Source organism: Magallana gigas, chromosome 9 (genome assembly GCF_963853765.1).
Source record: "Magallana gigas chromosome 9, xbMagGiga1.1, whole genome shotgun sequence".
Classification (NCBI taxonomy): Eukaryota; Metazoa; Mollusca; class Bivalvia; order Ostreida; family Ostreidae; genus Magallana; species Magallana gigas.
The window spans coordinates 36,594,888-36,666,976 of NC_088861.1; the positions used below are offsets into that span (position 1 = coordinate 36,594,888).

The window sequence follows — 72,089 nt, forward strand, 5'->3', positions numbered from 1 at the left end:
TGCTACAAAGCTGCCTTTAAGCCATCTTTACGCTTTCTTTAAGCCACCTTTAAGCAACACATATAGCTTAAAGGTGGCTTAAAGATCGTCTTTAAGCTACCTTTAAACACCTTTAATCTATCTTTAAGGAGAACTTAAAGATGGTCATTCATCCTGTGTTTGTAGACGTAACATTTTTAAACCCAGAGTTAGGAAATAATACTTTGAAAATGAATTACAAATGTAAATAAACCTTTATTCACTAGACTTATCGTATACACGTACATACTAAGATTTCAACGCCTTTAGAAACCCTGACTTGCACCTGGGCACACGACACACCTGTTGTGTATATCTTGTATATTCTGTGTTAGTTCCAGGGGTTTTCTTAAGTTGGACAAACAAAAGACTCTAATTAGATATACACAAACGTGCACCTGGGCACACGACACAACTGTTGTGTATATCTTGTATATTCCGTGTTAGTTCCAGGGGTTTTCGTAAGTTGGACAAACAATAGACTCTAATTAGATATACACAAACGAACAAAACTATGTCTAGACAAACAAAGCAATAATATCCTGCCCGATATAACAAAGGCAGTTGAGAGTCTTTTCATCTTTAACATGTATCTAGCAGATCTAGAATTAGACCTAGAAATAATTAAAATTGAAAAAAATACATACCTTCAACCGATTATTAAATTAAATCATGCAGTTTTGGTTCATTATCTTTATTTTGTTTAATAACCGGATAAACTAAGAGAGAGAGAGAGAGAGAGAGAGAGAGAGAGAGAGAGAGAGAGAGAGAGAGAGAGAGAGAGAGAGAGATATTTCACCGATTAATTTATAATAGAAAACAAACATACTTAAATATAATTTCATGCACAAATTTAGATACAGAGACTGTGCTCACCCCTACAATAATTTTGAAAAAATAAATATAATTTTTTTATAACGGCAATCTGTGTCCCTCGGAGCGTTGTTGATGATAGCGATATGTGTTTAATGGAGCGACAAATAAAACGGCCTGGAAATTATATCATCACTCGGATAACCCCCTCCCTTCCCTATAAAAGAGCTTTTGCATTTAATATATGTTTTATTGTTCAGTTTGATCAAACTTGACTTAAAGGGAACTTTAAGATGGTTTAAAGACAACTTAAAGGGGGCGTAAATGCCACTTAACGATGCTTAAAGGTAGCTTAACGATGGCTTAAAAGTGACTTGAAGAAGTTTGGACATTAAGGAACTATAAGCTCAGCTTAAAGGTGACTTAAAGGTGGCTTAAAGATTGTATATCCTTTAAGCCACCTTTACGCCACCCTTAAGCCACCTTTAGGGACTTGCCTAAAGATTGTTTTTCGCCCTGTGATTGCGCACCAAATGGTATATAGGTTATCTGCCTCCTTCGAGACACCCTGCTGTCCAGAAATGTAAACTATAAAGTATTCAGATGTAGTGGTTGACCCATATAAATCCTAGCCAAATGATGACCCTGCTTTGTTACAGTTGCCTCAGATACATTCACCTTTTTGTTTTGTTTATCTTAAAAATTAAAAATCAATTTCCAAAATCTTAATGTGCATCTATAGAAAAATACCAACCAAGAAAAGATTTATCCACCATGTTCGTGGGTACAACGAAGAACAGGGCCCCGGTCTGGATATGACAGGGACCATCAACAACAACAAAAAGATTAAAGGCCTGGTAAGAACACTTTGGGAACTATAATTAGTTATAGAGAGATGATCTATGTCATTTTGACAGCTGTCACGTGTAGCACCAACGGTATTGTTAGTAATGTTAACATTTGTATCGATCAAATGAATCACTTGCATACGACACAATATTTCTTTGGATTTTTAATGCTCTTCACTTATTTTTAAAATATCTTTGAATCATATTCCAAATATTTTATGGGCAATTTAATACGATTATTACTATTACACGATATATATTTTATGTAAAAACACGCAGTGAAAATGTGCTTGGGAGGTCCTAGGAACAGCCGCATTGATCTCTTAAAAATAAACATTTGAGGCAATACACATCGTTTTGATTGCAACTTAAACGTGAAGTTGAGATGGTTTTAAAACTTTTTACGGTTTGAAGGTGTATTTTCATGATCAGTGCGAGACAAATAGGTATTTCTGATCTGATAATTTACTGATGACGTTCGTGGTATATTGGAGAATAATGTCCGCGTCATCTCTTTGATCTCGGCAATAACTTTGGTAGAATGTGATATATTTTTGGGACAGAAAAAATTGTGTACCGGTGACATGCCATTTTTACTTAAATAGTTATCATCATTTATAGTTGACCGACTATAAGTTTAATGTATGCAGAGTCAAAGTAAAGATAATGCACATAAGCTTAACATTTATGCAAACTACTCCTGCATTAAGGGTGATGTGCGGCCATTTTGTACATTTGAGGACCAAAAGGTAAACATCATTTCTTGAACTGGCTTTTTTCTGCACAAAACTGACCAAACCTGTCGTCAGAAGAAAACCCCCAATAAATACGAGATTCTACATGTTGTTTTGTAACCAAATTTTGCATACAAGAACAGAATAATGCTTTTTTTACACACTTAGAACTACACAACTGTAGACTTATCTTGAAAATTTAAAAAATCTGAAATTAAATGAAAAAAGGTCAACAGTGTCCACTCTACTAACATTTGTTGAGAAAAAGGTCGAAGCTTGCCTATTTTAGTTGTTATTTTGTCTCAAAATAGGGTTACCTATTTTTAAAATGGGTCTCAAAAACTGTCAGTCAGCACGAGCTATATTTGTCAGTCTATGAAGATTCATTGAAGTTGAATTTTTATTTGAAAAAATATAAATATTAAAAAAAAAAACCAACTTATTTTTGGAACCTTATTCCAAAGAATTTTCTTTAATTTATACAAATAGTACTGAAAAAATAACCACACTTGGGCCTGTTATAGAGATGTCTGTAAAATTCAACACATATTGACATTAACTTTTTCTATGAAAACATAACGTCAATGTGTCTTGACAGAGATGAGAGGTCTAAGTACTGACTGAATTTCTTCATGTTTTAAAATTAAATTCCATGTCAACTGATAAAAAAGAATACTCTATTTTGAGACACAGCTACAACATAAATGTACAAGATTAACTTTTCTCTCAACAAATGGCTGTAGAGTGGATATCGATGAAACCTTTTATATGTTTTCAGATTTTTAAATCTTCAAAATAAGTGTTATTAGTAATAAAAAAAAAATATTCTGCACTTGTGTGTGCAATTTGCATGAAAAAAAATATGAAACCTTATATTCATTGCTTTTTATCTTTTTACACCAATTTTGGTCAGTGTTTTGCGTAAATGAATCAGTTCAAAAATGTTTACAGTTTTGGTTCAAATATGTACAAGATGGCAGTACATCCCCCTTACGGTTTTTAAATGTTATGCATCAATAAATTAGCAACCCATTTTCAACTGGAAATGATTACAACGTTCCAAATGTGAGAGAGTTAAGCTACGTTACTTGGCACATCAATGAATTATCTGAAGGTATAAAGTATCCTTTTTGAAACATGATTTTACAAATAAGTTACAGATATTAGCTTTTGATTTTATTTATATTATTTAATTTTTTTGTTGTAGTATTTCTGATACATCAAAAAAAGAAAAGAATAAAAAGTATTGTCTATTTCTTATTTAAGTGTAAAATCATAATTTGAAGACAAAGATACCTCGGTATATTGATGTATCGCCTTAACGACGGAAACATTGCCACCGAATTTCTGTTTAAAACCTTAACTAAGGGCGTATTTTTTTGCCGAAGTTGTGACTAATACAGATAAACAGTAGAATTTTACTTCCGTCAGCACATCTTCAAAATGGCTAGTCGTTCTGTTAGCGTTGATCGTTGGACGACGATTATTGTTATCGTCCTCACAAATCCCTATTGTTCATCAAGTAAGTTTTCATGTTTTAACACGATGATAAAACTGTCAAAAATATATATAAAGATAAAGTTGAACTATACGGTGGTCGACAAATTGTAAAGTAGAAATGTTTTTTAGAGGATCTTACAATAAATTATTATACATTTATATATAGTCGGGACAAACAAATGTAACATTTTTCAGTTACTTGTATACATTTATAAGGACCTGTTTATGTTCATGCTTCATGTTTAACCCTTAACGAAATTATATCAATAAAATACAATTATTGTATGTAGTGAATAAATGAATTTTTCACTACAGCTTAAAAACTATGAAGTTACAGAGAAGTATATACAGATAACACATGTAAAACACCGGTTGAGACCGAAGAAAAAAACTGACACAATTAAGTATTGATAAGTTACAATATGTATGTTTTATCCAATACATGTAAGTGGGATAAAATATGGTGCTCAAAAGTACAAAATAACACGCTAAAAGGAGAAGATTATTAGGGAAAAACTATATATGGCGAAATCTCCGGTTCATCCCCCCTGTCCAAAAGAAAATAAGGGGAGTTTGGGGTGTTTCTCGTTAAAAAAAAGAATTATAAGATAGTCTCTTTCGCTTTCCTTTCTTTGTGTATCTTTTCAAGTGTTAATATCATCTTACATCTATTGCTTTGGGGTACATGTACCCAACGGGAAATTACCCCTAGGTGGTTATCAAAAGAGTAAAAAACCTTTTAAAAAGTATGTGTAAGCCAAAGCGCTTACCTCTTGGCCTCCTTATGAAGCCAAAAATCTCCAACCAAGGACGGTTAGCTCTCTCTCAGACGTTTTAAAAAGTTATAGATGTTGGCTATCTCTCTAAATATCTTTGAAATACTTAAGAACAAACAGGCTAAAAGGACTAAAAAGGCTTTCGTTATTCTTATTTCATTACAATATATCATGAGTTGTCGTTTTTAAATTCAACTAAACGATGTTTTTTTAAATAATATATATCCTTTTTTGGAAAATGATATTTAAAAATATACGACTAATATCAATTATGCTTTCAGTAACAACAGACATCATAATATCTAAATATTTGATTCTTAATTTAAAGCCATAATATGTCACCGACCCATATTAACCCTTCCTCTCCAAATAACCACTGATCCATACAAACAGATATTTCAATACAATGAGAGTATTGAATTCGGTTGTGTTAAAGGATACAGTATCAATGGGGACACAGTCAGATATTGTACACAGAATGGAACTTTTGAACTGAATTTTACTACATGTTCAGGTACGCCATTTTCATAATACCGTTGTCTTATATCACGTCGTATCATTAACATTTGACACCAACAGTCGTACAATCTATTATGGGTGGAAATATAGATAAAATGAATGGAAAACCATGCCGGTTTCTTACTGTTTGTAAAGATATCAATCAAACATGGCGAGAAAAACTGTGCATATTTTAAAAGGCTGACATCAGCCAATATTATAGTTCATTTCTTGTGTATATGTAATAAATTTGAGGGAGTTATGCGTTAACGTATGACATGTCATCTATAGCAATATTTTGACAGCTCCGTAGAGATATGTTTACTATAAAAATTAATGATATTTTATTTTAAAGCTATAAAATGCCAACCACCAAGTTTAAAGTATCCCCTGCAAATGACGACATACAAGCAGATATTTCGATACAACGAATCCATTGAATTCCACTGTGCTGCAAACTACCATATCCAAGGAGAGGCAGTCAGATATTGTACACAGAACGACAGTTTTCAACAAAATCTTCCTACGTGCTCTGGTATGTAAATTTTGAAAGTTTTGAACCTATACCCTTGCAATGATGGGTTTTTTCCCTTGTTTTTGTTAATTCGTTTGTTTGTTCCTTTGGGTTTTTTTTTGGAGAGAATGGGGGATGGGGTGGGGGTTAAGCAGTATGTTTTTCAAATTATTATATCATTCAAAATAATACAATTCGAACTTTATGTATGAAATACAGATTTCAAATTAGTGTTATCATTTATGCTATGATTTTTAATATATGAAATACACCTTTACAGATCTAGCCAATGCACACTTTCTTTTCAATTAGATTTTAAAAGGAGTTAGATTACTTTATTTTGATAAAACATTACAATTTTATTCGTCATTTTTTTCTTTTCTTACGAAAATATCTTTTGCTTTACATAACATCACAAACGTATATATACTTGTATCATCAAGTGATGTGATGAAGATATTACTATATGTATAGTAAAATTAGGAAAAAAAGTAAAAAAAACAAAAAACAAAAACAACAACAAAAACAAAACAAAACCCTGAACATATATTGTCGGTAACTGATTTGTGTATACAAGCATATTGTATAGACTATATATGAATAAAAGCCATACATTAATGTACCCTTATATAAGCGTTACAGATTATAAAATTATGTTCTTATTCGTTCTACTCAAACGAACATACAATATTTATGAAATAAACACAAACTCGTGAGTAGGATGTGAAGCGCTCTGAAAGTACAGTTTTAATTAATTTCAATATAACAATAATTTCTCTCTTTCAAAACCAAATCTTCCACATCTACAAAATAAAATTGCAAATTTTAGACAGTGGATACATCTATATATTATACAATACGAAGCAAAGGGTGGGTGGGTGGGACTTACATGACTGAACGAAAAAGAGCCTTTGAATGGCTTTACTAGTACAAAATAACTTTCACGGTCATTCATAGCCCGTGCTATGAATATCAATATTGTCACCTGACTAGGTGACAATAATAACAACCAATAGATGTAAAGAATAAACAAACACTACCACGTGTTTAAATAACATTAATAAATACATCTGTTAAAAGTTTCAGTGTATTTGTAAATTAATATACGCGTACAGGTATTGTTTGCTTTAAGAGTTTGCGGACTTTAATTTGATCAAACTTTTTATTTTGTTTCGATTTTTTAAATAAAGGAACATTCACTTTGTATTGTATAAAGCAAGAGGACAAATTATATGCTATACCGGAATGCTACACTGGTCGTTATTTAACCGTAATAAGGAACGACGTTCTGATAAAATGCATACCATTAATTTTAGTACTTAAATTAGTTGTACGAATGATGTAAACACCATTCCAATTTTGTTACATTTGAACCACAGGAACTGGTATAATACATATACATATATAATAGCTTGGGTATATTTATATAAAATGTTCTTTGATTGTTTCATAGTCTGATTCATCTAAAACAAACATATTATACAACACCAAACACAAATTTGCATAAAAAATGTGAATCGCCGTTTTGAAAACAATGATCAATAGATACTATTCTGAACCATCGATTATTTGAACCCCAGTAATGTTCTGCACATGCATCGGACAATGTATAGTTATTCATGTGCCTATAAACAGCCATTATCTTTTACTGATGATGTTCTCAGTAAATAAATTTAAATGTGCTGATTTTGACCAGCTCTGATAACTACTCTGCTATGTAGTTAATTTGATTCATTTTTCTAAAAAAAAAAAAACAATTCTAAAAGTTATCACATGCCAGAGGCCGTGTTTATCCGAAGCACTCCAGCTGACCACAGATCCACACCAACAGACTTACTCCTACAATGAATCCATTGTGTTTAACTGTTCACCTGGATACACTCTTCATGGACCGTCAATAAAATACTGCCTTCAGAATGGAGACTTCAATAAAGGATTACCTTACTGTACAGGTACAAAATACAGTAAACAAAAACAGTAAACAAATATGATTTAAATTGCTAAAAATAATTTATAAATTTTTAAAACAAATTCTATTTGAAGCTATAAGCGGTTTTGGACTTCTATTTATGCCACCGATATGCTTTCCTTTCTTTAACGGAGTGTTCAAAAATTCATAGCAATCTTTTTGAAAATGTTGATATTAAAACAAAGGAATTTTTCTTTACAATTTCGAAAAAAAAAATATTGAAAGGCGTTACCTTGGTCAGTAGGCGAAATTAAGAATGATCTATCTTTTAACTGGCGTATTTATGCATGTCCATACTTTGTTGTGTTTTCTAATATTTTCATTCTCTTCTTTAGTCAATCAAGCTCAAGACACTCAACAATCAATTACTGTCGCCATTTTAGCTGGGTGTGCCATTGGCCTTGTTGTTTTTTCCTCTGCTACAATCGTCATCATCATCACAAGGTGAATGTAAATTGTGTTCATTTACATGCGATATTTTAATATTTGTCACCATGAAGCTGAAAATGAGTATCATTTCATAATGTTGTACTTATTCTTGAACATTTTGAAATGAATTAAGAGCAAAAAAATCACATATCGTTCTAGGCGGCGACTTCGTAAACAGAAGGAAAATGTCAACTATGAAGAAGGAATTCGCCAGTCAGAAGATAAAGATCATGAGTATACTGGAATAAAACAGCAATCGTTTGACAACGAGGCCTGCTATACTGTACCAGAAGAAACCTCAGACAACAGAGATCAACAATATACGGAACTGAAGTGAAACCAGATGAATGGACAAAAAACGGACGACTAAACGAAGTGCCAGGGATCCCTCAATCTACCCAACGTACAAAAGGGCCATCTGAGTAGCTATTTATATGAGAATTTTGAATAAATAAGAAATTTGTGAAGTAATTATATTAGATACGCAAGTCAATCAATTTCGAGCATCTTTCTTTAAAATTATTTTTGTCCAACGCTTAATAAGGCATGGCTTATTACAAATATCTAATCCCTAAATAAGCCAACAGATCAAATATTGGAACCAAGTGGACGAACTACTTTTTTTTTTCTATTTTTACATTTGTTTATGAATAAGCTTAAAATCGAACATTAGCTGTATGCTACAATATTCAACGCACCACGACCTTTTCATACGGTTAGTCATCCCAGCGGGCATTTCAACGTTAAAACAAACAAATGAAAATGTAACGTTGTTTCAACGTCAAAATTCAACGTTGATTCAACGTAGAAAAAGTGTTGAAATCTGGTTGAAAATATGTCTACTAGATATGACGTCCAAAAAAATTAAGTGATTTTTTTTTTGTTAGTTTTTTTCTTATAAACATATTTTTTAATTATGTTGTGCTCCTTAATGTGTTTTGACACTTTATTAAAAGAAGATGTGATCCAAATGTAAAAAGTCGCTCTTCATTTAAATCCAGTAATATACGAGTACATCCCTCGCTAAACTGCTTTTGTATAAAGTCCTTGTTAAAACGTTGAACTTGCATTTCATAATGTTCTGCATAAGGCTGTGGGAAAATAAACCACGCCTACATTCCGCCAAATGGTAGCCATGCTTGTTTTCCATGATATGGAAAAAAGAGTTCAACACAAACACGTAGAATCCACAATACATTTGTAATCAGTTCATCATTTGCACTCTGCAGACTGTTCTAAAAATTACTTCCAAAATATTCCAATCTAAAATATCAGATAGTCACAATAGTTCAAAGGCTAAAATCCCCGCATTTTAATGTACATAAATCCGTGTTTGACTGCACGAGGTGTACCTATGAACTGAATTTCTTTGTTCACCAATATCGTCTTTAGCTGTCAAACTGACATAGAGCAGCCTGATAAATTGCATAACTCCCAAGATCAGCAGTGCTTGCAGTAGTGCTGGGTCTGTGCATCCCCTTATCACTGACCTAGTTAAAATGCAATTAGCAACTTGCTGTACGCACAGCTCAATCTCTATTTTCTTGTATCAAAACAATCTTTTGTTTTGAAATGTAATGAAAAAACATGATTTAACATTTTATTTTAAAAATCTTTGATATTTAAATTGAAAAAAAAAAAACAATATAATAATTTAATTCGAAATCAAATAAGATGAAAATATATTCAAATTAACATTAATATTTGTAAAACACATTATTTCATGCTTCCACAATTGACAAAATATAAGTAAAAGCTAAATTTTAAAAAATAAAAAGGAAGTTTCAAATTTGAAAATATGTGTTTCATTAATCAAAACGTTGTTTCAACGTTGAAAAGTGGTTGATGTCTTCAACGTTGAAAGTAAGTTGGGTCTTCAACGTGGAATGAACGTTGATATATGGTTTGGGTTTCAACGTTAAAACCTCAACGTTGAATCGACGTTGAATAATGGTTGATCAACGTTGCAACTTGATTTCAACCTTTTCTCAACGTTGAAACAGCGTCGAGTGCCCACTTGGATTGTGCATTAGATGCATCTTACTTTAAGTTCTCACTCTATTTAATAAAATTTTATATTAAAATTAGATACGACTGGAAAAAGAGGGGAAAAGATAAGAAATTTTAAAAATTTTATTCAATGAAAGAAAACATACACGAGGACTAGAGACAAATGGACAATTAAGAAATCTGCCGCTTACAAGCGATCTCCTTTTGTATCTTGAGATAGGTTGCATTCCTTCCAGGATGTAGCCTTGGGGGGGGGGGGGAGGGGGGTGGGCTATATCAAATCCTTACTCTGATCAAAACCTTGTTTTTCGTCAATTATATTTTTTGAGATTTTAACAGTATAAAATAGCTATGATTAGGAATAAGATTTGAAAAAGTTAAAGCACATAACAGAATGATATAAAGTGATATAAATGCGGATAAAAAAAGATTTTGTTCTGAGGACTATCTTAATGTTACAAAAAATGTCAATTAAAACATATGGCGTTAATTTTTGAAATTAACGTTAAGTTTCCTTGCCCTGTTTTACAAGGCATGATTATTTAACTTTGGTTTTACGAAAATAAAAAGTTTTCGTTAATCTATTGGTGGCATATTTGTTAATAGTTGAGGAAAGTTATGAACAATGCGAATGGTGCCCCCTCAATAATAAAACTGTAGGCAATAACGTGTTTATTTTACAAAGGAGGCTCCATGTGCCTCCTCTATTGCGGTCAGCTTGCATGTGATTTCGATAACGAACTTGGCAGATTCGACGGACACAACCTAGCGGCAAAATTTGCAATATTCGTTTAGGATTCATATTTCAATGTTGTTATTGAAATAAATATCTTATTTACAATCACATAATAAACAATAAATAGAACTATACATATGACAATGATAAACATTATTTGTCTAGTAAATTTTTGGTTAATTCGTCAAATTCATAGTAAAGATGAATATGCATGAGTTTAAGAATATTGACGATGTTTGGGGTTCACAAGCAATGGTATGTAATCGAATAGTGGTTATATTTTATACAGTCTTATGTCCGTGACGTCAAGTTATGAGGATTCCTCAAGAATTATCTTCATTTAACTAAAAAAAACTACAGGCAGTGGGTGCATAGGTAGAGTTTCAAGGCCAGGTCTGGCCAGCGCTGCCGATATTAAAGTAAGTTGGGAAGTCTGTGTGTTTATTTTTACAAGCTGATAAGAATATTGCGCATTAAATAAGTAAAAAAAAAAATTTGAAAGAATGTGCATGTTTTGTTTTATAAGTGAACTACGGGGATATTACAAGATCTACCGGTATATAATTTTTTTAAATTAGCTTTAAGGTGGATCTCTGCACAAAATAACAGTAGGAGATTTTTGCTGCCTACATTAGTTACAAATACTAGGCACAGTATTCAATAATAATAGACACCAAAGTACAATACTCTATTTAATAATCGATAAATCCATTGTAATGTATTCTTGAGCATTGTTTTTCAAGGGAAAGTATACATAAATACTTTGAAAATAGTTAGATGTAAATGATACGAACACTTAAGATAATTTTCGTAGTCGCATGTGCTCCTACGCCAGATTTCAATATAGTCTCGTTTAAGGTAAGGTTTGCGGTTACTGGGAAAACTCACACATTTTCATTGTGACGTAACACCAACTACCCTCTATTTCAGTTATGACGGCAAAATTTATATGACGTCATAATTGATATCAGTTTTTTTTATTTCGCGGTTTTTTTTTGTTTCAATGAAATAATAAGAGGACACAAGCATTTCATCAATTTCCACGAAAAAGAAATCCGCATCATATGGTTTTAAATAGTGTTTTAGAAACATCAGATTGCACATAATCTAAGATACGTTTTTCTTGAAATCGGTGGACTTGGAAAGGTTTCAAAAAAGATGTTTTCGTTTACATGATGTGGTCCAAAATTAAGACTTTTGTTGCATTTTATTCTATTTTTAGACAGTTCATCAGAAATTAATAAAAGTGAATCATGATATTAATAGTGATATTATTTTCGAACATTTTAAGCATAAATAACCCCCATAATAGTCACATAAAAAAAGTACACATTTTCACGAAATTGTTTACATTTCATCAAAATGAAAGTTGGAAATCATGAACTTTGACCTTTTGTAGTTATAAAACGGGACGGGCAAAATTCATTTGAATTTCATGAGAAAAAAGACTTTAGTATAGTGAACAAAATGGGATGTAACTTTGGTACAACCTCTAAAAAAAAGCAAGCCGCAAACCTTACCTTAACGAGGCCGGGTCTAATTTTTTCTGCCCTAGATTTTTGAATGAAATTTTTTACAAGAATTTCTACTGATATAATTATTATTTTAAGATAAAAAAATAAGACATTTACCATACCGTTTGTTTAAGGGGTCATCTCAAAGTTTGTTAATTTTTAACATAGGACCCTATGGGATTTTGCTTGAAATGTACCAAATTTGCACATTTTTTAAACTTCTGCCCTAGGGATTTCTTTTTCTGTTCTACATATTAAAGTTATTGCTAAAAGGCATCAAATTGTCAAATAAAAAAAACCTTTTACCTTCTGGTTTGTTCCGGGGGTTTTATCAAAGTTATTTTTTGTACGCCCAATTTCCCAGATTGTCAGATAATGGCTATTTTTTATTTGACAAAGACGGAAATGGTGGTCTTTATTGTATTATTAAAACATTAAGACATATTTAAGTGATAAATAAATATATAACATCACATATTAAGGGTAATTAATAGAAAATACATGGTTAATATCTTGAAATAAATGAATTAAGCGATATTTAGGCGGGTTAAGAAAACGTGACAGAGGGTTAGGCTTGCTGAGCCCTCTTCACTTTTTCGACCCGAGCACAAATATACCTTATAATTCGAGACATTTATGTTTATTCCACAATATAATATCAATTTTACGCATCAAACGAGCTATTTTCAACAAATTTCGCTGAATATCTTCAGTTGAAACTATCACGCCATTGCGTCAACAAAGCAAAAAGATGACGTCATAATACAAATGAAACGCTGCGCGAAAGCGTGCGTACTCGTTCTGTACTCGGCCTCGTTAAACAGACGCTCGACTGTCTCTTTAATTCTCCGACAGGCAGAGAGTCTTTCTTGCTTGAGTGCGTGAACGCGGTATTGTGGGAAGGCCTCTTAACTAGCGTCCCTGATTTTTTAAAAAGATTTACAGCCGACAACATGTGTGCGTCTTTAAGAAAGCACCCGTAGCTCACTAAATTGTATTGTGAGCCAAGTGAACTATAATACCATGGGACACCAAAGACAGTGGAGTATTGCTTTGTTTGGAACATTTCTTGCCTCTATAGTACGACTTAACGAATGTGTAGGTATCATGTTTAACTATTTCACATTAAATGTGTGCTTGTAAAACAAACGTTCAGTCAAATGTATATGTGTAATCAAAATTATAATATTTTACGAGTGTTAAATACTTAAAACTGTTTTATTGTTGAAAATTAGCGTTATTCAATTCTAAACTAGATTAACGCTCCCATGTGACATCCTAACAAATGGACTTTGACTGATGTTTTTGTATCGTGATAAAGTCTAGAAACGAAAGTAGTTTTTCCATATTCCTTTATCATGCAAATGATTATGCAGGATAGTGCTCAATTTCAAAGTATTCATAAGAGTAATTATGAATTGAGAACAAAGTTTAGAAAAAGGTCATTTTAATATATTTTTTTCTATTTTTGGTAACAGGCAAATTATCTGTGACCCCCCCCCCCCCTTCCCCCATCCGTATGTTTTTGATAACAAATATTATCAAAAGTAAATATGAACGGCCAATAAGTATGTCGCTTTAGAAACGAAAGTAGGCAAGTACTTCATTTTTATTTCTCAGGTTTTCCAAGTCCTTAATACCAAAGGATTCTTAATGGCAATGATAAATTTGGAACAAAATTTTAAAAAATAATAATGATATTATAGATTATTTTATTTCTAACAGCCAAAAAATCCGCATTTCATATTGAGTTGTAAAATAATACTTCATTATAATGCAAATGTTAACTTCAATGTGATGAAATGTATCAAGGGCTTGTTGATGTATATGAGTGTCCATTGGTGAGAAAATGTGCTTGCTTGTTTCTAAAGCCCGCTGAAAAAAGGTAACGTACACATGTACTAAAAATATACGTTCTGTATAATGATGATGATCTATATGTATGTGCATGTAGTATAAATTTGAAATCACAACCTTCCAAGCGCTTTCAAGTAATGGGGCAATTTATTATATTTTTCTAATGCACAATTACCATTTTTTTTTATTAGCTCACCTGAGTTGAAAGCTCAAGTGAGCTATTCAGATCACATTTTGTCCGTCGTCCGTCCGTCCGTCTGTCTGTCCGTCCGTAAACTTTTTATATTTTGAACTTCGTCTCTAAAAACGCTTGGCCAATTTCCACCAAATTTTGCACAAAGCATCCTTATTGGAAGGGAATAGAAATTGCAAAAAAGAAAGACAGATCTTTATTCAAAGAGGAAAAAACCTCGAAACTGTATAAAAAGGGGGTACATTTTTAAAAATCTCTTCTAAAAAACTACATGACAAAATAAGTTGCAGAAACTATGGGCTTATTTTGTTTCAAATCTGAATTATTACGAAAATAATAATAAAGGAAAAGCGTGTTTCAGTCAGTTTATAAATTTAGACTGGATAGCCTGCCCTTGATTCCAAATGCTGCCGCTAGGACATTCAAGGACAGGTAACCACCACCGCGCACAGCATATGCACACACTAAAAAGAAATCGGAAAAAAGAAGAGGCGGATCAAAGAAAAAAGAACGTTTAAGAAGAATAAAACATGAGTTTGACAATTTAATTAAATTGACGCGAATAAATTAATATTTTGACACCGTTGACTACGATTATGTGGGTATTGTAAACATTTTAAATAATAATCGGAAATGGTGTGTAAATATATTGTGTAGATCGAGTACGTAAGTTATAATTGGGTCAGCAGACTCTGAGACCATTTCTGTCTGATTTTTCAAAGGTGTGTGTTACGTGTGTAGCCTGTGCGGTGCATTCAATTAAAATAAATCTGTCAATTTCAGAACTATTTGCTTATTTTTATCAGACCTTTGCGAGAATGGTGCGAAATCAGACCATTAACATCTTCAGCAGCCCCATAAATCAAGTTTATTAGGCATGGATTAGAATGTTACGAACGGTCTCAGAGTCTGCATATGCTGTGCGCGAGGATGCAGTGAGTTTTCCCACTGTCATGGCGGTGGTGGTTATATGTCCTTGAATGTCCTAGCAGCAGCGTTTTGAATCAAGGGCAGGCTATCCAGTCTAGTCTGGATGTTAGAATGTTGTCGCTTTTCTTCGTTTTTTTTTTGCACGAGTTGCAAATCAATGGTAAGAGTTGAAAAATTAAGGACTTTCCATAACCAGTAGGTAAAATAATCTTACAATCGCCTTCCAGAGATTTCTTCAGAGAAACACTTTGTAGCGGTTTAAGTAATTGAAATATGTTTCTTTTTCTTTGTTTATATCTATTAAAGCCTTTTTAGTTTTGAAATAAAACTCTAAACTCTCTGTAAGATATTTTCGTCGGCATTCCATCGCAAGCGTGTGAAAATAATGCGGGCTAAAAATATATTTTCTCGTCACTGCTATTTCCTATGACACGCATTCTATATTTAGAGGTCGCGTCATCAAGCTAACATATTTAGAGGTGGCGTCATCAAGCTAACACTGACGTCGATGTGAGGATCACGTGACGTGACCTGATGTACACATTGCCGTGCTTATTGACCACGCAAGTAGTTCCATTCTGAAAATGTATCTATGATTTCAAAAATTCCCTGGGGTACTAAATGGTCGAATTTGGTTCCTATTATGGCATGAATGAAAAGAAGGTTTGAAAAAATACTGGCAGGAAAAAAATTAGGAAAATTATCTTTATAGGCGCAATAGAAAGGGTGTAAAGAGGCCAATGTTTTCACAAATTCCAAAATGAAAGTGAATTTTTAATGGTAGGGGTTATTTTAGGGGCCATATCTCAGTCCCCTCTTCATTGATTTTCCTGTAGTTTGGATATGTTGTTGAATTAGTTTCATTCTATAGGTATGCTGTATTTGAACTCATCTGAGCCTGTGGAATTTTTTTATATGATTTATTGTTTTATAAAGGAATAAGAGTGAAAACTAACTGTTGTCTTTGTACTATTAAACGAGGTTCTTTGTTTAAAGCGGTCATGTTGGACGCATAATAAACAGGTCGGTCTGACAAACATGAATTTGTTGTGCAACAGTTCGCGTGCAGTAGAAATCTTTGAAACATGCAAGACACATTGATGCCAATTTTGTGAAGTTAATTGAAGTTAAATATTTCAATGCGTTGTCAGTTTTTACATAAAACGGTGGTGTTATGTTAGCTCGTTTTGATTTTCGTTTCATATTTCATTATTTAAGCTTTGTAACCTGTTGAACTATCGGCTGTATTTTTTTTTTAATTTTTACGTATCAAATCAAACATAGATTTCATTTAATCAGACAGCTAAATGTTTACCTGCGCAAAATAAGCAGACTCTGATGAATGAGCAGAGAACTAAAATACAATTTATTCTATTGGTAAATCGGTATGATCTTTTGCGTAATGGTTAATCAATGCAATGTGTTTTGTTGAGATGCTCAGCATTTTCTCGAGGTTATTTTGTTTAAACAGAGTTTAATATCGCAGTAGGAAATATGTAGGTATATATGATTCATTTTGAAAAATAAATTGTGATCTTTATTTGTTATAGTGCATGTTTCTTCTGTGTAATTGTCTACAATTTCTATTAACTAACCATATTTGAGTGTTCAGCTTCGAATTATAAGGAAGATACAGAGCTTTACTCACAATTCTTTGTTTGTACACAGATCTGAGGCCATTCTTTTTTTTTCTTTTTTCATTTCTAAATGCTTATAAATGCCAACATAAAAATCTTTAGTTGAATGTCATAAACTCATGTGAAGAAACTATGACTCAAACCTAGCAGAATTGTGATCTCTGTATCTTGCTTATAATTATACGATTGACGGTGAAATTTTGGTTGATTATTAAAAATTTTTCGCTAAACGTTAATTACTTGAATGCACAAAATATTAAAGAATGATATGCTGTAACTACTTTCTAGGGGGCCCTCTTTATACATTAAATAATGTGAAATCTACATCGATTTTGATAGTTTTACAGACACGAGTGAATAAGAATGACACCGTTAAAACTGTTTATATAGTTCAGTCACGGGAAAGAGGCATTATCGCTATTCCAAAGAAAATATTACCGCGGAAAATCATCCTGGTTTGTAGCCATTTGTTGTTTTTGAATAAAGATAGAAATTCTGGGAGTAGTAAAACAGAGTGAATAAATACATTGTTTATAATAGCTCTTTAACATGTCATGTGACAACATTTTTCATTTGAGTGTATTTATCAATTGAGTAAGGTTATAAAAGTCACACGAGTTTACGCCAGGTCGTTTATAATGGGGAATACCAGTTAAATTTTTGAATGTTTTTAATTTGAGAAATTGAGCGCATTGAGGTACAATTTTATTCTTCACATCTAAAGGAATTTTTTTTGATAGATACAATAATTATTATAATATTTTTAAAAAAAAATACAATAACTAGTAAGGAAGAAAATGTTCCTATATGGTCTCAAATATTTTGATCGCTATATAAAGTGAGGGGGGGGGGGGAGGGGCAGAACGAAAAATTAGGGAATTGGAAGATAACAGTGTAACACCATTAAAAGTTTAGTTTAATATCTTGCATAGTATTTTCTTATTTTTGGTAAAAATGATATTTCATAAAGGTCGGCGTCAGTGATTAAGTGTATGCAAAAATAAGTATGAAATTCGAATACTTTACAATATTTTTTGTTATTCTACCGAGGGGCCATATGGCACTATATCCTTTGAATGACCATATAACATCATAGTTTCGAAGGTGGGCGATGTGGCTCCATGGGCCTCTTGTTGATTTCCCTTTAGATACCTCCGACATATAAGCATTTCTTGAATTCCAGGGAAAGCTAGAAGGTTACAAATTTCCGGTTTATTCAACACAATCATGTCCCCTCAATCAAACAGAATGGAGCGAAAGGTCATCTGCTCTAAACTGCAGCAAGCGTAATGGATACATGTGTTTACCGAACCAAAACTTAACAGAGTTGTTAGAATTCTGCTACACAGAGCGACTAATTAGAATTCAAGAGGGTAAATAATTATATTCTTAAGCTAAAGGTTTACCTGTAAATCATATATAAGCACATTTACTGAAATGTTATTATGGAGACTGATTGGTTAACAAATTTGCCTTCGGGTCTACCTTTTGTAGTTATGAACTTGTAAGTTGTAAACTATTTTTTAGCATATAAAAAATCTATACATTTTACCTTTAAATTTAAATTTCTTTCTTCTTTATGTTTATAAAGAACTCTTATTTTCAAGGTGATTAAAATAGTCTAAAAGTGGCCTCTACAGCCACCCTTCTTAACACAATATCCGTAAAAATACCTGTGACTTGTTTGAATCTATTTGTAACGTAATAGATTAAAAATCATAATTTTGATCCGTTTCCAGGTGTGTGTTTATATTTGGTCAATCGTGTATCTAAAGTGAATGCATACAACTGCAGTCATTTTAGGTATGGATGCCACCAATCCTCTTATCTCAGCAATAGAATCTTTGAACGTAAGTATCTGCTCATAACCCTTACTTCAACAGTAGTCTGAGATAAACAAGACCGAAAAAAAATGCGATATCTACTTGTTTTTTAAACCATTATCTGCATTTGCTTGTCTAACCTCTAAAAAGTAGATTCTCAGGTTCTTGTTCCATGCACATTACTCTTAAAAATGTGACTTTCATGGACTATGAACTTTAGACGGACGTTATGTATATATATATATATATATATATATATATATATATATATATATATATATATATATATATATATATATATATATATATATGTTAAAGTGTGATTTATTCATGGATCCAAAATCTTTTTTAATATAGTGATATTTAATGTGCTATTTCATATATCAATAATCAATAAACATAGTGAATTACAGATCACTGGAATTTACTACGTTTCCACATTCATTATGGCCCCGCAAGGATTTGCGGGTGCCCTATAGTAATCACTCTGTCCGTTCGTCCTTCTGTCCGTCCGTCTGTCACTCTTCCGTCCACAAATTTCCTGTTTTTTTCTAATAACTTTTTTTATGGTTGTCCAATCAAGTTCAATTTGGTATGGTAGTTCAGTAGGCAGAAATAGATATTTTGATGCTAAGTTTGGTTCTCTATGTCTTCAGGTTTGGAGCTGGGGTGGTGGGGTAGATTCCTAACTATGCATAAGGATGAATGGGCAAAGAGAGATAACTGCTGAGAATGAATGGGCAAAGAAAGATAACTGCTGAGAATGTTACCATTGTATACATGGAAGGCTGTGCAATATTTGTCCTTTGGGATTAATTAACCTTCCACAGGAAGAAAATCCTAAGCTTTATCTTTATTTGTCACATTGAGATGAATTAGTGCACTGCCTGTGTCTGCAAATGAACTTTGTTTTGAAGTTAAGGTCAATCTTGAATGATGTGTAGTATTGTGTACATTCTTTGAAATATGGATTTAAAATATAATATTTATATTTTATTTTGGTTAAAATACTGTACACAATGATTTATAATAATTTTATTGAATTCTAAAATCAAGATATATATTAACTGCCTTAATGCTGTTAATATTAACAGGTAATCAGATAATAACCCCATTCTGTCATCTCGGGAAAAAAAATCTTATTGTAAATTTAGAAGAAAAGGATGAGAGAGCAGAACAATTAATCCCCTTGGATTAATTATCTTGCCTGCTGCAGAAAATTTAGAGGCTTATCTCTGTCACATCGAGATTAATGAACACCTTTGTCTGCACTGATATTGTTGCTATAAAGTTATCTGTTGAAATTTATTTTTTTATGCATTAATTAATCATATTCAAACATCTTAAAAAAATTTATTCATATTTTTTCATCTTTAAAATGAGTATTTCAAATATCACTAAGTGCTAATTTCCTAATGTATTCCTTTTTTATACAGACCAAGCGTGCATATCAATTGGAGAGGGATGTTTTCTTGCCGAACCATCTTGTGAAAGGTAGTGTTAATAAAGTTTTGTCATATCATTATATTTGACAATAAAATTTATTTTTGCATTGGTATAGAATGAAAACAAAATTTCAAAACTATATTTTTTTCATCAGACATAAATACATGAGTTATATATTTTTGTTGTTTAAGATATGTCTTCTGTCATTTACAATACGTTTAAAGCAAGTAATGAATAAAAAAATATTCCGAATTCTTCTCGTTTTAATTACTTAATTAAATTGAAAAATACCAGTTAATTAAAATGTTTGTAACAATTTTTAAACTTTTATAGTGGTAACGCGGAAGCTTAAGTCTTTTTAATTTTGTAGTCGCTGGATCGAATCCACCATGTAGTAAATATTTTCTTTTTACTTAAAAATTGAAACATGAAAAGAATAGAGCAATTAAGATACATGTATCTAATCTTCTGTGTGTTTCTTTTAATCATTTTGTTTAATTTAGTCTGAGTATGAGCACACCTGTTATAAACAGATATCTTCATTAACACTAAACGTGTACTATATTAACACTTAGATCCATTGCATTTTGTTTGAACTTATCGCGGTTCAGAATATCAACTAATACAAGTATTATACACAGAGGTTTCCGAATTTATGAAAAATCAGTTGTTACAGACACCATTATAAAACAGTACAGTGTATCTATGTTTCGAAAATCAACTTGCGACAGCTAGGTACCTGAAGCTTATTTTAGTAACAGGTAATTTCCGTCCAAATACAGGCATAGGCGAAACAAGTATTCCTTTTAAAGGAATGATCGGCAATTATGATATATTGATAGCAAGAAGCAATCAACATGATCAGTTTGATGCCTCATATGGACACAATAGTGATCGGCCGAAGCCGATCACAATAATGGTAAAATGCGTTTTCCCTCTTTTACTTAGAATCAAATTTAAGTTTATTTTTTTTCGTTACTAACATTTATCAATAGATTGATACAATGTAACATAATTTTTTACTCGCCATAGTCACTCAGGTGAACTATTACTATTGGCTTCTGCCAGTCGTCGTGCGACGTGCGCCTTGCGTTGCACGTTTATAATTGAACATCTCGAAAACTGCACGCCCTGTTCTTTTCAAATGTGGTATAATGCATTTTATTGAAAAGAAAAACAATATTAGGTTTATATTTCAATTTTTAGATCACCTGAGAAAACTCAGGTGACCTACTGCTATCTGTTTTCGTCCGTCGTCTTACGTTGTGCGTCATCTGTCGTGCGTTAACAATTTTACATTTTTAACTTCTTTTTAAAAACTTAAAGGCTAATTGTTACCATTTATGGGGCATCTCTATGGTAAGAGGAATCTAAATTGTGAAATTTAGACCCCACATATTTGACCCCCACAGGTCAAATATGCAAAAAAAAAACAAATTTTCAAAAATCTTCTTCTCTACTCATACACATGTGAGGAACAAAACTGGTTGCATGGTTATGCTATCCATGAAGCTTTCTACCTAACTTGTGAAACTCATGGCCCCTGGGTCAGGGGTTCAGGCTCTAGGGTGGGGCCAATATGGCCATATACATGTAGTTAAAATGTATGAAATCTTAGAAAATCTTCTTCTCTACTCCCATATATTATTGTTAAAAATGAAATGCATGATTATGATGTCCATGAAGCAGATGCCAAAAATGTGAAATTCATGACTCTTGAGTCAGGGGTTCAGGACCGACGGGGAGGGGGGAGCAATATGGCCATGGAGTAAAAATGTATTAAATCTTAGAAAATCTTCTTTTTCTCCCATATACATTTGTTAAAAACTAAATGCCTGGTTATAATGTCAATGAAGCCCTCTACCAAAATTGTGAAATTCATGACCCCTGTGTTAGAGGTTCAAGCTTTAGGGTGGGGCCAATGTGGCCATAAAGTAAACATGTATCAAATCTTCTTCTTTACTCCTACACATATGGGCAGAGAACTTAATACATGGTTATGATGACCATTTTCTCCTCTACCTAAATTGTGAAATTCATGGCCCCTGGGCCAGGGGTTCAGGACACAGGGTGGGGGGTATATAGAGTTAATGCATGTAATGTTTAAAAAATTTTTTCTCTATTCTCACACATCTGTATAAAAACTGACTTCATAATTACGTTATCCGGAAGTCCTCTATTAAATTTCATGTCTCCTGGAGTATGGGTTTTGACTCTAGGGCAGGTCCAAAGTGGATGTATAGGCGTTAATGCATATCATGTTTAAAATTATCTTCTTTACTCCCACACACCTGAAAGGAAACTGAATTGATGATTTTGTAGACCCGATCTGAAAGGAAAAAGTAGACCAGATTTTCGCCAAAATTATAGGTAACATAGTTCTTTTTAAAAGATTTCAGGCAGGAAGATGGTCGTCATTACAAATTTATAATTTTTCTACTCCAGAATGAAACCTTATTAAATGCATATATGAGACTCGACACGTTTCATTCTAAATTAAAAATAAAATAAAAGTATTCTTCTTAAATTGACCAGGCAAGCTGTCATTCCTGTGAAAGCATCCTCAGTTAGTGTAGATTTACGTTTATATTCAAATTATGAACCATGGAGGAAGAATTGGATCGCACAGTGGGGGTCGAAATTTTACATAGGAATATTATATATTCATTTTTGTCTTATGCTCCTTTCACAATTGGCACACAATCACTTTTCAACATTTTCAGAATAGTTTTGCTTCGCGCGAGCTATCGCATTCGTTGCATGCGTTTTTATGGTTTTATCGAGTCCTCTTAAAATACAGGACATCACACAATTCAGACGCGACCGAATGCGATCTAAATTTCTGCAATGCAACGCACCAACATTACTACGAACGTTTTGAAATCTTTGTGTACTCGCAAGAGCGATGTACGACTTTTAAAAATCGTAAAATAAACTGCAGCTGTTTATGCATCTGTTGTGCGACCATGAGACTGTTGATAAACGTGTCGCATGTAGTCTTGCAACGTTTTACGATCATTGCAAGATTTATCGGTTTCAGTTTTCATGCTTTGCCACTTGTATATACTGGATACAGGGTTATTTTCGCCCCGTGACATTTTCACTTCTACTTACGGTTTTAGCATGTTTTGAATTCGCCCAAACAATGTTTTTGTGAAAGAAAGATAGCATAAAATATTGGAGTTCGCCAATACTTAATCCGTTGACTGACAAAAAGAGCGAAAATAAATCGGGGGCGAATAGTTCCCTGATACAGTATACACTCTGTTTTAGGCCAGAATTGTCCTTGATTTTCGCTGGTGCTTTTGTTATCTTCTTAGGTGGTATCTTTTTTTCAATTGTTATTACTCAAGAGCGTCGGAAAGGGTGGTACATGTTTATATACCCCTCTGACTCACACGAGCATTCGTACGATGAAACGCATTATCGGACGAGCGCTGCATGTCCTATCGCATAAGCGCACTTTCAATCGTCCGATCATCTAGTCATTGGTGCGATCCTATCGCATAATCCTACAACACTCACTTTCATTGTACAGCAGTCGCATTCAGACGCAAGATCAATCGCAGGATTCAATGCGTTTACAACGCTAAACGGTCGCTTTGAATCGTGTGAGTTTCGTACGAGTAATTTTTCATATGCGATTATTTCAGCAACAGTTTACGAACCATATCTATTATTTCGGTCGTACAAATATTTCGTTGCTCGTGCACCAATTGTGAAAGGGGCTTTAGTCACGATCAACGGAGGATTGGTTTAGCCACAACATGGGGTCGAATTTTTATATGGGAATCTATGGAGAAAAATCTTTCAAAAAATCTTCTTCTCAAAAACCATTTGGCCAGAAAAGCTGTAACTTATGTTAAAGCTTCCTAGGTAAGTTAAAATTCAAGTTTGTTCAAATCATTATCCCCGGGGTAGAATTAGGCCACAGTGTGAAAGAAGGGGGGATTGAATTTTTGCATAGGAAATAAAGTTGATTCTCGACTTGTACATTCCGATAATGCTTTGCGGCGGATGTTGGGGTCAAGCGAGGTCAGGGGTAAAGCGTCATTAGATACTGTTTTCGAAATGGGCAAAAATGACTTTTGTGTTGCATACGGCTGCAACCACCACCGTGCCTACGGGGCAACTTGTACATTCTTCACATTTCCCGAGGACCCAGAATATTTTCAAAGGTGGACCGATGCCTGCAAACTAGAAGTTGTTTACGAAAGTGGCAAGAGAATAAAGTGGACGCCATCAGAATACCAGAAGCTTGTAGTTGTCACTTTGAAAACGACCTGTGCCCGGACCCAAAATCAAGAAAACCGGGGAACAAAAACAAAATTCCCACGATATTTTCACACAAGGCAAGAACATGTAATATGTATATATTTACGTCTGCAATCACCAAAATTATAATTAAATAAGTCAAACCATGTAGGTTTTATATATGATATACAAGTACAATCGAGGAATATAACGTGAGGCCTAAACATGACGTAGACTTGTGCATTCTTTTTAAACTTTATCTTGTACTTTTGTGCACTGTTTACAAAATTTTAGTCGTATGCATATAAAGAATAATCCATGAAAAACTGTATTCCCATAATTGCCACTGGCATAGGTGGTGCTACAGTTCTAATTTAAATTTCACATTTCATTTTTTAATTTCTCATATACATTTAAAATTGCATGAGTCATTAATGTTTCTGAACTGATGTATAGCATTGACTCTTAATGGTCAGTTACAATTATTCCCTGTGACACAATTACCAGTATTCTTATCATCTTTTAAAATAACTAATCTAAGCATTTTGTATTTTATTCTGTTATTCTTTCATAATTAGGAAAAACCAAAGAGAAGGGGTCCAAATAAACTGATGATCAGATCACATGATAAGCTACATGAACCATCACCAACTGCATCTTCTTTTTCTGAAAGTACAGGTAATCAGTTTTGCATAATCAGCAGTAAGAGTCAGCTATTTGTTAGATTTTATTGTCAGATTTCATTGAAAAAAATACTTTTTATTTAAGGAGCCAATGTGGTCTAATAGATTACTGCATATATTCCAGGGAATTAGAAATTAAATGCTTTATTTATTTTCAGCTTCAGTTGACACTGTTTCAGAGACTACCAATCAGCATGAATCTCTCCTAGAGTCATTGAGAGTTGTTGAAGTATATACTTTTTTTCTTGTTCTAAAATTTGTATTTTTGTAAAAAATGACTATAGATTTTAAAAAAAATGTATGTACAGGAAATATATATCTGGATCATTTCGCTGACTTCCTCAAACCATATATATTTTAGAGTTATTCTATGCGATTAATAAGTGATTCTATTAATTTAACAGGCACCAGAGAGGAATGGTCATGATTATTTACAAACACTGTCTGACAGGAAGAGTTTCAAGAATTTTGAAGATCTAAGTTCAAGTGACCCTGATTTCACTACATTTTTCAATTCTGTTCAAAAAGACTCTAAGATTTACCAAGAAATGTGTTCCAAAATCAGATCTTCAAAATGGAAGTCATACAGCAAAATAAGCAATTATTTAATTTTTACACTGGCTTGGATCTTGATGTTTTCAACTCATTATTTACTTATCTACAACGAAAAGCTTCATCAATGCAGTACTTCCATGGTGAAAGAACAACATATGTCCAACATTTAATCTGGATGGCTACGGTGTGAAAAGAAAGCCTGGTGTCACCAGGCAGCTTAGTCTACAAGAAGAATTCTTCAGTGTTTTGTATCGTTTACAGACAGGACATTTACTGGAAGAATGTAGTCTTCGCTTTGGTGTGAGCTCCAGTCAGTTCTGCAGAAATTTCACAACCTGTATCAATCTCTTATCTATGGAACTGGAACTTTTATGTAAAAACGCATAGCCAGATGAAGATGTTGGACTTGCAAGTTGCTTCAAACCATTTCAAACTTGAGAATTATTTTGGACTGTACAGAACTGTTCAGTGAAACACCTTCCAGTGTGGAATACCATAAACAGACTCACAGCAATTATAAACACCACTCTACAATAAAATTTCTAGTTGGGATCCATCCCTCAGGGGCTGTGACATACATCTCTAAAGCTTATCCTGGAAAGTCGTCGGACAAACAGATCACACAAGAAAGCCTGGACCTTATTGACTCCCTTATACCAGGACAAAAAGTTATGGTGGACAGGGGCTTTACGATTGAAGAGGATCTCCCTTGTGGTGTCAAATTAGTTATTCCTTCTTTCAAGGGTGCAAGCAGACAACAACTTACCGCAAATGAGCTATCAGAGTCAAAAGTCATCTCCAGGGCACGAGTTCATGTGGAACGATGTATGCGTAGGATTAAGTCTTTCAACATTCTAAGACAAGAATTAAAACTATCGCAAGTTGATGTATACGAGCAAATATTCAAAACCTGTGCCTATCTTGTTACATGTAATTTTCAAAATCCCTATTTAAAGTCTGATGATTATGTTGTTTCTGAACTAAAAATAATGCTGATACATAATTGAGATGCATATATTATATGTTATGCAAGTTCAACTGTCATTGTCTGATGTAGTGTAAACAAAAGTATTGAGTTGGAAAATGATTCTGCTCAATATACACACCACCAAGTTCTATTTGTGTGATAAATACTTGTACCCTGTATCATGATTTACCGTAATTTCAATTTAATATTAATTTAATAAAAATGAATGGGTTACTTTTTCTATTTATTTCATATTATCAAATATATGTTCATATCACTACAAACTTGTTTAAAATCATGTTTTAATAAGGTTTGGGGATCGATATTTTCATAATTCAAAACTTCAAGAGCAAAGAAAAACTCAGAATTGATTTCAAGGAAACTGTGAATTGTCTGACTTTTAAAATATTATGTCACAGTTCCTTACACAAGTAGGACAATACCACTGACAATCTAAATCTTCATACTCGGTTGGATCATAGTACACACATGACCAATGATACCATTTTCTACATCCACAGTTGCACTGACATAAAATGCCCTTATCCTTTTCTTTCTCCAAAGATCTTAAACAGTGCCCAAATTTGATACTCAAGTCTGAGACGGCAGCTGCCTCTGACTCATTAGGAGGAGCACTCATCTTGATTAGGTGTGGCCCTAGAAATTTTTCAAAAAAAAGAGAAATGTTTTCAAATACAGTATTCCAGTACATTTGGTCAAATTCAATGACTTCATGAACATAATCAGCAGGTGACCATACAATGAAGTGGGTTTTGTGGACATTCGTCACGCCCATCTGTACCTGAACTTGAGTGTAATATTTATGGTTTCTGTTAAGTGTTATCTTTTCACCCTATTTTTTTCAAAAAGAGAGTTTTCTCAAAGTCATGATTGGGATTGCTTGCTGCTAATGTAAATGGACATTTAATTTCAACAAGAGATTTTCCGCAACAATCACAAGAAAGAAACCATCTGGTGAAGTTCCAACATATCCAACACAATGAAGATATAATCCTGATTCTCTCACTTTTGTGTTTACATGACATTTTTTCATGTCTTCCTCAAATTTTCGCAGAGCTACTGGTTCAAATGTGTTGCCATATTCAGTAGCTTTGTTTCCTTTAAATGATTTTTCCAGGAGTGTTTTCAGTAGGCTGCTGATATTTGGGGTTTTCCCTGCTTTAAGACTTACCATAGCAGTTTTAACAATGTGTGCATTTGAGGCTGTAATAATACCTTTTCAGTAGTCATGCCACAAAACATTTTTTGCCTGGCCTTTAGTACTTTCTTCAATGGCACGGATTTCCTCTGGCGTTCGCTTTACAAGTTCAATTAAATTTGTCAAGCTATCTGTATTCTGACTTAATTGTAGGGCTGTACCAGGTAAAGATGGCTCTTCTGGCAAATTATCCATTTCAGTGGCTATTTCCTCTCTGGATGGAACCATGGGATCACTGCATTCTGTCACAGTATACATATCTGGAAGATACTGAACTGAGTGTTCTTTGTAAAAAAAAAAAAAACCTGTCTTCTGGAGGTCTACATTTAGAGGGTTGGAATAGCTTGTTAATTGGGGCATTTGGTTTACACTCTCTTAAAGAAGAAAACAACTGTAGGTAATCTTGAAAATGTACTTTCTGGTAATTGGGATGTCGAGGATCATGCTCAAAAGCTCCTATTTTCTTCTTTCTCGGTGCCTTGTTGAATTTCTTCTTGTGAATTGCAAAGTCATGAAATGGTTTTGGTTTGGATGATGACCCTGAAAGACAGGTTAATCAAGTTAAAAAAAACTCACAAATTTACCCAGGAATACATGTATACAGTAATTCTCAAATGATTACTGCATATAAATGCATGCTTTTTTATTACATATATTAAGTGTATAATAAAAGAGTTAATTACAACTCATTGAAAAACATGAACCAGCATGCTTTTCACATTATGTTAAAAATCATGATTGAGTACAAATATTTAAATGTTGATAATTTTCTCACAACATACTCTTTCCTCACTTGATCGAGCCCACGTATAAAACTGTACTTACCTTCGCTATTCCACATACTTGATTCAAATCATTGATTAAATTCTTTTCAGTGCATTAGCTAACTTTCACAACATTGAAATTGAGCAAATTAACAGCAGCAGTATGATGTCAAAACAAATATATTTAGGAATTGACAAAACACTGATACCATTATGTTGCATGCTATCAGACCAGCTGATTGCTTCAAATGGCACAGCCATGATGTTTTCATACAAGTTGTCTGGTTATTTCAGCACAGCTGAAAAAACTGATTGTTAACAATAAAACTGAAAAATAAAATAACAGAATGAAAATGTAGGCACAACAAATGAACAATAATGGATCAGGCAATCCATTTATTTTTTTACCCCTTGGATTAATCCAGTATGCCAATTTTTCTGTTGCTGGACCATCTGGTAATTCTTGGAATCCATGGGATATGAACTCAGATACTCCAAACAGCATTCCAGCTGTATGACTGCATGCTGTCGCAGCACTGACAATGCATTCATTTAGTTATGCAACAGGAAAGATAGATATTTACTATTTAACACGATTTACAGGGCATTTCAAAGATTTAAATCTTTTCAAAATAATTTTAAATTAAAAAAAAATCAGTTTTTAAGACCATGCAACTTACCCTCCAACACAGAGACAGTATGCACCAACTGGATCTCCACTTATTTTATCTAGTATAACACTTGTTTCATAAACCTTTCCAGTTGTCCATGAGGCATTAGACTTGCACCTTAACAAACACACACTGCCTTGTTCTTTCAAAGAATTATACTCAAACGAATGGATATTTCCAGAAGTCCACACGTCATAGCTTCTGGATGTTTTATTTCTCAACATTAAGGTGTCTGTAAACTTTTCATGAAGGCAAGCATCCTCTGTTTGTTCAATGTCACCTTGTTCACTCAGTATTAAATACCTTTTAACTTTGTCTATTGTGACAGAGGGTATTTGTCTAATATCTTTAGTCCATCTAGACTTGGCATTATTTATTATGCTCACAATATCTGAACTTGCATCGTTTCCTTGTATGGGAACCTTTAAAAATACTACATAATTTTAATCTTTTTGATTCAACAGAGAGAGATTTAATATTGACACCATTCTCCCTCAAAATTCTATTGAGATCTTTAATTTTTAGTTCTTTCATACCATTGTACGTTTTCAGTTGTACTGGTAGTTGCTGATGACATCATGGACTAAGTCTATCATAGCAAGTTAAAGTTGATTGCTGAAATCTGGAAAAAATATACACCAGTATTCACAAACTGAATTATAATTTGGTTGAATTTTAGGAAGACAATTTTGGGAATATCAGCCAGTGCACCAGTTACTACTGTTGAACTCATGTTCAATGTGAACATGAATTTTGATTTTCATTTATGACATTGCACTTGCATAGTGTTCAACATACATTAATAAGAAACATAAAAATCTGTTGATCTCACTGTCCATGCTATAGTGTTTCAAATACTGTAGCTTTCCAAATTTGAAAGACAAAAGAAGCAAAATAATTGTAGAATGTATAAATATAGATGCTATACTATCATGCATGTTTACATAACATTGAGGTCCAATGAGTCAACCATATTTCAATAAAGTAATCACCAGACTTAAAACAATGTGTAATGTTCTTAAGTGTGAGGTGCAGTGTATAATACTGTGTATGTTTCATATTAATAAATAATGTGTTTATATGGTTAATTCAGTGACATTTTTATGCCTCTGGGTAAATAATCATAAATCTTCACAGTACAAATATTATTTCATTGCAGAATATTCAACCTGAATTGTAAATTCATATCATAAGTTTCTTTAACTCCACTGTTTAAAAGAAAAAAAAAGAACATGAAGCAAATTCGGAACGGGACATTAATCTATTAGTCCTGCCATAAACATGTTAAATCTTGATTAAAGAATATCTTCTTCTTAAATTAAGCTAATGCTGTGAAAATCAATGTAGCTAGATTATATGGTAACATGCCGTATATCTCATAAGGCTTACTACCGGGGATCACGCACCTTCGACCTTTCGTTGTTTACATCGCAGCGCCATGATTGTTTACCCCTGACCTCAGATTGACCTATCGACGCGCACGCATAGTACAAGTGGTGAATGATTCTCAAATTTACAAGAATAGAATTCCTGGGTCCCCCGCCGGTCGAGCAGTATACTAGTATCGAGTCTATCGACCAAGGCTGATTTAGGAACTTGACCAAGGTATTAGTGGTATAAACATTTAGTATAAATTTAATGAAAATCCGTCAAAATTTGTAGGCATGAGAGCGCTTACAAGGCCAATTTTCAGATAAACTGGAGTCATTACTGCGGTCAAAGTCCCATAACTCCAACAAAAAGGATCGACCAATGCTGATTTTCGAACTTGACCAAAGTATTAGTAGTATAAACATTTGGTATAAATTTAATGAAAATCTGTCAAAATTTGTAGGCATGAGAGCGCTTACAAGGTCAATTTTTGGATAAAACAGAGTCATTATTGTGGTCAAAGTCCGATAACTCCAACAAAAAGTATCGACCAATGCTGATTTTCGAACTTGACCAAAGTATTAGTGGTATAAACATTTGGTATAAATTTAATGAAAATCCGACAAAATTTGTAGGCATGAGAGCGCTTTCAAGGTCAATTTTTGGATAAAACGGAGTCTTTATTGTGGTCAAAGTCCCATAACTCCAACAAAAAGGATCGACCAACGCTGATTTTCAAACTTGACCAAGGTAATAGTGGTATAAACATTTGGTATAAATTTAATGAAAATCCGTCAAAATTTGTAGGCATGAGAGCGCTTACAAGGTCAATTTTTGGATAAAACAGAGTCATTATTGTGGTCAAAGTCTCATAACTCCAACAAAAAGTATCGACCAATGCTGATTTTCGAACTTGACCCAGGTAATAGTGGTATAAACATTTGGAATAAATTTAATGAAAATCCGTCAAAATTTGTAGGCATGAGAGCGCTTTCAAGGTCAATTTTTGGATAAAACAGAGTCATTATTGTGGTCAAAGTCTCATCCAACAAAAAGTATCGACCAATGCTGATTTTCGAACTTGACCAAGGTAATAGTGGTATAAACATTTGGTATAAATTTAATGAAAATCCGTCAAAATTTGTAGGCATGAGAGCGCTTACAAAAAAGTGTGACGGACGGACACACGGACGCACGGATACACGGACGCACGGACGGACGCCCGGCATTTCTAAGTCCCCGCACCGCGTAACGGCGGGGGACAAAAATGTTATATCATAAGGTAATCCCCTCAAGCAAGCATCATGACATTTATTAATTCACAGTTATTAGACTGTGACCCCATATCAATTCTGGGGCAACACAAGGGGTATTACAAAGGGTATAAAATTTGATGTACGTTTATAATTATATGAATAGCCTTTCTTGCTCTTGATCTTTTTAGAACTGCAATGCTTAATATGTTATATGACTATGAACCGATCAAGTTACAAAAGAGATTCAATGTTTAGCATAAGAATATGCGAAGAAAAACATTTAAGAAATTTTTCTATTCAGTATCTATTTCACTGCATTGTTCAGATATTTTGTATAAGACTCCAGGAAGCTGATTTATCATGGTAGTCGTTGCTCATGTGAGCGGTGTGGCCCATGGGCCTCTTGTTCATATTTTAAATAGTAAATAGGTTTTTTTAATGCTTTATCAAATATGAAATTGAAAGTCAAGTATTGAGTTAAATGCAAAAAAAGGGGTATAAAATTCTTTGTTTTGTAAACAAAGCTCGAGCCTTGTTATTGTTTACAAATGTGTTTTATTAGTATACGTTTCAATCAAATGTTACTTTCTGTTGAAAATATTTTTTATGAACACATTGAATTAGTTCACTTTGTGCAAAAGTCATTTTGTTAAAAAATGGTAATTATATACTTTACTTTATTTGTAAACAATCATGAGACTCGAGCATTGTTTACACGTCAATGGTTTATAACCTCTTTATCTCTCTTAAAACTTGACTTTTAAATTCAAATTTCAGTTAATCATTCAAAGGCACAAGGAAACCATTTTATACATAAAAAATAAATAAATATAATTTTGATCTAAAATCGTGCCTAAGTCCCTTTATCGCTGCCGTTCAATCATTTACAAAAACGTTCCCCCTTTACATATTTTTACGACTGTTTTGAATGACATGTTTTAAAACAAAGTTGATATAGATTATTTACAAAACATTCAGTATATGGAGGTTTTAATTGAATATTCAAAGCTTTTTTGTGTTTTTAATGTGATTCCTTATTTTTATTCTGATAGGATAGAATATTTAAGATAGAATGAATATAACTATGAATGTAAAGTTTAATAAAGGATGCTGGATACAGGAGAGGTTAGGAGTTAAGTTGTAAACTTTATCAATAGCGGCCCGGATAATGTATACAATATTTTAAAACTATTCTTTACTTCGGCTGAAACTAAATAGACACTGTCTGCATATTTAGGAAAACCATAACGCTACTAAAATTGTAAATTTTGTGATCAGGTGACTCAGGTTTATGACATGTACAGACAAAGAGATATGATGTTAGAAATACAAATGATAAATATCAAGATGAATTGAAGAAATTTGTGTTTGTGTTTCAAAAGAATTAACATTAAATTGTATTAAATAGAAAGAAATATACTTTCTTGTCATAAATGGCTAGAAGGTATAGAAGAATACAACGTCTTTCTTTTACACTTCAAATTTTATTTAACAGATCATCCTCAACTTTCTCGCCAATTACAACAAAAAAGATACATTCAGAGAGGATTCCTAGCAATGATAGGGATTACTTGGTCTTTCTAGCAGCAATACTTTTAGGATTGATAATCCCTATCTGCATCTTTATTGTGCTGTCCATCCACTATCAAAAAAGTAGGTTTGTGAAATGAATATCGCTTGTCTAAAATTATTCGTATTGCTAAAACCTTTCATCATAAGCCGATGAACATTTTTGCTGTGACGCAGAATGTTTATTACATAAAAAACTAAATTCATGATCACAGATATTCATATTTTTATGTATTTAATTTAATTAAATGTTAAATTAAAACAATCCTTGCTTTATTCATGATCTAGAATGGCCAGTCTGCAAAAGAAATAATGATGCGGAATGTCCTAGAGTTAAAGAGCATCAACCCCTTTTAGCAAATAATTTAGATAAACCAACACAGAAAGGTATGTTTTCAATATATTAGATAAAGCAGATATCAAGAATGTATTAAAACTAAATTTTCAATTCTTTAAACCTAATCGTTTGGGTCTTTCATTAGCTATAGAATATCTGCTAAAGTTATTACTAGAATCCATTCGCGATTGCTAGAATCTATTGATTATTAGAATCAACACACTCACTGATTTTTTAGGTTTGAATTTCAACTTCTGATATATACTAAGGTCGTTTTATATTTTTATCTTAGAGCCGCCAACTTATCAAAATGAAATCTTTGAATTATGGCAAAATGAAAACAATATGTTTATTCCAACAAAAGCAAGTGAAGAAGTCGAAAAAGTAACTGAAAGCACAAATCTAGTAATTGTAACAGGTTACTCAGGATCTGGAAAATCAGCGATCATTCAACATATTGCACTCAAATATAGAGAAAGAGGATGGAATGTTAAGCCGGTCAACGAAGTGAATGAAATTGTGAATGAAGAAACGTTTGAGAGAAAATTATTTGTATTTGATGATCCAATTGGAAAGGAGTCCCTTGATGAAATATCATATAGTTCTTGGGTGAAAAATGAAAAAAAAATGAAAGCTCGATTAAAAACAGTTACAATTCTTGTCTCAACTAGAAAATGTGTTTTGTGCGATCCAAGAGTAAAAGGCTTGCTCAAAATTGATTCAAATATCGTAGACATCGATGATGAGAAATTCAAATTAACTGATGACGAGAAACGGAAAATTCTGAAAATATACGCACCTGATATAAATTTATCTGAAGAAGAGTGGACTGAAATTTTCAAAATTAAAACCTACTTTCCGTTATTATGCAACCTTTATTCCAGCAATACAAAATACCAAAAAGACGGGTTGCGATTTTTTAAAGAACCTGTTGATGTTTTTAAAGAGGAAATACATAGCTACAGAAATGCGAGGAACAAAGTAAATTACTGTGCACTAGTTCTTTTGATTTTCTTCAACAATAATCTTTGTGTCAACGATATTCTTGAACACGAATTTTCTGCAAATAAATTCAAACATTCGCTAGAATTGTGTGGAATGAATAGTAATACAGCCCCTTTCACCATTGGCGACCATTTGAAATCTCTGGAAGGTTTTTTCGTAAAGAGAATTGGAGACACCTATATGTTTTATCATGACTTTGTCATGGAAGTTACCACATTTGTGTTTGGAACAGATTATCCCGTAGATTTAGTTAACTATGCTGATATCGGTTTCCTCAGAAGAAAAGTGAAATTAGAAACTTGTTTTGTCCAAAACGATCCGTTGACTATATATCTTAGTAACAATTACATACTTAATCTTGGAAATAGGCTTTTTTCAGACATTTTCGGTGAACGTTTATTAGATGTCGTCCTTAATCCTTGTTTGAGGAATAAAAAAGTGATTGAAGTTTTTACAAAAGAATTAGGCGATCATCCAGAAAAGCTGAAAATGTTAGCTGAAAGAAAAGAACTTAAAATTGAACAGCAACAGGCATATAAAAATTTACTTTTATCCAAACTTGCATTTGTAAGTTTAGAAAATGAAATTTCACCACTATTTGCTCTTATTGTATTTTGTCATACAGATTTATCCCTATACTGTCTGAAACAAATGAGTTCAGAGCTTCTAGATAGTTCTCTGTTTTCTGCAGTATGTTGCAATGGTTCAATTGATTTGTTTAATTTGTTTTCGAAAGAACATGTAGAAAAGTTTTTGACTAATAGATGGAAATTGTTCTATCCTCTCCACATTGTATCAGTATTTCATAATTACGAAATGTTGTGCGAGTTGATTCGGTTTAGTGTTGATGTGAATTTACAAACAGACGAAGATAAATCTAGTTCTTTGATATTGGCAGCTGGAAATGATACTACGGAAAACGAAGAATATCAGCAGGGTTACTTGAGTGAATTTAGGCGTAATAAAACCATAGAAGTTTTATTGAGTGAAAATGGAGTGAAAATTGATTTATGTAGAAAAGATGGCGCCAGTCCTCTCTACGTGGCTTGTCAGAGAGGATATAATAGCACAGTGCAACTACTTCTGCAGAAGGGCGCAAATATTAATTTATGCATGAAATACGGTGCAGGGCCCTTATTTTCAGCAAGTGAAAACGGACATTACAACACCGTGCAAATATTGCTCAGTAATGGAGCAGATATTAATTTATGTTCGAGTGATGGAGCACCTCCTCTCTATGTAGCGAGTCTGAATGGATATTATGATATAGTAACACTTTTATTGAACAGCGGTGCAAACATAAATTTATGTATGGAAGACGGTGACAGTCCTCTCTATGCGGCGTGTCTTAACGGTCATCATCGCATTGTGCAACTTTTAGTGGACAAGGGAGCAGATATTAATTTATGTAAGCGATATAGTGAAAACCCGCTCTTTATAGCAAGTAGAAAAGGACATGATAGTATTGTTGAAATTTTAGTAAACAACGGCGCAAACATAAATTATCTTAATGAGTTTGAAGTAACTCCACTTTATTTAGCTTGTCAAAACGGACGCACTAGCACCGTTCAAGTTTTGTTGAATAGAGGAGCAACAATTAATTTATGTAAAAGAAACGGAGAAAGTCCCTTGTATGTAGCTTGCAAAAATGGACATGATAGCACATTACAACGTCTACTTAAAAATGGAGCAGATATAAATTTGTCTACAAAAAAAGGAGAAAGTCCTCTTTATGCAGCTTGCGCAAACGGACATCACAGCACTGTGCAATTAATACTTAACAATGGAGGAATCATTAATAATTGTAGCAAAGACGGGGAAAGTCCTCTTTATGCAGCAAGTAAAAATGGGCATGATAGCATAGTTAAACTGTTACTTAAGGGTGGAGCAGACAAAAAACTTTGTACGAAGGACGGATTAAGTCCTCTTAATGCAGCTCGTTCAAACGGCCATATTAGCACTGAACGACTTTTACTTAACAATGGAATATGCATGTAGAAGATATCCAATTTAATCAATAAAGACGTTTTTACCTCGTACATACTACTTTATATATGACGATGGTGTTTGATTCACTCAATTTTTTGGATGTGATGAACCTGTATAAACCTTACATTTTTTTTATAGACAAGATAAAGACGTTTTATGAATACTGTATAAATTACCAAGTGCTCTTAATATGGATATAGCGGTAGAATTGGTTGAGAAAATTTTATTTTCTCTAATAATGTTTTAATTGCTTATGTATTTCTTTAGATGGCGTGTCAAAATACTCTCAGCTGTAACACTGATGCGGGCAAGTTAACTTTTTTTCTTTCAGCTTCATGCATAATAAACGATACTGTCATTTTAATATTTTTAGATGATATCGTAAAATTACATTTACTTTAATACATGAATGAGCTACAACGACTGCATATAAATAAAAAGCTACTCCGTCCTGAGAACTTGAATTATGCTTGGTATCGTTAACTTGTTTTCCTTTTTTTAATGCGTAAGTTGGGGTTATCGTCATGATGTCAGGCATATCTAAGGTTTGAAAGTTTTCTACACTGAAACAGTGCATGCAATGGGAGCAAGAACTATTTTTTTAGATTAAAAAATATATGCCGATGCTTGTTCAATATGTCAAGTTTACATTCACAATTGATGAATATGATAAATAGAATGTAACTATCAACAGTGAGTAAGAGTTTTCGAGTTAAAGGATTCTTCACCATGCACGCGTGTAATCTTAATTTAAAGATAGGTTACCTATAATTGACGGGGTAAGGGGGGGCGGAGGGGGGGGGGGCATTGAAACATGTTGTTTCATATTGACTATTACGGTATAATGTAAGTAATAATTTGAGAACATATTCTGATAAAAACAAATCAGCACTAGTATCTGTCTCTTACAAAACTGTAAAAATCTTCTTTTTTCTAAAAAAAAAAAACTGTAAAGGTCCATGAAATGACATTTAGCTGTATCGAGCTACCTTAAGGACGAAAAAAATATCAACGAAGATGCCTATTTAAAACCTTAGGTCGTAAATATTTGCCGGAAATATGACTAATACAGATAAACAGTAGAATTTTACTTCCTTCAGCACATCTTCAAAATGGCTCATCGTCTTGTTAGTAATGATGGTTGCTAGACGATTATTTTTATTTTCCTCGTAGCCCGCTTTTGTTCATCAAGTAAGTCATGATTATTATACACGATAGTAAAACCATTGACAAAAGTAATTACATATAGAGAATCATTTGAAAATTTGTATTGTACACAAGTCTTTATTAGTAGATTGCTTTATGAACCGTTTAATATATATTGAATGAACTTTAAATTTTGCAGTACATTTTATACAAGTATGTTTATGCTTCTGCATTTAGTTATAACTCTAAAGTAATAATATAAAAAACAATATGTTTGTGTTAAAAATTGTTTATTACAGCTTGAAAACTTTAAAGCTAGAAAAGTATATACAACCAACACATGAACAACACCGGTTGAGACCCAACAAAAATAGTAGCACAATTTACTATTGTAATTCAGATAATGCATTTCCTCTTTACTCCAATACATGTGAGTAAAACATAAAAATACAAAATATAAAATAAAAACTTCAAAACAAAAACATTGACTGGAAAAATGGCAAAGGGTGAAATCCAAAACCCCCATCTTTAAACAAAATAAGGACAGTCGGGAGAGATGTTATAATCTTTGTTCAACTCTCTTCACTTTCCTCTCTTTGTGTGTTTTGTTTTCAAGTGACGCTGTCTTTTGATCAATCAGCTTGCAGCTATTGCTTAGGGGTTCCCAACGGGGAATGACCCTAATGAGGTCCTTAAACGGGTTAACAAACAGAATTATTATGCAAGATGTCATAAAAATTTGACCTTTGAAATTCTTTAGTTTGGATGGGTCAGAAGAGGTATTTCCAGATGGCTGTCTTTTTCTGTTCGCATTCATAACTATGTCATTTTTGGCCATTTAAAACAGAATGAAAAATTTGATAATGAAGAAAACATCTATTGTTAGCTTTGAGGGGATATGATGTCCTCGACGAGGACCGTAAGCACTCTCAAACTTTGTAATTTTTTCACATTAAAATATCAAAAGTTATACTACATACAGTTGGCTATGATTCTAAATACATGTATCTTTGAAGTGTAAGTTACAGGTATACGGCTTAAGTTATACTTGTTATTTCATTACAATACATTTTTCATTTCGCATTTTTTTTTAGATTCAACTGAACGATGTTTTTGAAATAATGTCTATGCTATTATTCCAGGTCAGGTTTAAAATATTTAATGTTACTTGATGATATCCCGCAAAAGCGATGGAAATACCACTTGACACAATTTTTTGTACACATTTTTATTAAATATACTGTGTCTCAATTTTTTGAATTATTTTTCTTAACCCATATTTCAAAATTGAAGTCATAACGCGACTGACTGAATAAGAAAAGAAGCGGGAAGAAATAAAAATCTGTACTGAAATTGATTGCATGTGGCCTAAATTCTTTTTGTTGCAGCTGACTGGAAAATTACAGTCGCTTTTAATTTTTTACTGTTTGCTCCTTATGTACCTAATTGTTGCAATTATGATACTTTCATTTTTGCGCTATCTGTTATTTATTAAATGTCAACCCTCAATCGTATATACATTGCACATGCCTAGAATTTTTATTTCAAAACGGAGAGGGGGTGCTGTGCGTTGTATAGAGAGTTCTTTTCTTAAATGACTATGTGCGGTATGGTCAAATGTCTGCCCCTGATTTCAACCAATTTTTAAATAGTATCATTTAAAAATCAAATCTTCATAAATCATTGCACAGAGGATGCCTATCACTTGAATCTTGATTTTAGTCATCATTTCTCATTCGCGGTTTATCTATGACGTAACCTAAATCACTAAATTCCCGCAAATTTGCAAACAAATGAAAATATTCTCATTTTCGCTTTATATTTTGCATTTAGAGGTTTAGAGTGCAAGTCTGTTCAAGTACGATTAAAACATATGTTTTAATTCAGATAGTTATACAAATTATACTTAAAAAATGGTACTAGAGCAAGCCTGCGCTTGATGTTTCCCAGTCGAAAAACCATCGAAAAATACCCATATTTTGCTACATATTTTGCTACAAAACATCAATTTATCAAAATAAGGCAATGTTTAGGACGTAATTTCTACATTATGACGTCACTGTAGTGATTTTTATACCCTTATTTTCAATACGATTTTAACTATCTTTCACCTTATTTCTACAGCTCTTGATAAAACTTTGATTGGGGGGGGGGGGGGGGGGGGGAGGCAAAAAATGCATAATGCCGCACAAGTCCTCTATTCTTTAAGACAAGTTTCACTATAATTTTTAATTAGGTACAAAAAAAGTTTCTAAATGTAAATTTCAGATTAAAAGTTTGTTTTTGAAAAAAAAATGCTTAATATTCAAACACAACGAGCATTAAATTCGATAATAATTTCATTTTAAAATAAGTAGTCGCCTCGATGTCGTTTAATGTACATGTACAAATACAATGTATTTCTGATAATGAAACTTAAAGGGTACCTGCAGTGCCGGTCAATTTTTGATATAATGGAGATCTATGTGTAAAAACATCATCCTGAAAATTTTACAGCGATCGCATAAGTAGTTTTCGAGATATTTGGGGAAAACCCGATTTCACACCTGAACGAGTTTTGAATCAAGCCGATTTGGCGCGAGATGAACTGTGACGTCACGGGGTCAACGCCGCTGTATGAGAAACAGGAATATCGTGCGAAAACTGTTCGTTTTCTTGCATTGTTTTATCGATGTTTGAACATATTTTCTGTTATTTTGTTTCCTTATCAACCCTGGATGACTAATTATACTGTCGTTTGAGTTTAACCCGTATTTTATCGAACAAAAATGCCGAATTCGGACAATTGTTTGCTTCATGAATTTCGTCAAATGTGTAACACATTTTACATATAAATGCACACCATATGTAGCAAAATGACAATTAATCAAAGCATTATTGTTATAAGAAACATATTTTGTTAATATTGGCATTCTTTCGAATGATTTCTCAGTGACATTATTAACTGATTAATAATATTGATAATACATAATGATATTTCGTAAAAGGTAACTCGGGGTCTATTCCTCGTATACGGCATAACATTACAAATGATGTCGCCCGATTATTCAATAATATTGATATCGGACCAATAACAATCAAAATAGTAAGCATTCTTTAACAAACAAACACGGGATTATAAACGGATCAAGGCGAAAGTTCAAGATGGCTGCATGCATGATTATGTCTGTCTTGTATTCTTTTACAAATACGATAATGGAATTTAATTTTACATTTATTTACATCCTTTGTCAAAATGTTCCAGTTTACTTAGATTTCATAATGATTCGTTGTCAGTATTACAATTTAAGCTATACGGAGTTATAAAGCGTTTACATGTAATTGCTGACCATAGCGCTCGAAAGAAAGTTGCACTTTATTAAATAAGAAATTATAAATCCGAAATATATAATTACTTGATCACATAAAAAAGGTTTCAATTGCAGAATTGTAAATTTTTGTCATTATTTAAGTGATAAGATAAGTAACAATAAAGGCATTTACTTCGAACATTAGTTTTACTATATAATAGTATCATGCATGCTTCTTTAATCACTGATTGTCGGACTATACACATGTTTTAGCTGACGAATGCTTGATTTTACACAGTCTAATTTATTTTTCTGTTTTATCTTTTAACAATTGAGTAGCTAATTATACACAAATCAATTTACAAGTCTAGAGGTGTGAAACCCTCTCTTTGTTCACCAGACTCGTGTACCTTGTGTATACATACCCATGATACACGTGTGTCTGGAGCAGTGGCTTCGTTAGTTTACCTGTTTACCTGTGTCATAATCTCGGATCACTCGTGTGTGAAAGGATATTATGTAATCAATAAAATGAATAATGAACATGCCCATGTAAGCGTTTTAAGATATCGTATTCATCGGTAAAAAGGCGACGAGAATAACAAATTTTAAAATCCTTTAAAAAGAAATCTGATTGTAATAAAATAATAACGGATACAAATTTCTAGATCTACAATACTTAAATTAACAAAATACGTCAAAACATCAGACCTATATCAATCATTTTGGCTGAAAAATCGAATTTAATTTGTATAGCTTTGTAAGGAAATTTCCATCGTGTTGACCTCGTGACGTCACTTCCGCTGAAGCCTCGTTATCGCCTAATTCTGTTTTCTCTTGATTAGATTTCCCAAAGCAGGTAAAAATAGCCACTTTGAAGAGGCGTAACTCCATTATTTTTGCACCGATTTCGATGCGGTTTTTTGCATTAAATTTTGGTAAATAAACTCTTTAACATATGTTTCACTTCGGCTGGGCTGCAGGTACCCTTTAAACTATTCCATTTATTGATCGTGTCAGGAACAATTTAAACAATTTCTTGAATATTTCTAGTCTACATTTTGGAATGATATAGTCTTATCGATTGCGTGTACTGTAATTCGATTCTAAAGTCCTGATAGAAGGGAAAATGGTTTTTTTAAAAATAGTCCGGTACCAAATAATTATGAATTTTATACATTGTGCTCAATTTTGCTGATTTCGTCTCTCTGAAGAGGCAATCAACCTGTTTCTAAATAAAGGGACTCTCTTGAAGATAATATGGGTAAGCCAGTGATGATTCTTGGTGCATAGAGTTGAACTTTTTATAATTTTTCGACATCTTGTAACGAACAACCATCCCAGACAACAGAGCAGTATTAAATTAAAGGTCGAATAAACATCATGTACATTTTTGATAAAGTATTTCTTTCTATGTTAAATTTGAGCTTCTTTAACAGGCCTAGTCTTTGGTATGCATTTTTAACAATATTATCTATATACTCTGACCAGCAAAGGTTCTGACGAAAAAGTATTCCTAAGTGTTTGTGTAATGAAACATATTCTAATCGACTATTTTGGAATTGGAGTTTGGGAGAGAAAGAATTTGTTTTGAGTGTAAAAAATATTGCTTTTATTTTTGATGGATTAAATTTCAACAGCCAATTGGATGACCAGTTTTCTAGAACTTTCAGATCATGATTCAGGACATATTCAATATTGGCAACATTGTATGAAAAAAATTGTATAGAGTTATATTAACATTGCCGCTGTGTTCCATATGTATATTCTATGTTTTGTTAATGTTATATTTGTTTGTTTTATTTGATGTAAAACTGATATAATGAATAAATCTATATAAATATAAAAAAAACCATTGCTGCTGTTTTATCTTTTATTGTGAATCTAGCTCAAGGCACTCGACAATCCCTTAGTGTTGCCATTCTAGCTGAATTTGCTATTGTCATCGTTGTTTTTTCCTCTGCTACAATAGCCATTATCATCACAAGGTATCTAAATGATGTAGATTTGTACATCTGATATTTCAAAGTAACAGCACCCAGTCATCTTCCTAGTAATCATAAAGCAGCTGAAGATGCCTGGGGTATCTTGTTCACGTACTGATTCTGAAATGCCTTGAAATGAATTTATATCGCAAATTGCATTAATAAAACATCATTCTATGCGACGAATTAATAAAAAAAATAATGGCAACTATAAAGAAGAAATTCATCAATCAGATGATAAAGATCATGAGTAAAGTAGAAAAGAACAGCATTTGTATGACTACGGGGGCCACTATATTGTATCAGAACAAAATCCCGACGAGAGAGAGCAGCAATTTACGGAATTGTACATGTAAGTGAATTTAGATGTGGTGACAAAAACAGACAACTCGACATAAGCCAAATGATCTCAAACAAACCTAGTTTAGATAAGTATTGTTAAATTCATGACTATACGGATTTTAAACTTTGACATCTGCCTCTTAGCTATAAATGAAGCAGTCATACCCCATAGACAAGTCCTTTTATTTTAAGTTTAAGCTTTATCATAAAGTGGTGTCACTGTGTTTACTTCTCTTTCAAGTATTATGTTGATTGAAACCAATATGTAATGTCAGTAGTATGCACCATTTTCATAAGTAGTACTTTTAAAAAAATCACGAAGCTGTATCCGCCGTAATTCATCAAACTATGAGTAGTCACCACGAACGAGCAAGTATTTAATTACACTTACGTAATCGTACTGCTTTGATATAATTTGAAGGACAAATGATGTATAATCTTTAAAAAGAACATAAACATTTTCTTTAAAACTGCAGAAAAGACGATATATGTTATAACATAATCCTTAAATTGATGTTGATTGGCTTTATATTCTATTACATAGTGATGATTCTCAGTGGGTTGTGACTAAAATATCTTTAATAATACGTACACATAAATATATGTCCGGGTAGTAGAGTATACTTTTTAGTAAGAGGTTTCATTACCAAGAACTCTTAGTTTGCTTCTTTCGCGCAAATGTATTTTTTACTGTTATTTTATCAATTATATCTACTATTTGGAGTAGAATTATTGTTGCTTTGATGTGTCCTGATGGTTTGTTAAGTTCCTGTTTATTCAATACAATATAACTACTGAAATTAAAGGTATTTTGACATGAATTATTATATACTGACTATGTCTATTGTGAAGTCAAACGTTTGAATCTGCCTCTAGGATTCTGGTGAAATATGCCAGTGGTGTTTCAAAAATAATGTCATTTCACCCTCTTTGCGTTTAAATCATGTACATATCTTACCGACACTCTATTAATAGGTTAGGTTGATTACTGAACCGCAGCTGGAGAACTTTTCATGTTCATAATTTCACGGACCTAGCTACAGTGTACATTGCTTTATTTAAAGCGTATGCATTACACTATACACAAAATTACTGGGAAAAGAGCAAACAATGCACTTAACATTTTAGCCTTTATGCACGTCAAAAGTATATCCTTACTTGGCATTAAACCAGTAGATATACACCTTGAGGTCTGTGATATCTGCTAGTATGGGAATGATCAAACGTCTCACAGATCTTTTTTGTAGGTGGGTTGCACATCGACGAGGTTACCCTGCAACAGTTACAACCGATAATAGCATCGTAAAAATTAACCAAAACCTAGATAGGAAAGATATACCGTAAGGCAATTAGCAAGGATGACAATCTTGTCTTTAACACGTTTTCATGGTACATTTATTTATTTTAAAGAATACACAGAAGATGAATGGCTGTACTGTTATGGGTTTATTATTAATACGTATGGTATAATTATTACATAATTTAGCACATTTAACGAAACACAGTTGATAATAGATTACACAAAATATGCAAGCAATTCAGAGATCGCAATGCAAATGTCAAAACAATGGATGACGCCGTTTCTCAACTGCATATAGCAGCCAACAGTTCAATTCAATGACAATGAGCCATAAATTGATGGTAACCCTGGAAGATGGACAGCAGTAAACCAGCGATGGCTTGTATAGCAATTCTGCCATATGAATCGCTGAGTACAAGCATTGAGACCAGCGATCCAACCGCCATACGTGCGGTAATTGGCATACAAGACAACGCTAACAACAATATACAAAATTCTTGAGCAACTGCAATCGTTGATACAAGACTAAGGATGCAAACAACAGGGCGAACTGCAAGGCACATGGTGGTGAGGGTGGAGGGAATGTTGGGGTCAAGGATAGTACAAATGGTGAGGTTTGAGCCATGACAAATACAGAGCTAGACGGAATTGGGATGTTTTCTGGAGTTGGACGACAAAAAATTAGTTAAAGCAGCTTTTAAGGAGTTTATGAACAGTGAATTGCCTAGGTTAGACAGGTGTACCCCGTCACAATTGAGTTTTGTTTGGTCCGACTTAATACCAGGATGCATAATTAATGCGCCCAGTAATACACGGCGCATTAAAGACCAGAGTGAGGAATTAATGCACTGTCTACCCTTTTCAGCACAATGTTAAATATCATACTGTGGAATCATTAAATTTCGTGGGGGCCAATTTGTGTGGACGGCTTAAATGTTACAGGTTCGTGTGGGCGTGATTTCGTGTATTCTTATATGAATTTATTACCCTAATTTATCAATTCGTGAAGGATGTTATTTCGTGGATGAGAGGTACCCACGAATTCCACGAAAATTTAGCCACCACGAAATGTAATGATTCCTCAGTATGTCTCCAGGATTGACGTGGCAGAATATTTGACCATAACAGTAAGGCAATGGGCATTAATGTATGGATTTTGCGGAGTAGTGATTTCATTTTGATCTGTAATTTTTTAAGTGATTGTAGGCCAAAACTGTTCCCGCCACAATGGGTAACAAGTGCGTGAGGGGCGTTACCATTAAACCTACATGTATGCAATAGATTTTTCAAGTTAAGCTCCAAGTCTTCTTACTTTAAACCGCTGCGGCCAGCCCATATGACATTGATGTTATAAGGTCCAATTTTTCGCCATAAGTGGAATTAGAGTATTTCTTTGCCCCGGAAATGAATAAAGAGCCAACGATTCATACTGTCCGCAAACCTGCAAGCTTAGTTTACAATTAGTAAGATTCAGTTGCTTACATGTACATGTAAACAGATTGAGGGCGATTATAAGATTTTAAAGCGTCTGAACGCCATCTGCCCTTAGATTTGATTATGTTCTCTGGGATGCCCTGTAAGTACATGTAGGTTGCGGCACCAATTCTAAATGAGTGCGATTTGAAAACTGTGCATGTGTTGAGAAATGACAAGGCTCTTTTGAGAACTTGGTTGAATTGGTAGTACGTAAGAGGGGAGCCATCAATGTGACACAAAAGCTGACCTGTGTATTTAGGTCTTGCATTCAAAAAAGACTGCAAGTTGTTGAATAGCAAGTTATTGTCATCAGAAAAGGGTTATGATTAACGTTGTGCCTGCACACTGTGGTCGGTTTTGGTTTTTGCTTGAATCAATTTAATTAAATTACTTGACAACAAGGTGTTATGAATGGTTAAAGCATTGTTTTGACTACGATTTGTTTGGGTAATCTCACCCACTCGCAATATAGCAAACTAAGCGAAAGAGACGGCTGAAGCACACAATTTTTCCTCAAATGTATTGGCAAACACATGCGGCAGTGCATTTAAAATGTTAATAAGGGTTGGGAGGGTTAGGGGCATCTAGAGTCTCTTGACTGAGACATGCGACGGAAATCCGACAGCAATTTCGTTACAATGAAAAATGAGCAAGGGTCATGATAGCTATTAATCGGATTTTTCCTAAAGTTGAATCTGATTGCTGCTAAGTAAAATCTAGCTGTTGCGTAAGATTTTCCCTTACATAACAAACATGCTATGTAATTAATGATATGATCAAGAGGGGGAGGCCACAATTCGGGCAAATTGTGTTGAGATGAAGGGAGGAATTGATGCCTTTATCGTATGTAGCTTGGGTATTGTTGGAGATAGAGTTTGTAGCAGTTCATCTTCTTTGGGTTTAAGATGTTGTAAAACTCCATGGGTACCGGACAAGGATATTGGTCCGCATGGGGGGCCAACTGCCTGAATGCGCGCTACTGGAAACGAGATATTGCATCGGGTATTTAATTTGTGCAGCCAGGTACGTGGACACATTTAATCAGCATGGGTCTAAGAAAAGACACGACCCTTTCGGATTTTGATGACTTTTGATTTAGAATACGGACCAATGCTTGGTTATCAATGTTCAGAATAAGCTTTCTAGATTTAAGTGAATGACCCCATGTGAATATGGCTAAACCTACGGGAATCAGCTCGACGTAGGTTTTGTCTCTTCTTGTGTCTGATGACCAGTGCTTGGGACACTGAATGTAGGCCCAATGACTACTAAAGATGACACAACAACCCAAGGAGCCTGAGCATTCAGATGTAGGGTATCTTGATCCAACCAATCGGGGTCTGACAATTGGGTTGAGCCATGTAAATTTGCTAAAAAATCGAGCCAAACCTGCATATCTTGCTTTAAAGTTTTTGTTACTCTGATATAATGATATGGTTTAACTGCCAGATATAAACTACTATACATTCTGTATAAGGCCTTTTTGATGAAAACTAAAGACCCCGCTAATGACTGCATTTGTTTAAGGGTGATTTTATTCTAAGAAATAGAACTAGATAGCAAAACTTTGAGGGCTATGACTCTGTTAGGGGCACGAATATTGACTGACTGATGGTGTCGATGCCAAGGCCTAAAGATGTAAAATGTAATGCTTATAGTAGGACCATCAGACTTCTCATGCGAAATAGGTACCACAAATTGCTGGCATACGTGATCGAATGTATTTATTACGTGAAGGCAGATATTGGTATTTGCCGGGCCTGCAAACAAAATGTCATCGAGGTAGTGGACCATTGTATCGACATTTGCTGTAGTTTGGATAATCCAATGTAATGATGTGGAAAATTTTTCGAAGGTTGTATATGCAATCAATGGAGCAACCAAAAGTCAAACAATTATCGATGTAGTAATTGTGGTTAAAATGAAAGCCTAATAATGGGAAGTCTTCGGGGCAAATTGGAAGTAATCGGAATGCATTAGCTATATCTTTTTTTCCCAACAAGGCATTACGCCTAATTTGCTTATCATTGCAGTTGTATCATCAAAGAAAGTGTACTGAACCGAACATTGTCCTTGGTTGATAAAGTCATTGACACTTTGGCCCTGTGGTGCAGACAAGTTGCAGATCATTCGCCAACCCTCTTTTTCTGGTTTTTTTTTTGTACTACCCCGATTGGACTGCAGCGAAGGTTTGAAATCGGAACATGTATGAAAGGGCACGCAATACGACCCGACTGAACTTCTTGAAATATTGTTTGTTGTAACTGGTCTGCGTTAGAACCGGCAGATAACATGTTTTTGAAATAACCGAGGATCTAATGCCAGTGTAATGAAGGCTTAAGCCAAAATTTAAACTCTGAACAAGTTCCCTAGCTATGTAACCAGTTCTATAATTTGAATATTAAATTACAGCGCTAGCGTGTTTGATTGGTATACGTGTTTAGAGTGAGTGATTATGTATGAGAGTTTAATATCTGTAAGGTGGACAATGACAAAATTAGACAGTAGGGTCACATGACTAACTCTGCACCTTCCCTTCCCCGCCAAAATCTTATACCGGACTGGCACTCTCCGGCTAGCCCTTGAAAGGGTCAGAACTGTATAGCAATATACTTAAAGGGGCATGTTCACGATTTAGGTCAAATTTTATTTTCCTGCTTTTATTATTTACAATGCTTTAGGAATGCATTTCTATTGATCAAATAAAATTTGAGAGTCAGTAGTAGAGTTATAAGCAAGATACAGGACTGACAATTCTTTGTCATGTAAACAAGGATCGTGCCCTGTTTTTGTTTACATAGGTTGAATATACCGGTAAAAACCTTTTTCAAGTTGATTTCTCTAGATCTTCTTATTCATTTTAAGTTTTGTAATCAAAATTTTATTTAAAATATAACAAAGTACTTTTGATAATTAAGTTACTGATGATGAAACCGGAGTTTACTAACAGTTCAAACATAATAATGACATTGAAGAATGAAAAACGTCCTTAGCATTGCTGAAATGTTACGAACCGCGATGGATTTATTTAATAAATAAAGAATCATTCTTTGAGTATTATTAAGTGATAATTTTGATCGGAGCGTGGTCAAATCCAAGGGTTTTAATTTATTATAGACTAGACCACACTCTGGCTAAAATTACAATATTCAAAGAATGATTTCTTATTACCTATATTTATATTATTTCCAATTTTTACACTTTAAAATTTTCATGTAGTAAATGTTGTGTATTACTTCGCGGCGCAGATAATATCGTTTTTCGGTTATGCTATAAGACACGTCCATTTACATGTAGTGTTGCTCATCTTTTATAAAGTTATTTGGCTATAGGTCTCAAAATTGATTCGTAATGTTATTACAGATAAAGACAGTTGAAAATGTAAACATATATATTTTTTCTTTGACAAAAAAGACCCTGTCATGCCTATTCCTGTTCTGTCAAAGGGCAAAATAGTTACATGTAAGTTCCATAAAAATGTTTCTGTTAAAAAATTAAAGAAATGTTACTAAAGTCGTCACTCCAAAACTGGAATGAATTATTTCCGCCTATTGCACGACAATGTGCACGCACACAAGGCAGGTTTTGTAATCGAGTATTTAGAGGCGGAAACGGTTACTGTCCTAACACGCCCATTCTCCGTGTTTTCTCGAGATTTATCCCCGAAGGCCAACGTAAGTGAATTAATCGTCTAAAAAGTATCCAGGCCAAGGGTGTGTACTTAAAATGAAAGGGATGAATAAAAGAATCAAAGATTAATTAAAATGGATGAAAACAGCTAAGTGTCACTTTTTCTGGAACATCCCTCCTACGTTCAGACAGAAGTCATTAACACTAGACAAATTGCTCTCGCACCATTTAAAATAAAACTATATTTACATCCTAATTTTTAAAAAAATTATATTTAATGTTTAAATAAGTGATCTTAATTTTAAGTAATACATTTAAATGCCCAAACATATAAATGGATGCATTGTTAACCGAAGCGTAACTGTTCTTTAGAAATGCTCAAATCGTGCTCACACTTTTTTTTTGGAAAAATAAACCTTTACTTTCTTGTTTGTGTTCTTATTATTGATGCATGCATTACTAAAACCTCACAACAAATCTGACAGGGTATGCCGTGTTTGACAACAGAAGAGCGTGGTAGGACAGTTGGTATGATCTCTGCATGGTGCTTCTTTAGAGAGGTTAGAAAAAATGTTAATAATTTTACAGTTACCGATGGTATTGGCTAAAGCATGATAAAGCATGCTTATCTAATAAAAACGATGTTTTTTTAGAGAGCCACAGTGTTAAATCGGCACCACACGTCAATTGCAAGGTTGTACCGGAAATTCCAAAGCGGCGGGTAACTACTAGGCGACAAGACAGACACATCGCATTTATCCGAGTAAATGGAGGCCACTCCCGATATTGGGGAGTATCAATGTTTCATAAACAGTACTTAAAGCGACTGGTCAATAAGTTTGCAACAAATGATGTTTCATTTTCTGTCTTATATAAACTTATATAAAATAATATACTAATCAATCTGTGTTGCGTTCAGATCTAAAACAATTAAAGGAATAGTAAGTTAGCAATTTTGCCCAGTGTAAATTATTTCGTCTAATCTAAAGTTTGATATTTTTCACTCATTATTTCGTCGCACAGATAAAAAATATTCGCGTCTATTAGGTAAATTACTGCCCCCTAAACCAGAAAAAAAAATGAAATAAAAGTTAATTTCTTTTACTCTTATAATGAACGCCATGATTGTTAATTAAATTCTAATTTTGAGAGGAATCAAAAGTGCGCTATAAACCTTTGGTAACTTCCTAAAGATAATACATATAGCTGGTGTTATGATTCTTCGTGTCATACAGAGACCAGATAACTAAAAGCTCCCATAGAGCAACATTTTTTCTTTTATCTCATGTTAAATTAAAAAAAAACATGTATTAAAAACCCGTTTTCATGTTTTGCATTTGTTTACCTGCTCTTGTATATACATGTGTACTGCGATTTTTTTTTTACCCTCAATATGTTTTAAAACAGCAAATAACATTGAACAAATCAGCGTTTACCTTTTGTTTAATTTTAATTTGTTTTATTGTTTGTTTGTTTTTTTGGGGGGGGGAGGGATTGTTTTTGTTTGTTTTTGTTTTTTTGCTTTTATTCTATTTGCTTTTTGTGCATTTAACCTTTATTCTAGTATTGTATTGTATCGATTGTATTTCATGTATAAGTTTCTCTCTCTCTCTCTCTCTCTCTCTCTCTCTCTCTCTCTCTCTCTCAAAATATTCGTTCGTCTTGCATTATTATTTTTCTTTTTAATTATCGTGCGTCAACAGCTCGATCTCTTTATTTGTGTTTCTTTCATCAAGTCGTGCTCTGTCTTAATTTTACCTATTTTATCGTGCTGTGTTTGCTACCCGTTCTCTTTGTCTTCCCATAAAACAGTTTCTCAAATTTTAAATGACCATGTAAACCTAGTAAAGCATTCTCCACATTCCACACGTAGAACAAGGAGTTTTCTGGAGAGTCATGCTACCTTTTTTAGAGGAGGGGGGGGGGGGATCTGGGGGGGGGACCAAGATAAAGAAAGGAAAAGATTTCTTATTCTATATAATATGGCTGAGCCAGATATTTATGGGAAAGTTTTTTTTAATTCAATGGAAAAGATTTTTTTTATTTTTAAATATAACTTACCGTACTAGCAAATATGAATATAATAAGATACACTTGCTATCTTGTTATTAAGAAGTATCGAAATCACATGCAAACAACAGTTCTTTTGTGTGTTGAAACACTTAAAAATGAACTCATTCCCGATTTTTCAAATCTATTAGATCAGGGAAGTTATTTTGCCGTAAAAGCAATACCAGGAAGAAAAAAAAAATATACATATAATGTGGCTGAGCCGGATTTTTAAGGGTTAATTTTTTTCAGTTTGATGGAAAGTTTTAATTAACATAGAGCGTAGATCGTAAGTAAAGTTCCCATGTAGGTTGCATTTTCAAGAGAACTAAATATGTTAAGAAATTTTTAGAAATTATATCAACTGAAAAAGTTTTAAATTTTCTATTTAACGAGGAATACAGTATTCATTAATGCAAATTCATTGATGTATAATGTAAAAGGAAATTGACAAAACCCATTGCATTTGAATGTAGTTTCTTTTTTAGGTGTTATCATTATTTCTAAACCTTTTGTCTAATTTTAGACCATTTAAAGTCGCATGATAAGTATTAGAAGCGATGGACCCTAAACACAGTGCACAAGATGTGGTTCGTTGTGATATATGTGATAGTCCTGTCCCCCCACTACACCGTGACTTCTGTTGCTTAAACCTCTGTAAAAACTGTGTGGCAGACCATTTGCTGGAGTTTCCCAATAAACATCAGGTTGTACCATATCACGAGAGGGGGCGTAGTCCAACTTATCCTTCTTGTCCAACACATGCTAAAGAAGAGTGCAAATACTTTTGTGAACAATGTGACAATCCCATTTGTGTCCATTGTATTTCCTCTGGGAGTCACTGGAACCATACCTTTACAGATATTTTAAATATTTTTGAAATGAAAAAGGGGGATCTTCAATATGGTTTAAAAGAATTAGAGGAATCCATATTTCCAAAATATGAAAATTATACAACTTCTATTCAAAAGTGGAAAACTGATCTTTATGAAAATTCAAGGAATTTGACCAAAGCTGTCGAAAATCACGACGCAGACTTGCACAAAGAAATTGACACCATTGTTCAGAAATTAAAATCTGAAATTGAGGAAATAGAATTAAATAACATGGCTGTCCTTGTAGAACGGGAAAATAAAATCTCACGCATAATGTCTGAAATTAAACAGGACATAACTAATCTTAAGAAGTTATTAAAATCCAATGATAGTTGTCTTGTCTCCACTTACAAATCTAGAAATGCAGAATTTAAAATTTTGCCACGCAAAATCAATATTTCTCTACCAAACTTCGCTCCTAAAACTTTAAACAAAGAAAAACTTCACGAACAGTTTGGAAAACTCTCCGATGTTAGCACTATAACAGAAGAACCTGGCCACACCGTTGAAATCTCAGAAGCAGAAAGCTCTCCAATCAGACCACTGCTTGATATGCCTCGGATCATTAGAACCCTAGACACAGAATATGGAGACTTCCAGAAAGAATTACTTAGTGTCACTTGCCTCAGCGATGAAGCAATTTGGTCGTGTGGTAATAATGATAGCATCATGCGACTCTACAGCATTCAAAGAAAGCTTCTAGAATCGGTCAAAACCAAGTCGGGGAACGAGCCACAGGACATTGCAGTGACAAAGAGTGGTGATCTAGTTTATACTGATTACATCAATAGGACTGTAAACATAATAAAAAATAAAAAAAATACAGGACGTTATAAAACTTCTTGACTGGATTCCTCGCTGTGTTTGTAGTACCTTTTTAGATGACCTCCTGGTGATAATGGATAATGAAAATGATAGTCAAACAAAAATTGTTCGTTATTCTGGATCCACAGAGAAGCAGAGTATTGAGTTCGATGACAATGGCGAGCCCCTCTATTCATCTGGTCCTTTCGTCAAATACATTAGTGAAAACAGAAACCAGGATATCTGCGTGGCGGACTGGGGAGCCCGAGCAGTAGTGGTTGTCGATCAAGCCGGAAAACGTAAATTCAGATACACTGGAAACCCTTCTACGTCCAAACGTGGTAAGCAATCTACTACTAGGCGATCATTTGAACCTTGCGGCATAGCTACGGATAGTCAGAGTCTGATATTGATAGCCGACCGTAAAAACCACCATGTTCACATCTTGCATCAGGAGGGACATTTCCTGCGCTACATAGACAATGGTGATTTACATTCTCCAATGGGCTTATGTTTGGACAGCAAAGATAATCTCTTTGTTGCTGAATGGGGCACTGGTAAAATAAAGAAAATCCAGTATTACAAATGAACGCCACCCTGGCACGTTGCAAGTGTTACCGGGAATATTTACTCCTCCTTGACACATGATCCCGTATCTATCTTTTTGGGGGTCTGTGTTGCTCTGCATTGAATTTGTACTTTGCTTTTTGGATTTTTGAGATGATTCACAGTGTGTTAATGTTATTTTTTTATTGTAATTCTATTATAGCGGGAATTCTATTGAGATTGGTTATATAAATATGCTATTTGTATAACGTATATAATTTTACTAGTTTCTGTAGATACAATATATCATAATGGAAATTCTACACAAATTGGCGGAAAAGCGTATGTAATTTTTGTTAACACTATTTGTGTGCACCTGATCAAAAACCGCATTTATTAATTAAAATTTGGCTTATCAATAATTTTTTTGAAATTTTAGGATTTCAGTTTTGTTCATTTTAAAGATAAGATATCAGTTTATTTTTTAGAAGGAATAAGTGATGAAATGAAGTAGTTTTCATTTCAAAATAGAAAAAAAAATCTGTGCACCATTTGGCCATTCTCAATACGCAACGTTTCCCCTTTCATAGGTCTGTGTATTCTCTATTTCATATGTTGTATATTTATCTTCAGTAGTGTATAATGTGCAAGCTTTGTGATATAGCTCGATCTGATTCCAATTGTCGCCAGTCGGATTACCTTCAAACAGATATCTTTAGCTGCAATGAAGGTCAATGGCATCCCAAACAAGTTCGTCAAAACATTTATCATGAAACATCTGTCAAAACTTTTATCATGAAACATCTGTGTTAAGCTAGCAATAGCAGATATAGTCAAAGTGTTTTAAACAATTTAAAAAAAAACCTTTCTAAGTAAATATTTAGCACAATAAAGGTTTACCATGGATGATAACAAGAACCTTTATATTTATTTCCGTCGTTTTCCAATTTACTTAAAAGTTTTATTTAAACGGTGTATCCATTGATTTCACTATCTTTGGCTTTACCAGTTGTCGCACTTTTGGTGCATGTATTTATTACAGTTGACATGAATTCATAAAATCATTTAGTCACCTCATTGTTTTTGTTCCCTTCTCTCATTTGCTACATGGATAATTAACGTTGCAAAAGCTCAATCGGTTTTTTTCTGATCGATACTAAGTAGTAAAAACAGAGGGATATATTCAAAAAGTACATTTAGTAAAAATTTACAATGTATACGAATATAATTTTAGATATAATGCTGCCATACTTCGTTAGAATGTCTACATCATACTCAAAACTCCTGTACATGTACTTCATCTAATGTACTACACAACCGATAATAAATAAAAGAAAGACACAACGTGCTGTCAACTTTTTAGTCTCTGCAAATAAACATTCAAAATTCCTAAGTTCACAATTACTACCGTGTAAATACTTACTTTAAGTTGACCATATGCAATGGTATAACTGTAAGACACGGGGAAATTTTCCACAATGATCAAGGATTTTAGAAATATATGTGCCCGGATTTCAGTGCTTTGGTCTAGTCTTTCACCGGATACTTCTTACCAGTGCAGAAGTCGTCTTATTCTTTTCATAACACGTGCTATAATTCGTCGAATATAACGTGCTGGAGTGAATGAAATTCCCGAAGAGGGTGAAACATGTATAGTGCTCTCTTCGTGTTAAGTGTAACACTAATTGGGCAGTTGTAAGATTTGGAAAGACAATAAGGCATATTTCGAAAGTAATGCCTTCAAAAGAGACGTAGTGCTGTATTTGGTTAATAACCATAATATGCAATATATAACTTTCATTTTCCAAGCATTGTAATTTAATTTTATTTAATTTAATTGCATTTAAGAAAAAAAAATTATTTGTGTATTAAAAGTTAAAGATTATTTGGTGATCCATCGATTTTAAAAATCAATACAATATTTTCTAGACTCGAGCTCTCTCCTTTTCAGATATATTAAATCTTTTATAATGACATAATTCTGGTATGCAATACTCCAAACAAAACCTGATGAAAGTTTTCCCCAATGATAATGAAATGGGTTGCTAATACTCTTTTTAGTGCAATGATACCTATGCTAAAAAAAACAACATTCTTGCGTATTTACATATGTATCAGGAGCAAAATCCTCCAAAATAACCCAGATTTCATTTTTTTTAAAAGTCAATAAAACTAGCGACAACAAAAGCAAGGAGAAGGATTTTTGTTGGGCAAATAAATGGTATATCATATAACCAACCGCCAGAATACGGTTGGTTATATGATATGAAAGTTTAATAAGCTTTGCGTCTCTTTGGAGCCATGATAAATATGTGTTGTAAAACCTTGTCAACTCAACGCTTTAAAGGAATTTTTGTCAGTACATGTAGGGTGTCTTTTTAGAATCCTGAGAGCGAGTGTGATTTTTTTTAAGTCAAAACGATTGTGTACAAAATTTAAAATCAAACAATAAAAATAAAATCAATTTTCAATTTTGAATTTATTCTTTATTTGTTTAAACATATATCCACAGTATGGAAAAAAATATTTCAGAAGCAAAAATGTTGTAAACGTAGGTAATCTCTATTATACAAGACACATGCAATACACGGAAAAGGCTATTTTTAACAGTTGATTCTGTCGTAAGTATAAATATACAAAATACGTAAGTGAATTCAAACAATCATCAAGCACATTTGTGCGCACTATATTTATCATTTATATGTTGCTCAAAGATCTAAAAATACAGTTTAGGATGAAGGTGTTTCATCTGGTTATTTTAATACAAGACCAACGTGTCACATTGTATGCAGGAGTAACGAATTTGTCAACTTAAAATTAAATGAAAATAAGACCTGGAAGTGACTCTACATCTAAGAGAAACAAATACAGTTTGTGACAGCCTAATTTACAGAATTGGCTTATAAATTTTTCTGAAGTTATATGATAAGAATATAAAGATAATTGTTTAGCTGAAGTAAAAATGAACTATGGCGACTTACACGTTTTTTCTTTTCAAATAAAAACGTATATAAAATGAAATAATATAATTGTAATATAAAATATTAAAAAAGAGAAAATATGTAAAAAAAAAAAATTGTTCAGAAAAGGTTAATCAATTCAAAACTAGCACAGGTTTTTTGTGCGCCATAAACTGTTACTTTCTAACACGTAAGCAACTGTAACTGTCATTGCAACTCTCCCAGAGAGTTCATCCGAATATTTCTAGACATAGACTTACAGACTTCAAGCAACATTTTTGATCTATATTCCGTAATTTTTAAGCTATTTTTTTTCTTTTTTTCTTTATTGATCTAAGAAACATGCGCATTTACCTCGTAAATAAAACCACAGATTTCGTATAGATGTAGATGTTTCGAAAGTGTGAAATGGTATAATGAGATGTAACAATTGAAAACTACGAAAGGTCTTGGTTTATTTTGTGACTGTGTCCCTCCCTCCTCCCCGCAATGAATATATTGCGTTGTGATACATAATATGGAATGAAACCATTTTCCGTATGTTTTTCAGTATAATTATCTTCCCGTCTAAGGACTTATAAATATGAAACTGCAAATAAAAAAATCTAAGTATTGTGAGGTCGACACAGTAATGTACAAAAATAGCATAAAATGTGTGACTTGGAAGTACGAATATTTTTAAAAAGCGACAACAGACCCTTACAAACCTGGAATTCATTTTACAAAATCTGTAATTAGTTTATCGAAACTATATAGAACTCTGCATGATTTCAAACAATGGAATCATTATCCGCAGTTTTAAATATTGCTTTCTGTTCCTTCGTCTTCAAGGTAAATTTTTTTTTTTTTAAAAACGTTAAATAAAACAAATTTGGACATTAGATTTATAAATAAGTTTTGTTTTTTTTTGTAACCCGTTATAACCTTTTTTCATTCAGTGTAATATTGGATACACTTCACTTTACCACTGTCACTCTCGGCGACATAAAGTTTGTCCTCAGTATCAACACACAAACCCCATGGACTGTGTAAATCACAGTTGTCAATGTATCGGAGGAATCGTCCGTCCTCATCTATGATGTGAATACGATTGTTTACACGGTCGCTTATTAGTATTTTACCTTCACTGTCAGTAGCGATGCCGTATGGATCAAACGTTTCACTTGGTGTAGTAAGAGAGGGACCATTGTATACAAGGCGGAACCTACCGGCTAGATTGACTACCACTACTGCATGGGCGCCATGGTCTGCCACACATACATCCAAGTTCCGGTTTTCACTTATGTATTTGATATTGTCACCAAATGAATAAAGGGGTTCGCCATTCTCCTCGAATTGAATCTCTTGCCTTACACTGAATCCGGAGTAACGTACTACTTTTGTTTTTTTGTATTTATCACTATCCATTATCACCAGAAAGTCATCACTGGATGTACTGCATAAACCACGAGGTATCCACTCCGATAGTTTGATTACTTTATGTATTTCTCCATCACTGATTGCGTTTACAGTTCTCTTTTTTTAATCAGTATATACTAAGTCATCATTTTGCGTCACTGCTAAGTCCCGTGTGTTATTTCTGGTCTTAAGAGAATGCAGTACATTTCCTTCAAGGTTGTAGACCCTAATTTTGTTATTATTTCCAATCATGAAGATTTCATCATCATCGCAAAGAACAACATTGTGAAGTTCTTTAAAGAAGCCTCTATATTCGGTAGTGATAGAGTGGATAACAATTGGTTCAGTAAGAAATTGTTCTAGATGGGTTAACCCAACTTCTGGGAAACAACCGTAAGTTGTATGGTCGAAGAAAATCAATTCAAACAATTTAAATGACCACAACCTTTGACTTTAGTTTTATTTTTACATAGGTCACACCGATTACCACATTAAGGGGTCTGATACACTTAACGATTTTGTAGAGCAAGTAATGTATAGTTTGTGTGCATGTTGTGCAATTCCAATAATGGAGTAAAGCAGCATATAGTGTAACATAACTTGTCTTGACCATATTGTTATTTAAATTAAATTATAAGGTTCCAGCAAGGTTCCATTAATTGTCCAGCAACGTTCACCAGTGTAATCAACATCTTACCACCCAAGGAAACTCGTTGGTGTATTCATCTACTACACTGGAAACCAGTAGACGGATGTCATGTTAGGACAGAAAAGGACATGTCTGAGGATTACTGACGCCATGGACTAACATATCTACAGAGGAGGCCGTAGTATGGAACTGTTCTTATAAACAATCGTTTTGTTGTCAATATTTTTCAATAATACAGTACCGATCAGATCCAACCTAACAGAAAGTAAACCCCAACTAAACCCTGGGTATACTGTCTGGGTTTACTCTGGGTTTACTCCGGGTTTACTTGAGTGGACCCAAAGTAAACCCAAAGTAAACCCAGAGTGGACACAGAGAGTAAACCCCGATCAGAAGTAAACCCCTTTAAAGCAGACGCTAACCGTATTCGGAATATACAAGGGGCATGAATTACAGGGAGTAGGATGGTAAGATAAAAGACTTCACACTTCAGTGCATTCAGCTGACATCAACAGCAATTTCTAAGTAAACCCAAAGTAATCCCAAAGTAAACCCCGAGTAGACCCAAATTTTCAAAAAGGAAACCAGAGTAAAACCCAAGTTAAGCCCAAAAGTAAACCCGGGGTTTAGTTGGGGTTTACTCTTGTGTTATGCTGGGTATGATCGGTACTGTATGTATATTTGTAGATTTATTGATTTTATTTATAGATAAAAATTGTAAATGCGCATTTTGGTGTGCCTTATTGCTCGACTAATTGGATACACATACGTGACAAAATTGTTTACAGAAATTTTACTCTTAAAACTCTCCTCTTTCTTTAAAATATGTAGTTCTTTAACCGTTTTGATTTAATATGTAGGAATTGTGGTAAGAATATCTACAGTAAAGGAAAATACAAATATTTCAGATTCATATACATTTTGTAGATGATTTATATAATGAAAGGAAACTTTGCTATGACTTTGGCTCTCATAGGTGTAGCGAATGCACCTTGGTTACAAAGAGCAATTCTTTTGTAAATGCTGTGCTGTTGCTCATTCTAAAGGTGGTATGGGAAACAACTGTAAGTTGTATGGTCGAAGAAAATCAATTCAAACAATTTAAATGACCACAACCTTTGACTTAAGTTTTATTTTTACAGAAGTCACACCGCTTACCACATTAACGGTTAACGGTTTTGTAGAGCAAGTAATGTATGGTTTGTGTCCATGGTGTGCAATTCCAATAATGGAGTAAAGCAGCATATTGTGTAACATAACTTTTCTTGGCCATATTGTTATTTAAATTAAATTATAAGGTTCCAGCAAGGTTCCATTAATTGCCCAGCACACTTCACACTTCACACTTCAGTGCATTCAGCTGACCTCAACAGCAATTTCCAAGTAAACCCAAAGTAATCCCAAAGTAAACCCCGAGTGGACCCAAATTTTTAGAAAGGAAACTAGAGTAAAACCCAAGTTAAGCCCAAAAGTAAAGCCGGGGTTTAGTTGGGGTTTACTCTTGTGTTATGCTGGGTATGATCGGTACTGTATGTATATTTGTAGATTTATTGATTTTATTTATAGATAAAAATTGTAAATGCGCATTTTGGTGTGCCTTATTGCTCGACTAATTGGATACACATACTTGACAAAATTGTTATTTAAATCAAATTATAAGGTTCCAGCAAAGTTCCATTAATTGTCCAGCACACTTCACACTTCAGTGCATTCAGCTGACCTCAACAGCAATTTCCAAGTAAACCCAAAGAAATCCCAAAGTAAACCCCGAGTGGGCCCAAATTTTTAGAAGGGAAACCAGAGTAAAACCCAAGTTAAGCCCAAAAGTAAACCCGGAGTTTAGTTGGGGTTTACTCTTGTGTTATGCTGGGTATGATCGGTACTGTATGTATATTTGTAGATTTATTGATTTTATTTATAGATAAAAATTGTAAATGCGCATTTTGGTGTGCCTTATTGCTCGACTAATTGGATACACATACGTGACAAAATTGTTTACAGAAATTTTACTCTTAAAATTCTCCTCTTTCTTTAAAATATGTAATTCTTTAACCGTTGATTTGTTATGTGGTCGTTGATTTTGTATCTTAAAAAAGTTTGACAGCAAATAGTTTTAACTTTATCAAAAGGTTTGAAATCTAAGTCGAGTTACGCAAACAATTCATATCGTATTAATTACAAACTAAAACCCTCTAAAAAAAAACACCGTGCCAACCCTGTTGGAATTGGGATACAAATTTGATACATAGAAAATTGTTATAAGAAATCAGGTTTCAAATGGCTTGCATGATACATCAAAATATCATATAACAGGCTTTTGTGTAAGAACAAAACAAATATTTCATAAGGGTGGTATGAAATACAGTCCCCAGTATTTGCCCCCTTTTTATTAGTTATAAAACAACCACATGACAGATACATGTATACTTCATTATATATGATAGTAGTATAATGTTTGAATTCAATCCCCATAGAAAGCCTACATTTTTTCTCCCTCAGCTGGTCAGTACATTTTTTTTTCAAAATCTGCAAGGAGAAAAATGTCTCGTAGAATTGTATAGGACTACATTATGGTGCACCTTCTATCGATATAAATAATAAATGTATAATCATTTTTATTTCCCAAAATTGTACCTTTTTGTGTAGCACAGTGGGTAAGAGTGTAAACTATGAATCTGTAAGTCATGAGATTAATTTTGGAGATTAATGGGTTTTATTTAGAACAGATCAGTAGTTTTTAAAATTTAAAATAGAAATGTGCTGTTGTATTTTTATCATACATGTACTAGATATTATCCAACGCAAGCGCAGGAAGTAACATTCACACATTTATGCCTGCTGACAAAAGAGGAAACAGCATTTTCTTAGTTTGTAAGGTTCATTATATAAATTGTATATTAGAAGAAATTGGATATAATTATGCTAGCGGCAATATAACTTACAATCTTAAAGCTCTCTTTCCAAAGAAGAAATTCATTAAAATCATATGTCAGTTTCGAATATATTCAACATTTAAAACAACTATAATTAATTAAAATTACCTTGCCTATATTGGATACTTAAGCTTCATAAAAATCCTTACAAAGATAATAAATGTTCTACGAAGTCTCTTTCTTTACCCCTAACCAAAAAATTTACAGCATTAAAGAGAAACTTCAAAAGTACTGTGCAATAGTATATTCAAGAAGCGGTGTTAATCAGATGTGCGTGAATACCAAAGAAGTACAAGGAAATTTTAAATCCCAAAATTTTAGCAAGATATATAGCATCAAACCTTACGACCTATGTACAATTTATACAACCACCCTCACGATGAATTAATAACATTCAGGCTTTTTTTTAATACTTTTTTGACATCATCGATTGCTGCTTTTTCAATAAAATTGGATCACGTAAATTTACTTCCCTTGTCATCGGTCATTTGCAAAATTATTTTGTTAAAAACCATTTAGATTGTGCACACTATTCCTCTGATGTTGATATTAAGAGATGCTTGCGTTTCTGATAGACAACATCTTTGTAATGTTTGGAAATCAGACCTTTAAACAATCTGTTGGAATTCCCATGAATAGCAATTGCGCCCCATTGTTACCAGACCTTTTTTTGTATTGATATAAAGCAGAATTTATTCAAAAACATTTACGTTATAAAAAAAATTCACTCGCTGTGGTCTACAACTTAACAGTTAGGTATATCGACGACGTATTTTTACTTCCATATTAACGTCGATTCGATATATCTTAATGAACTTGAATAAAAGATACCAGAAAGTCTGTGTCATCAGCTTCATAGTTGAATATTTACTGGTAAGGGATATTGATAGTAACCTAAAAAAAAAAACTTTATGATGACTTACGTTATGACTTAAATTTTTCTATAGTCAACTTCCTTACTTAAGTAGCAATTTACTTTCATTACTTGCATATAGAGTTTTTGTCTCTCAGTTAATTCGATACGCAAAGGCCTGCTCTGTGTATGAACAGTTCCTATGGCGAAGCAGGCTACTGACAAACAAGTTGATAAAACAGGACTACAAACAGCCTCGATTAAAGTTATCTTTTCGTAAGTTATTTGGTCGATTCAACGACCTTGTCAGCAAGTACATACTTTCATTGAGTCGTAACCGAGGTTGTCATACTTATTGTTAGACCATAATTAATCCCCTAATTTTATACGGATGTTTCTGTTTTTCTTGATTACGACACAGAGCACAATGCGGGTGTGTCCGATCAGCAGAGGATGCTCACTTGTCCGCGGCATCTGATAATATTTCTTTAGGTGTCCGTGTTTGCTCTGCTCTTGATTAGTTTTTTTCCCTTTGAACTTTTGATTTTGGACACCGTCCGTTCTCACATCATTTCATTAATATGACACAATGCTATGTATGTTGAACAATATTTTCGTTCATTTTTGTTTATACTGGTATACTTTGTTCTATTTTTTTTTTCAATAATACCTTCTTAACCTATTTTTTAAAATTGAAATAAAAAGAACCAGCTACATGGCTGGATGTTTAGAAAAGCAGGCATATTTGAAATGGATGATATACGCATGTACGTGGTCGTATTTCTTTTTGTTACAGCTGACTGAAAAATATATATCACATATCTGAATTTTGTTCTAAAGATCAAATTTCGCTATAATTCTTTCACTCTTCTCAGGCTGAATTTTAGATTAAAGGCTGTTTTGATAAAACAATTGGGTTACTTTAACTTTCCCATTTCATGCATACATCATTTATTTCTATAACGACGAAGAACACAAAATGTTCATTGTTTACTTATTAATGTATGAGGTTTACTACCAATTTGGCGTGGTTTAAAAATACATAATTTTTTTTTAAAAATCGCATCAAATTGTTTTTATCAACAGTTTTGTATTAACCAAAGATGTCCGATCCAAGGTATCTGTCCACGATGCATGATGAACCCGTTCAATACTTTTCGCCATGACGTTGATTAGTCATCCTGCCTTCTTTGTTACTCCGTTCTGCAAGCACTGAAATTCCCTATACCCGCAACACAAATTTAGGCTCGCCTCCGGTGAAAGAATAGAATAGAACTTTCCAGAACGGAGTAACCAAGAAGGCAGGATGACTAATCAACGTCATTGCGAAAAGTATAGAACAGGTTCATCATGCATTGCGCTTCGTGAGCGTTCTACCGATCAAAACATAATCAAAACGAACTGCAATTTTTTAATTTACTCAGCATTTCTCAGATCATAAATTATGTGCATACTTAAAGTAAGTTCCAAGTAAATATACTCACTCATTACGTAATCAATATTATTTTATTGCAAGTATATATTTCAATGCTATCGATAGGTTTTTTATTCATTTTACAAAATGAAGTTTATAAGACTTGTCCGAGTTCTGTGCATTTTCAGTAAAATTTTCATCAAGAGTATATCATTCAGTGTTTTGATAATATTCTCAAAAAGCGTAAAAAATAATTGCATTTTTTCTTTATATAGTATATCTCCCGACATTTTATGTTAAAACATGAAAATATATTGAGGATACTTCTTGATTTAACATTTAATGGTGCCTTGGGTGGTATAGGATATCTGTCAATGTTACATATAATTACTGTGGATTAGAGTACATGATAATTGAAATGCTTTCGCCGGTTTTAAATTTAATTTTACAATTCTTAACAAAAACATTACTTTTTAAGAATATTTAAAGGGGGTAATAATTGTTAAACCCTCTTAAACCCACTACGCTAAGCTGTTACGTGACATTATTGGGAAAGACTTTAATTAACGATACAATTCATATCAACTACTCAGAATAAACTGTAGTATTTTGCAAAAATTCCAATTTGAAATAATTTTGATCGGGGTCAGTTTTCAGCTCACCTGAGCTGAACGCTCAAGTGAGATTTTCTGATCACATCTTGTCCGTCGTCCGTCTGTCCCTCCGTCCGTCTGTAAACTGTTTACATTTTAAACTTCTTCTTCAAATCCGCTTGGGCAATTTCAACCAAATTTGGCAAAAAAGCATCATTATAGAAAGGCAAATGTAAATTGCAGAAATAAAAGGCAAGTTTGCATTTAAAGCAGAGAAAACCCTGTACTGTAGCTGTAAAAAAAAAAAAAAAAAAAAAAAAAAAAAAAAGGGGAGTGCATTCTTATAAATCTTCTTCTCAAGAACTATTGAGTCCAATTCAACGTGATTCCGCATAAATCATCCTTATGGTCAGGAACACATAAATTGCAAAAATAAAGGGCTAATTTTGTTCCAAATTTGAGATATTATGAAAATAATAATTAAGGAAAGTATTCAGTATATAATTTCGGTTTCGGTATTCCGTATTTCAAAAACGAGGTTCTTTGTTTAATAAGCCATTTTGCACGGGGTTTTTTTTTTAAATGAATTGATTAAAATCAATGATATTCCATTAGATGATAGAAATACACATTTAAAAATTCATATGTAATATATACAATGTAATAACTAATTCATTCAGTGTAATATTGGATACACTTCACTTTACCACGGCCACTCTCGGCGACATAGAGTTTGTCCTCAGTATCAACACACAAACCCCATGGACTGTGCAAATCACAGTTGTCAATGTATCGGAGGAATCGTCCGTCCTCATCTATGATGTGAATACGATTGTTTTTACGGTCGCTTATCAGTATTTGACCTTCACTGTCCGTAGAAATGCCGTATGGATCAAACGGTTCCGTTGTTGGAGTAGAGGAGGGCCCCTTGTATTCAAAGCGGAGCTTACCGGCCTGATTGACCACCACTACCGCTTGTGCACCATGATTGGCCACACACACATCTAAATTTCTGTTTTCACTTATGTATTTGATTTTGTCACCAAATGAATAAAGGGGTCGGCCATTCTCCCTGAATTGAATTTCTTGAATTACTTTAAATCCAGCATAACGTACTACTTTTGTTTCTTTACATTCATCACCATCCATAATCACTAGAAAGGCATCATTGTACGCACTGCATATACCACGAGGTATCCACGATAGTTTGATCATTGCATGAATCTGTCCATCACTGACTTTGTATACAGTTCTCGTTTTGGAATCAGTATATACTAAATCATCATTTTGTGTTACTGCTAAGTACCGTGGAGTTTTTCCTAAGTTGGTCTTGATAGAATTCAGTAGTTTTCCTTCACGGTTGTAAATCATTATACTGTCATCATTTCCACTCGTCAAGATTTCACTATCATTGCAACAAACAACATTGCGTAGTTCTTTTAAGTTTAAGAAGCCTTTGTACTCGGTTGTGATAGAGTGGACAACAATTGGGTCAGTAAGAAATTGTTCTAGGTGGGTTGATCCAACTTCCTGTTTTCCTACAGTGCAGTCATGCTCCTCTGTTGTTAAACAACACGCTGACAATAAATCAAAACTTTTGTAAATTTCCTTGAAATCAATATTTGGAAAGGTAAATGGTAAAAACATAATCTTGAGTTTTGGAGGCAATTTTCTGAATTCTGATATTTCTGATTCGTACCCAGAAACAAGGCCAACATCATTGGAATTCAGGAGTACTTGTAGGTTATCAATGGCGTCCTTGATTTCGGACAATTTTGATGTAGTTTTGACTTCCTCTTTATTTAATACCGAGCTATGTTTCTTATGAATTTTATCAACGTCAGATCTCAGTTTTTCAAAAAGTGTTTTAATATCTCTTTGGCAAATTTCTTCTAATTTGACAAGGTCTTTCGTCAAATTACTGGAATATGTTTTCAACTCCTCTTTTTGACCAATAAAATCGTCTACAATATCTTGGTATTTTTTGGAAATAATTGTTTCAAATTCGTGCAAATCTTTCTGTATATCGACTTTTTTACTTTCAAAAAAACTCTTTGCATCCACTATTCTGTGATTTTGATGATTACCCGAAGAAAAACAGTGAACACAAATAGCAACGTCGCAACTTTCACAGTGAAGCTCGCATTGCTTTGATGAATGTGTTTGGCATATGGAATAAATTAGAGAAGAACCTCGATCCTCGAATTGTACTATTTGATGTCTTCTTGATGAATCCAATAAATGATCGCCAACACATACTCTACAGAGATCGGTCTCACAAATGTCACAGTGAAATGGATGGTCAGGTCCATCACATACATCACATCTCAGGAGATCTTGACCTTCGTTTTCAGAACCCATCGTGCAGTGTAAAGTATCTAGGTTTAATTTAGCAAAAACTCTGGTAAATACGGATGAATCAAAATTTTCGTTTATTAACAAAAATATTTTGAAAATTGCGCCTTAAAGAGTTGCTCATTATTTCGAATACTTCTTTTCTTATAGAAACGATTTAACAATCATACATCAATATCAGTTGAAAGATAAACCATCAATACCATTGACATGCATATTAGCACGTAGTTTTGTGACTTGGTAAAATTTACTTGCAAGGTATTCCTTTTAAAAAATATTAGACTGAGACAGAACATACCTGGCGATTTGAAGTCTGTTTTCCTTTTGCGAAGTCTTTATGCGTGTATGTGTTGGTTCCAGTCTAGTTAGCACTTATAATGAAAAGCAAGCAAATTTATTTTTTTTGAAAGATTCTTGGGTTTTATACACCACATATCATATAGCAGACTGTAATGCGTGAATCATGAGGTAACGATTTTTTTTAAACGTATAGGCATTTAAACAGGAACATCTCTACACAATAGATAAATAGAAAGTTTTACAGGTTCTTCTACTTGCAAAAGTTAACTTAAATAATGAAAGGAAACTTTGAGCGTGCTATGGCTTTCACTCTTAAAGATGAAGCAAAATCATTTTGTATACGGAGGATCATTTTTCTTTAAATGTTGTACTTTCACTTATCATTTAATACTAACCTTTCTAACGATCCAGTGTCACACATTAGAAAAGGGCAAATTTCATCATGGGTGCAGGTCTATTGGATATTTCATTTACTTCAATCTTTTGGTCGATATTTTTAGTTATCATTGTTTTCTGAAGAACGTTTAACAAACTCTGTAAAAAATAAAGAATTCACGAAGTTTAAATGAAGTTTAAATGACCTTGACTTTGATTTCATCTTTATTTGTACAGAGGTCATATTCATAATTTGAGTAACAATAGCCATATTTCCTGTCAATTGAGCTTTATAGTACTAGTGTCAAATAAAATCTTGATAATTGAGGTGTTTAAAACATTATCCTGTATCTTAATATGCTAAGCATTGAGATCCCTTGTAATTTAAGATATTCATAAGAAAATTTTAACGATTTTCCTATTCATTTTTGTATATCAATGTAAAATCCCCCTAGTCATTGATGCCTAATCCTACTGTCGGGGATAATGAATATGACAAATTTTAATCTATTTAACCTGAGGATGCTTTTTTTTATTTTATAAATTTTGAATTTACTAGGTGGGTGTAAATATACAAGTTATCATGTTGTAAATTTTGTATTTACACCCACCCAGTAAATTCAAAATGTACAACATGACACAACCCTTCAGTAACATTCTTTCTGATCAACGATTTTATCTGTGTTAACACTCAACCTCTATTATGGCTCTTCCCTCCCCATAGGGATCGTGATTGACACAATCTTAAATCTTAAACTATGCAACAAAATTCTACAATAAACACGCAGCTTTTCTGGCAAAATGTTTTTAGAAAAAAAAATTACGATTTTTTTTATTTTATTAATACCTTGAAAAAAAATCAACCGCTATGGCGGCCCACCCTACCTCTGGAGATTATGGTTTGAACTTAAGTTTTATCCATTTGTAACCACTATTAAAATAAAAATACTATTGAAATTTTTATTTCAATAGTGGTTTGAGGATGTATTTCATTAGAAGAACCATTTTGCATCCACTATTGAAATACAACCACAGTTGAACTAATTGTTTTAAAAGTGTTTGGGGATGTTTTTTATTATAAAAATCACTTTACAGCCACTATTGAAATACAACTACTATTAAAATTAAATTTTCAATCGTTGTTAGAAATTAATTTCTTTGTAAATGTTACTTTGTAATCGCTATTGATATACATTTGGAAAGAAAAGAAGTTGTCATATTTGCAAACTATTTTCAAATGCAAGAATCACTTTATTTAACGAACAATTCCAAATAAACGATGTAGGTATTTTAGACTTGCATATTTTACGGTAATAACCAATAATATGAAATTAATGTAATGAATTACAATTGAATTACAATAATTAATTAATAAAATTAATGTTAGAATGTTCACTGCTGTACAAAAATACATAACCAATTTTGCAGATTTACAAACATAAAAAAAAACTATTTTCATATTTTGTTTTTGTCTTTACCTTTCACTTTCTATAGATATAACATGTTTTAAGAAAATTGTTAATTATTGGTACAAATGTGAACACCTTGTAAGTTGCCAAAACTTCTATATTCAAACCTCCTGTATATTGAATATACAATAAAATATGCACAAACGAATTAACACAAGTACTATAGAAAAAAAATGGCCTTTTACTTTTAATAAGAGTGGGGAATATTAATATAATATTCATTTGCAAAAATGATGTACAACTTCTTTCTTTCCAAATGTGTTTCAACGGTGATAACAAAGTAATATTTGTAAAGAAATTCATTCCCAACCACTACTGAAATAAATTATTTCAATAGTGGTTTTATTCCAGTAGTGGTTGCAACAGGGCTTTCTCTCGTAGGTTATTTGGGGCTATGAAAGGTGTCAAATAATCATATTATTTTATTAGAATAACAAATGAAATAAATGTATTATTAGGGGCTATGAAAGGTGTCAAAAAATCATATTATTTTATTAGAATAACAAATGAAATAAATGGACCTACATATGTGAGTTCGATTTTTTTGCTCAGCGTCATTGAAACAACGTCCTTTTCTTTCCATCAATGGCAGGATGGTGAAATGTTGGAATGTTGTACTGATAGTTAAGGAGCATATGGTTGTGGGGTAGTTTTTGGTAAACAAAGGTCTTGTTTATCCTGGTCCACATACTGGTCTTCCGACATAATTAAAAATATAATATGTTGGATTTTATCCCTTTAGTATAATGGTGTTTTGGTTATTATGGCCAACTGTCTTTCTTAAGAAACTAAAGTTGTGCATCAGCTGGTTCTAAAGAGAAACAATGCATTCAGTTTAATGACGAAAACAAATCACTCTTTTCATTTGGTGACATCAAATACCTCAGCGAAAACAGAAACCTGGATATATGTGTAGCTGACTATGGGACACATACAGTAGTAGTGGTCAATTGAGCTGGAAAACTCCAGTTTACATACTTTGGCCCCAGTCCTATCGTTAAGGGGTCATTTGATCCGCACAGCATTGCTACAGACAGCCGGGGTATGATTCTTACAGCAAACACTTTATCCACATTCTAGATCAGGACGAACAGTTCCTCCCCTACATTGATAACTGTGATAAACACTATCCATGGGGAATATGCATTGATAGACAAGACAACCTTTTTGTGGCCAAAAATCGCACGGGTAAAGTGAAGATTATCAAATATTACTCGTTACTGAAACGTAATCAATTTAAAAGACATGTCTAAGCTTATTTTTTAAATAGGTCATAAAACATATGAAATGTTATCAAGCTGATTGATTTTTTTAATAGAAGGTTGACAAACTTCGAATTTAGATAAAATCAAAATTATTAATAAAGTTAATGTTACACGTGCAAAGGACAATACTTTGAACTTACTCAAATCTTTGTGTTGTTGACTCCAAATTTACTCCATTCATTCATATTTATTATACCTTCATGAATATTTTCTATATAAAGTTACACTGAATAAACATATGCTTTACTATCTAACCGTGAAATAGTTTCAGTGCTATCTGCCTTTGGTGAATTAAATAGTCATCGAAACAATTCATCAGTGGCATTCGATTCCCTTCGGAACTGGTGTAACCAGAGTCACCAGCTTAAATTCAAAGTCCGACATATCTAATTTGTTTACCATCAAGAAAATCTGCATTGCTGACGAACAAACGTTTTCTCGGTCAAAAAAAAAAATATCTTTTTTTCTGACTATTTGGACGATAGCAAGTTTTATTTCCCCCCTCGACAGCAGCTATTTTCCTAGGCTTCGCCTCGGGATATAGTTACTGTCTCGAGGGACAGTAAAACTGTTATCGTTTTCATAACCAGTAAATTGGTATATAATATGCCTCGGTTGTTTCAACATGTTTCGATTGTTTTAAAGTATGTAAATGGTGTTACATCGGCCATTATGAGGTTGGTAAAAACTTAACTTTAATACCTGATTCTAATTTTCCTTCTTCTTTTTTTACCATTTTTTATTCATATTTTTTTTTGTAAATCAATCCTTTTTTTTCGACCATTGCGAAAATCCGGTGTCAAAAGGAAACTTCATGGCTATCATACCATGTGTTCATACATGATATGTAAACACATATTATTACAACATAATTATGCTATCTTGAACTTAATTGTTGCTATACCACAGGAAACTATTTTGTTCATAGCTCAAAATTGATACTTCTGAACTTTTAAAATCATTCAGTGTTTTTAATTGTTTCCTTTTTTTTTTTGGAAATGAAAATAAATTCATTCCCTCATACATGTATACAGGACAGAACGATTGAAATTTGCTTACAGAATTAATGTTATTCATTAATGGAGATGCGTTTGTTTAATTTGCATAAATAATTTTAAAAAAAAACATGTTAAACTTATTGACACTTTCTTAAAATGAATATTTTGAACTTCTTTAAAAATGGTATTATACCCCCAA

General features: G+C 33.2%; 2 protein-coding genes and 1 non-coding gene across 4 annotated transcripts; all 3 read left to right on the forward strand.

The window, feature by feature from the left end:
- The first annotated feature begins 3,849 nt into the window (after positions 1 to 3,849).
- LOC105333780 (complement component receptor 1-like protein) lies at positions 3,850 to 8,491 on the forward strand. Its single transcript, XM_066072191.1, has 5 exons — positions 3,850 to 3,935; positions 5,543 to 5,722; positions 7,468 to 7,653; positions 8,006 to 8,114; positions 8,259 to 8,491. Exons 1-5 carry the CDS (start codon positions 3,857 to 3,859, stop codon positions 8,434 to 8,436), a joined length of 732 nt encoding a protein of 243 aa, XP_065928263.1. The 5' UTR covers positions 3,850 to 3,856; the 3' UTR covers positions 8,437 to 8,491.
- A 4,692-nt stretch (positions 8,492 to 13,183) lies between these two features.
- LOC105330803 (uncharacterized) lies at positions 13,184 to 36,354 on the forward strand. Of its 2 annotated transcripts, none has more exons than XR_010709596.1 (7): positions 13,184 to 13,457; positions 18,160 to 18,349; positions 18,716 to 18,826; positions 20,236 to 20,293; positions 33,481 to 33,638; positions 33,843 to 33,941; positions 34,184 to 36,354. XR_010709596.1 is itself a non-coding variant. In XM_066072046.1 (7 exons), the coding sequence occupies exons 1-5, from the start codon at positions 13,383 to 13,385 to the stop codon at positions 25,109 to 25,111; spliced, it is 468 nt and encodes a 155-aa protein (XP_065928118.1). In that variant the 5' UTR covers positions 13,185 to 13,382; the 3' UTR covers positions 25,112 to 25,177; positions 25,341 to 25,411; positions 25,587 to 26,889. The 2 variants fall into 2 exon arrangements, 1 of the variants encoding a protein (XP_065928118.1); XM_066072046.1 differs by lacking the exons at positions 33,481 to 33,638; positions 33,843 to 33,941; positions 34,184 to 36,354 and adding exons at positions 25,078 to 25,177; positions 25,341 to 25,411; positions 25,587 to 26,889 and having other exon boundaries at positions 13,185 to 13,457.
- A 15,664-nt stretch (positions 36,355 to 52,018) lies between these two features.
- LOC109619067 (uncharacterized) lies at positions 52,019 to 52,791 on the forward strand. The gene is made up of 2 exons (XR_010709532.1): positions 52,019 to 52,392; positions 52,630 to 52,791. It is a non-coding gene; the product is annotated as an uncharacterized protein (transcript).
- Positions 52,792 to 72,089: the final 19,298 nt, after the last annotated feature.

Excerpts from the sequence above, each read along its gene's own strand:
- LOC105333780 (XM_066072191.1), top strand. The coding sequence starts at position 3,857 with ATGGCTAGTCGTTCTGTTAGCGTTGATCGTTGGACGACGATTATTGTT. Across the intron at positions 5,723-7,467 it reads AAATCTTCCTACGTGCTCTG|TTATCACATGCCAGAGGCCG; the intron begins GTATGTAAATTT and ends CAATTCTAAAAG. Across the intron at positions 7,654-8,005 it reads AGGATTACCTTACTGTACAG|TCAATCAAGCTCAAGACACT; the intron begins GTACAAAATACA and ends TCTCTTCTTTAG.
- LOC105330803 (XM_066072046.1), top strand. The coding sequence starts at position 13,383 with ATGGGACACCAAAGACAGTGGAGTATTGCTTTGTTTGGAACATTTCTT. Across the intron at positions 18,827-20,235 it reads CAGCAATAGAATCTTTGAAC|ACCAAGCGTGCATATCAATT; the intron begins GTAAGTATCTGC and ends TTTTTTATACAG. Across the intron at positions 20,294-25,077 it reads GCCGAACCATCTTGTGAAAG|GAAAAACCAAAGAGAAGGGG; the intron begins GTAGTGTTAATA and ends TTTCATAATTAG.